The sequence below is a fragment of the Mobula hypostoma genome, chromosome 4, assembly GCF_963921235.1.
Source record: "Mobula hypostoma chromosome 4, sMobHyp1.1, whole genome shotgun sequence".
Taxonomy (NCBI): domain Eukaryota; kingdom Metazoa; phylum Chordata; class Chondrichthyes; order Myliobatiformes; family Myliobatidae; genus Mobula; species Mobula hypostoma.
The window spans coordinates 203,707,693-203,768,640 of record NC_086100.1 but is presented as its reverse complement, the minus strand read 5'-3'; the positions used below and the strand labels follow the sequence as shown (position 1 = coordinate 203,768,640).

The following is a 60,948-nucleotide window of genomic DNA, read 5'->3' as shown; positions in this document are numbered from 1 at the left end:
CATTTCCCTTTTCAGTATCAAAAAATACTGCTATTACAACATCTTTATTTAATTGTGCTTTCCTACTATCACCTTCCAAACCTAAAACTGAACCCAATGTCATTCTACCCTTCCAAAATCCACTCTAATAAAATGCTATTATCACCTCTCTTTCCAAAATATAACTCAAGCACTCGATTACCATACATTCCATCAGTTTACATAAATGAGACATTAACGATATCGGCCCATAACTAGAAGCATCAGACAGGGACCTCCCAGGTTTTAGAATAGGCATTACAGCTGCCATTTTCCACGAGGAAAGTAGACGACCTAACCTCCAAACATGATTCAAAAATTTAATATTTTCTCAAGAGAGAATTATATACATTTACAATTACATATATCATTGTTTCCTGGGGACGCCTGACCTGCATGAATAATTGACTTCTTAAATTCCTACAAAGAAACTCTACATCAGTGATATTATCATTGGTACAGCTGACTTCCAACACCTCTGGGTATTCACTTAGAGACATATTCCTACATTGTTTAACTTCTTCACTGAAATGATCCTGATTATGAATCTCAGCAAATGGCCCAGTTAATAACACAACCTTCCCTGTTTCAGTAACAATCATTTTGCCCTCATTAATCAATACTGGAATATTATGATCTCTACAAATCCCCCCATTTTCTAAATCATACCCCAAACATCTCCAAGTTTAATATCCCTTCCAATATTATCTCCATATAACCTCCAGTAAATCATGCCTTCCCCACCACGGCCTGCGCCATTTTCTTCTTAATAAGAGACTGATGCATCATCATAAAAACTTACATTTCTCCCAATTTGCTTTACCAAATACTCTACCTCCTGCAAGTGGCTTCCTGTCCCTGATAGACATCCAAACTCAAGCTCATAAAGACAAGAAGGCTGAATGACGTTCATATTAACTAATCACTGTCTGAGTTCTCATTTGACCGACAGGCACCTCAGCCAGTGACAGAAGGGGACAGTGTTGAGTCTGAGCTACGATAGGCTGGTGGAAATCTGCCCCATGTTCAGCCCCTCCTCTTCCGCTCCATTGCCATGGCGAATTTCAGCGAGTTGCTGCCGTCGGTAGTCGCCGACCTCGGTGTCCATAAGGACGGGTGTGGTTCTCCTTCGAAGCCTCGGTGAGTCGGTTCCAGCGATGTTTGTGGTAGCTGAGGAAAAATATTTTTGCAAGTAGCAAGCCACATGACTACAACTCCCAGAAGGCCCCGCTGATGACACAGAAGTCGGGGGTATTGTGGAGAGTCTGGAGAGTTGTCAGAGATTACTGCGGGAAATAGATCGGATGCAGAACTGGGAAGGGAAGTGGCAGATGGAGTTCAGCACAGATACTTGTGACGTGGTTCATTTTGGCAGGTCAAATCTGAACACAGAATGTAACATTAATGGTAAGATTCTTGGGCAGTATGGAGGGTCAGAGAGATCTTGGGGTTCCGTGTCCATTCGGCACTCAAATCTGCTGCACAGGTTGGCAGTGTTGTTAAGAAGGCATCTGTTGTGATGGTCTTCATCAACCGTGAGACTGAGCTCAAGAGCCGTGAGGCAATGTTGAAGCTATATAAGACATTAGTTAGACCCCACTTGGAGTACTGTGTTCAATTCTGGTCACATCACTACAGGAAGGATGTGGAAACCATAGAAAGCGTGCAGAGGAGATTTACAAGGATCTTTAAACGCAAACAACAGGAATTCTGCAGATGCTGGAAATTCAAGCAACATACATCAAAGTTGCTGGTGAACGCAGCAGGCCAAGCAGCATCTATAGGAAGAGGCGCAGTCGACGTTTCAGGCCGAGACCCTTCGTCAGGTGACGAAGGGTCTCGGCCTGAAACGTCGACTGCGCCTCTTCCTATAGATGCTGCTTGGCCTGCTGCGTTTACCAGCAACTTTGATGTATGTTACAAGGATCTTGCCTGGATTGGAGAGCATGTCTTATGAGAATAGGTTGAGTGAACTCGGCCTTTTCTCCTTGGAACAACGGAGGATGAGGAGTGACCTGATAGAGGTGTATGAGATGATCACAGGCTTTGACCATGTGGATAGTCAGAGGCATTTTCCCAGGATTGAAATGAACAAGAAGGGGCACAGTTTGAAGGTGCTTGGAAATAGGTATGGAAAGGGATGTCAGGGGTATGTTTTTCACACAGAGAGTGGTGGGTGCATGGAATGCACTGCTGGCGGCAGTGGTGGCGGTAGATACAATAGGATATTTTAAGAGACTCTTTGATAGGTACATGGAGCTTAGAAACATCGAGGACTATGTGCTAGGGAAATCCTAGCCAGATTCTGGGGTAGGTTACATGGTCAACACAACATTGTGGGTCGAGGGGCCTGTAATGTGCTGTAGATTTCTATGTTCGATGTCAAAGGCAGGCAGATGGATTAGTTTAAATGGACACCAGGACAGCAGGGAAATGTTGGGCCAAAGGGCCTGTGTCAGTGCTGTAAGAGAGGGGTTCTGTCCCAAACATTGACTCTATTCCTCTCAATAGATGCTGCCTTGAAAGCTTCTTGAAAAGGTTTGCTTCGTATTCTATACAAAGGATGTTTTGTGCTGGAAGATGGCAGAGGAGATTCACCATGATTGCGAGGACCACAAATCATAGGAGCAGAAGTAGGCCATTCAGCCCATTGAGTTTGCCGCCTTTCCGTTGTGGCTGATCCCGGATAGCACTCAACCCCTTATAACTGCCTTCTCACCATATCCTTCGATGCCCTGACTGATCAGGATATGATCAACTTCTGCCTTAATTATACCCACACAATTGGCCTCTACCGCAGTCTGTGGCAGAGCATTCCACAGATCTAGTACAATCTGGCTAATAATAAAAATCCACCTTACCTCTGTTTGAAAAAGTGGCCCTTCATCTTTGTGGAAGTGCCCTCTAGATTTTGATAGCCCCACCATATGAAATATCCTCTCCTCATCCACCTTATCTGGCCCTTTCAACATTCACAAGATGCTGGCGGAATGCAGCAGGCCAGGCAGCATCTATAGGAAGAAGTACAGTTGACATTTCGGGTCGAGACCCTTCGTCCGGGCGAATGGGAAAAAGAGATAGTAAGGAAAGAAACAGCAAAAATAATTTGTGTCCGGGAATTCTCAAACACAACACATCTCTGTCCGGATATTTAAGGAGTGACCAGATACTTCTATTGAAACACCGATATATCAGTTGTTGATCCTTGGAGATGAAGAAGTATTTCATCCCAGATGAAAACGTGCTTTGTGTCTGAAATTTTTTCGATGTAAATCAGTGAGATTCACTGGAGCCGGGGAGCTGAGAACACACCAGCATTTGTTCATTTGTTCTTCAACTGCATTGATTGTACCAGGAATTCATTACATCTGAAACCTGACTTGATGAGTTGACAGAAAATTGTGGGAAGTGATTCACGCACTCAGCCCAACTGCAGGCAGACCAGAGAGTTCACACTGGGGAGATTCCATTCACCTGCTCAAACTTTGGGAAGGGATTCACTCAGTCATCTGACGGAGTAGCACACCGGTTCACACTGGGGAGAGGCCGTGTGCTTTATCAGACTGTGGGAAGGGTTATACTCGGTCATCTAATCTGAAGGGACATCAGTCAGTGCGCGCTAGAGAGAGACTGTTCACTTGTTCTGTAAGTGTAAAGGGATTCACTCAATCATCTGACCTACTGGTACATCAGCGAGTTCACACGGGGGAAATATCGTTCAACTGCTCTGATTGTGGGAAGGGATTCACTGGATCATCTGACCTAGAGGCATACCAGTCAATTCAAACTGGGGAGATGCTGTTCACCTGCTCAGACTGTGGGAATGTGTTTACTCAGTCAGCTATTCTGAAGGAACACCAGCGAGTTCACACTGTGGAGAGGCCATTCATCTGCTCAGACGGTGCGAAGAAATTCACTCGGTCGTCCAACCTACAAATCCACCAGCGAGTTCACGTGGAGGAAAATAAATAAGATGCAATCTTTTCAATGATTTTAAGTTCCTCGGCACTGAGCATCTTATTTTCCCCGTGGGTGTCCAGTCCCTATACATCTCCACCTCCCCCCACAGGAAGGCCTAAAACCTCCCCGTTTCTTTCTGGACACCAGACCAATCACACTCTTGTCCACACTCAATAATTTTTCATTTGGCTCCTCCATTTCCTTCAAACAAAAGTGGTGGCCATGGGCACTCGCTGTGCTTGCCTGCTTCAGGCTGTGTTCCAATCCTGCACTGCTGTCACTCCCTCAGTTTTCCTACGCTGCATTGACGACCTACGTCAGGATGCTGTTCATCCACTATAGCTCGGCATTTCATACCATCACCCCCACAATCCTGATTGAGAAGTTGCAGAACCTGGGCCCCTGTACCTCCCTCTGCAATTAGATCCTCAACTTCCTAACCAGAAGACCACAATCTGTGTGGACCGATGATACCATTTCCTTCTCGTTGTCGATCAACACTGGCGCACCTCAGGGGTGTGTGCTTAGCCCACTGCTCTACTCTCTGTATGCACATGACTGTGTTGCTAGGCATAGCTCAAATACCACCTGTCATTTTGTTGACGATACAACCAATGTTAGTAGAATCTTGGGTGGGCGTACAGGAGGGAGATAAGCCAACCAGCAGAGTGGTGTCGCAGCAACAACCTGGCACTCAATGTCAGTAAGACGACAGAGCTAATCGTGGACTTCAGGAAGGATAAGACGAAGGAACACATACCAATCCTCATAGAAGGATCAGAAGTGGCGAGAGTGAACAGTTTCAAGTTCCTGGGTGTCAAGATCTCTGAGGATCTAACCTGGTCCCAAAGTATCGATGCAAGACAGCGGCTCTACTTCATTAGGAGTTTGAAGAGATTTGGTACATCAACAAATACACTCAAAAACTTCTGTATTTGGACTTTGGAGGGCATTCTGACAGACTGCATCACTGTCTGGTTTGGGGCCGGTGGGGGGGGGGGGTAGTGGAGGTCAATGGACAGGACCGAAAGAAGCTGCAGAAAGTTGTAATATTTTCAGCTCCATCTTGTGTACTAGCCTACAAAGTACCCAGAACATCTTCAGGGAGCGATGTCTCAGAAAGGCGGCATCCATTATTAAGGACCTCCAGCACCCAGGGTATGGCCTTTTCTCACTGTTACCATCAGGTAGGAGGTACAGAAGCCTGAAGGCACATACTCAGCGATTCAGGAACAGCTTCTTCCCCTCTGCCATCCGATTCCTAAATGGATATTGAATCTTTGGACACTACCTTACTTTTTTTAAGATACATTATTTCTGTTTTTGCACGTGTTTTTTTTTAATCAATTCAATATACGTAATTGATTTACTGTTTATTTATTATTCTTGCTATTATTATTACTCTACTAGATTCTGTATTGCATTCAACTGCTGCTGCTAACTTAACAAATTTCAATTCACATGCCAGTGATAATAAACCTGATTCTGACAGCACATGTTACCTCCTGGACCAAAGTTAAGCAAGTCGGCTTCATCAATTTTGCCTGTAAATTTCACCCTGTCCTTAAATTCATCTCGTCCATTACTCCCTTCCCCTTTTCGATCTCACTGTCTCTAGCTCTGGTGACAGTTTATCCATTGATGTCTATTACAAACCTACTGAAATGGACTCTACCTCTTTTACAAGTTGTTACTTATAAAAATGCCACCCCTTCACTGGTGGCCAGTGCTATCATGTTTGCTGTTGTGTGCTGGGGCAGCTGGCTGAGGGTAGCAGACACCAACAGAATCAACAAACTCATTCGTAAGGCCAGTGATGTTGTGGGGATGGAACTGGACTCTCTGACGGTGGTGTCTGAAAAGAGGATGCTGTCTAAGTTGCATACTATCTTGGTCAATGTCTCCCATCCACTACATAATGTACTGGGTGGGCACAGGAGTACATTCAGTCAGAGACTCATTCCACCGAGATGCAGCACAGAGCGTCATAGGAAGTCATTCCTGCCTGTGGCCATCAAACTTTACAACTCCTCCCTTGCAGGGTCAGACACCCTGTGCCGATAGGCCGGTCCTGGACTTATTTCATAATTTACTGGCATAATTTACATATTACTATTTAACTATTTATGGTTCTATTACTATTTATTATTTATGGTGCAACTGTAACGAAAACCAATTTCCCCCCGGATCAATAAAGTATGACTATGACTATGACTATGACTATTCCTCCATCTCTGCCGCAACTGCTCTCAGGACGTTGCCTGTCATTACAGAATGAAGGCGATGTCCTCATTCCTCAAAGAGAGGGGCTTCCTTTCCTCCACCAGCAATGCTGCGCTCAACCGCATCTCTCCCATTTTGCACACATCTGCCCTCACCCCATCCTCCTACTACCCCACCAGGGATACAGAGAGAGGATTCCTCTTGTCCTCACCGACCACCCCACCATCGTCTGTGTCCAGCACATAATTCTCTGTAACATTCGCCACCCCCGGCAAGATCCCAGCACCAAGCACATCTTTCCCTCCCCCTCAACACGTTTTGCTTTCCACAGAGATCACTCCCTACGTGACTCCCTTGTCCATTCTCCCTTCCCGACTGATCTTCATTCTGGCACTTATCCTTGCAAGTGGAACAAGTGCTACACCTGCCGCTTCACCTCCTCTGTCACTACCATTCAGGTCTCCAAACAGTCCTTCCAGGTGAGGCGACACTTCAGCTGTGCGTCGGTTGGGGTTTTCTATCATATCTGCTGTGACTTCCTGTATATTGGTGAGACCTGCCGTAGACTGGGACACCGCTTCGCCAAGCACCGCCGCTCCGCTCGCCAGAAAAAGCAGGATCTCCAAACGGCTACCAGTTTTAATTCAAATGTTTCAAAGGTACATTTAATGTAAGAGAAATTGTGAGGCCCCTTGATCTGCTGTGTAGGGATTTACTGTCAACAGAACGCAATGCCAGCAACAGGACGAATGTCTTAGCCATCAAAGATCACTACACCAGATATGCACAGGCTTTCCCTGCCAACGATCAGAGAGTGTCCACGGTGATCCCCAGCCCGAGATGTTTCATCGGACCGTACTAGACTTGCTCGGAAACTTGGAAATCAGTAAGAAGAGCAATTGGAGTCAACATATTGGACATTTGTTCCACTGCTACAACTCTACATGACAAGAAGCTACCTGGCACTCGCCATATTATCTCTTGTTTGGGCGCAAGGCAATGTCGCCCATCGACCTTTATTTTGGGACTGAGGAGAAAGACCGACCATCGAAGACTTATCTGAAGAATGTGTCTGATATGAGAAGGGGGTTGATAAAAGTCTTATGAACTAGCAGAATCAAGGAAATAAGAGGAGCTATGATCAAAACGTTAGGATCTCCCAACTCATGCCGGGAGACAGAGTCCTCAGAAGGGATTTGGGGCTACCTGGCTGAACGCTGAGTCGCTTCGCCCTGTGTAATGGAGAGTCAGATGCTAAACGTAGCAGTTTTTTGGGTGAAACCAGAGGATGGGAACGGGCCTGTCAAGATTCACCATCGGAACCACGTTCTGCCTCTGGGACAAGAGGAGCAGGATGACCCAGAGCTCGCCCTGGAGCCGACACCTAGTAAGAGGATTCTGTGGCGACGTGGTGCGAATGAAGGACAGATTATACCGGCCGGTCTCTGAATGAGATACTGATCCGACCAAGGCCGGGGTGATCGAAGGAGGAGCAGCGAAGGGGAAACCGTGATCTCCAACTTGTGCACAATAGACTGTTTCATTAAAATGGACCCCCCCCCTTTCTTTTGCGTTTTCTTTACTAACCCTTTAGTCAAATTTGGAATTATAAAGCTCAATCGTTCAATTGTGTTTGGTGTCCAGTCTGTTATTTCGTGGTATTGATTTGTATCAGGGAAACAAATCACGCAGCATCCACCCAAACAGGGAGTTTCGGGTGAGCTCACACGTTCGGCGGGGCCAGAGATGGTCTTCCCTGGCGTAGGTAGCCGAACGGAACCTGGGTGTTTCACCGTCATCTACCTATTGCAGCGAGCTCACTCCGACCTGAATGATGATAGTGGCCTTCTGAGAATCACATTTTTAAAAATTTCTCCAGTGCCTTCAGTTCAGTCCAGCCATGTCACCTGCGCAAGAAGCTGCAAAAGATTGGCGTAGACAAATTCACTATCTCCTGGATCACTGCCTTCCTGACTGATGGACACCAGTTTGTACCGCTGGGTGGTTCTCTGCCTGAGGTGGAGGTGGGTGACACTGGAGCCCACAAGGGACTGTCCTGTCTCCGTTTCTGTTCACACTGTACACCTCAGACTTTCAATGTGACTCTGAGTCTTGTCACTTGTAGAAGTTCTCTGATAACTCTGCGGTAGTTGGGTGCATCAGAGACGGGCGGGAGTCGGAGCACAGAGGACTGGTGGACAGGATTGTGAAATAGTGCGGGAGGAATCACCTGCTCCTGAATATGTCCAAAACCAGGGAAATGGTGATTTAGGAGGAAGAGGAGGGTAACGAGTCCTGTATACATTTTGGGAGAAGACGTTGCGGTAGTGGAGGAGTACAAATACTTAGGAGTTCACCTCAGCAATAGACATGAACTGGAAAACCAAGAGTAAGACTGTTTGCAAGAGGGATTGAGCGGACTCCATTTTCTAAGGAAGCTGAGATCCTTGAATGTGTGAGGCAGGATGTTGGAGATCTTTTACCAGTCTGTTGCAGCGAGTGCAGTCTTTGCTGCTTTATGCTGGGGAAGCAGCATCGGAGATGTGATGCAAAAAGACGAAATAAACTCATCAGAAAGGTTGGAACTGTCCTTGGCCAAAACCGGGGTCTTTCGAGTTAGTGGTGGAGAGGAGGTCACTAAACAAATGGTCATTCGTTACGGACAATAGGGCACATCCTCTCCATGACCTACCGCATAGGCAGCGGAGCACCTTTTCGAACAAAATCACTCAGCACCTCTGTCACAAGGATCGTTACAGAAGACCTTTCCTATCAAATGCAATAAACATATCCAACAGTTCATCTGCTAATCTGCCACCCACAGCCTCTTCCACCAGGAATCAGACTGCTTAACTCACGCTGATTTGAGTGTATTTCTATGTTACATTTACTGTTCTGTTTACTATAAATTATTATAAATTACTATGATTGCACATTGCACATTTAGACGGAGGCGTAACGTAAACATTTTTACTCCACATGTATGTGAAGGATGTAAGAAATAAAGTGAATTTAATACATCTTTCTGCGACATATCAGAGTTCAATAGTCTCTGCAATACTGTTTCATACATTGGTGCAGTATTATTGTGTATATTATTATCTCTATTTTTGGTAAAGTCTGCACACTGCTATGTGTGATTTTAAATATTGCTGCTGTAACGACAGAATTACCCAGTCAGGATCAATATTTATTATTATTATTATTATTATTATTCTCCAGCAACTTCACTGCTCTTGACTTTACTCCTCCCAGTCTCCCGTTTTCACCGATCACCTCATCTCCCCCCACATTCTGACTCCCTCCCTTCCTTTCCAGTCCTGAAGAAGGGTATCAGTCTGAAACGCCGCCTGTTCACTCCTCTCCATAGTTGCTGTCCGCCCCCCCGAGTTTCTCCAGCATTTTCTGCGCGTTGCTTTGGATTTCCGCATCTGCATAGTCTCCCGTTTAAACCAACGCACATGCGTAGTCCTCGCGACCAATCCCGAATAACGCGCATGCGCGGAGTAGAGGAGCGGCCGGCAACGCTTGGATGCAGGTAAGTGCGCGTTCCGGCGGGCCTCTTTAATCACCGGCGTCTGAAACGCGACCGAAGGACAATTACTGTGATTCCCAGCCACACTGGTGCTGCACCCCACGACAGTCCTGGTCTTTTCCCTCTCTCTCAGCCCCACGATCCGTACCCGGGCCCCAGGCAGCTTTCGACTCGTGGGTGGTGGCGCCGCCGCCAGTTTAGCGGCGCATGCGCATTCCTGGATCGTTCGATGCCGAGCAGGGAGGTTTCTCTTCGCGAGGGCTTCTGGGTAAAGAGGCAGCCATGGGCGTGAGTTCCGGCGTTGTCCCACACAGTCGAAGGAAGGGCGAGTGGATGTATCTCCCAAACGCTGCGAGCTCCAGCTATGTAAATCCGAGGATTATGAACTCGAAACAAAAATATAGTTCCCAGTTAATCTCGGCTGAAGAGTTTACCTTCCAGTCAGTGAGAATGTCAATTAGTGCTGTATGGAAATAAAACCTTCCGTCAGATTCAGTTCTCTCTGGGTAAATAATGATATGAAACACCTTTGCCTCGATGAGAAGTGACTTGTGGTTTTCACATCACAAAAGTGCCGCACTCCAATGAGAATAACCACTGCCCTCCACTTTATATTCATTGGTATTGCCATCGATGGGTTCATCACTGTCAGTCAGCTGGTGGGAGACGATCCAAGTAATTGGTAAATCTCCAGGATCGTACATTTAGTAACAACTGCTCTTTGTAGTGTTGTGGAACATGAGCAGAACTTGAAATAATACCAAAGGACAGAGACAAATTGAGCCAAGTCATAGGTTGGTTGAAGTCAGAAATAGCCCATTCTCATACAGACAGGAAAACATTCAGAGAATTTGATGGTCAGTCAGAATGTCTGATCCGTGCCTTGTTAGAAGGTGAGTGCATATAGAAACAGAAATCTACGACATTACAGGCCCTTCGACCCAGGTTGTGCCATCCATGTAACCTATTCTAGAAACTGCCTTGGATTTCCCAACTGCATTGCACTCTGTTTCTAAGCTGCATGTACATATCTAACAGTCTCTCAAAATCTCTATGGTATCTGCCTCTACCATCATTGCTGGCAGTGCATTCCATGCACCTACTACTCTCTGTGTGAAAAACCTACGTCTGACATCCCCTTTGACCCTACTTCCAAGCCCCTTAAAACTATGCCCCTCGTGTTTGCCAGTTCAGCCCTCGGAAAAAGCCTCTGGCTATCCACACGATCAATGCCTTTCATCATCTTATACACATCTATCAGGTCACCTCTCATCTTCCGTCACTCCAAAGTTCCCTCAACCTATTTTCGTAAGGCAGGTTCTCCAATCCATGCAACGTCCTTGTAAATCTCCTCTGCACTCTTTCTATAGTATCCACATCCTTCCTGTAATAGTCTTAAGTGGGGTATAAAGAGGGTTTTATATAGCTGTAACATTACCTTACCACTCTTGAACTCAGTTCCATGGTTGATGAAGGCTTTATTCACAACAGTGTCGATCAGCGCTGCAGCTTTGAGTGTAAAATTGACATAGACCCCAAGATCTCCCTCATCCTGCACACTGCCAAGAGTCCTAACATAATATTGCATTCTGTCTTCATATTTGATGTACCGAAATAAACCACAGCACACATCCCCATCTGCCAGTTCTGCATCCTATCGATGGCCTGCTGTAGCTTCTGAACAACTATCCAGACTATTCACAACACCCTCAATTTTTGTGTCATCTGCAAACTTACTAACCCACCCTTCTACTTCCTCATCAAGATCATTTATAAAAATCACAGAGAGAAGGAGTCTCAGAACACATCCCTGCAGAACACCAGTGGTCACTGTCCTCCAGGCAGTTTACAAACCATCTACAACCACCTTTTGGCTTCTGTGGGCAAGCCAATTCTGGATCCATAAAGCAAGGTCTACTTGGATACTTGCCTCATTACTTTCTGAATGAGCCTCACATGAGGAATCTTATCAAAAGTCTTATTGAAAGCCATGTACACTACATCCAATACTCTACCTTCATCAGTGTATTTTGTCACGTTCCCCGTGACGGGTTAAAGAACCAGCAGAAATGGAAAACACTTTGGAGTCCAGTATTGCTATTAACTAATGATATTTATTAGTAACTACGCAATACAATAATATAAATGCAGATACATCAAACAGGTTAGCAATGATTATATATAAGTAAGTGTGGAATATATATGAAAACCAAGCTTCTTCAAGTGTAGGGGTAAATAGATAGTCTTATGATGATGAGTAAAGTTCAGTTCAGTTCGTGGTATTGAGTTGAGTAGTGATGGAGAGAGAGGGAGGGAGAAATTTGCATCTTCAGGTGAGTTGACGCCATCGATCTTCCCGTTGTCCTCCAAAATCCTTTAAAAGTCACCAACTGTGACCACAGCAAAGGGGACCGTTCTTCTGTGGTGGAGCTATCAACCCAGACAAGGATTGGACACACAAATAACTCCCCACCGGTCACACCTTCTCCACACTGCGAGAGCCACTGATTGATCCGCCTGATCAATCCTCCAAAACCCACTTTTTCTGTGGCCACAACAAAGCTCATTCTGTGTCCAAAAACCATGTGTCTCCAGTCTATCATCTGACCTTCTATTTATCTCCCCATGCTGAGTACCAACTGTCTCTCAAATCAGCTCCTCCCTTCTCTCCCTGTGTAAGAATGTACAAGCAGGCCACGTCCTTGTCGAAATGTAAACGTGCTGCTGAAAAATCATAACACCTTCTCAAAGCACTTGAACCACAGGGGGACCAATGTCCTTTCAGGGAGGTTTGTTAGTGCTATTGGGGAGGCTTTAAACTAGATTTGCAGAGGGATGGGAACCAGAGTGCCAGAGCTGACAGTGTGGCTGGGGTGAAAGTAAATGATGTTAAAAATTCAAGCAAAGCGGCAAGCAAGGTTGTGAGTGGTGGTAAAAATCTTCTGAGGTGTATATATTTCAATGCTAGGAGTATTGCGGGGAAGGCAGACGAGTTGAGGGTGTGGATTGACACATGGAATTATGATGTTATAGCAATTAATGAAACTTGGCTACAGGAGGGGCAGGACTGGCAGCTTAATATTCCAGGGTTCCGATGTTTCAGATGTGATCGAGGCAGAGGAATGAAAGGTGGGGGTGTAGCATTGCTTGTCAGGGAAAATGTTACAGCTGTGCTCAGGCAGGACAGATTAGAGGGCTTGTCTACTGAGTCCTTATGGGTGGAGCTGAGAAACAGGAAAGGTATGGCTACATTAGTGGGGTTGTATTATAGACCACCCAATAGTCAGCGAGAATTGGAGGAGCAAATCTGCAGAGAGATAGCAGGCAACTGCAGGAAACATAAAGTTGTGGTGGTAGGGGATTTTAATTTCCCACATATTGATTGGGACTCCCATACTGTTAGGGGTCTAGATGGTTTAGAGTTTGTAAAATATGTTCAGGAAAATTTTCTAAATCAACATATAGAGGTACCAACTAGAGGGGACACAATATTGGATCTCCTGTTAGGAAATGAGTTAGGACAAGTGACGGAAGTGTGTGTAGGGGAGCACTTTGGTTCCAGTGATCATAACACCATTAGTTTCAACTTGATAATGGACAAGGATAGATCTGGTCCTAGGGTTGAGGTTCTGAACTGGAAGAAGGCCAAATTTGAAGAAATGAGAAAGGATCTAAAAAGCCTGGATTGGGACAGGTTGTTCTCTGGCAAGGATGTGATCGGTAAGTGGGAGGCCTTCAAAGGAGAAATTTTGAGAGTGCAGAGCTTGTACGTTCCTGTCAGGATTAAAGGCAAAGTGAATAGGAATAAGGAACCTTGGTTCTCAAGGGATATTGCAACTCTGATAAAGAAGAATAGAGAGTTGTATGACATGTATAAGAAACAGGAAGCAAATAAGGTGCTCTTGAAGATCAGAGTGGTCAGCTATGTGCGGAACCAAAAGAAATGAGGGAGATCTTAAATGGGATTTTTGCATCTGTATTTACTAGGGAAACTGGCATGAAGTCCATGGAATTAAGGGAAACAAGTAGTGAGATCATGGAAACTGTACAGATTGAAAAGGAGGAGGTCCTTGCTGCCTTGAGGAAAATTAAAGTGGATAAATCCCCAGGACCTGACAGGGTATTCCCTCGGACCTTGAAGGAGATTAGTGTTGAAATTGCAGGGGCCCTGGCAGATATATTTAAAATGTCGATGTGTACGGGTGAGGTGCTGGAGGATTGGAGAATGGCTCATGTTGTTCCGTTGTTTAAAAAAGGATCAAAAAGTAATCCGGGAAATTATAGGCCGGTAAGGTTGATGTTGCTAGTGGGTAAGTTATTGGAAGGAGTACTAAGAGACAGAATCTACAAGCATTTGGATAGACTGGGACTTATTAGGGAGAGGCAACATGGCTTTGTGCGTGGTAGGTCATGCTTGACCAATCTATTGGAGATCTTTGAGGTTACCAGGAAAGTGGATGAAGGGAAGGCAGTGGATATTGTCTACATGGACTTCAGTAAGGCCTTTGACAAGCTCCCGCATGGGAGGTTAGGAAAATTGAGTCGCTATGTATACATGGAGAGGTGGTAAATTGGATTAGACATTGGCTCAATGGAAGAAGCCAAAGAGTGGTGGTAGAGAATTGCTTCTCTGAGTGGAGGCCTGTGACTAGTGGTGTGCCACAGGGATCAGTGCTGGGTCCATTGTTATTTGTCATCTATATCAATGATCTGGATGATAATGTGGTCACAGTTTGAGGATAAAGGGGAAGCCTTTTAGGACCGAGATTAGGAAAAACTTTTTCACACAGAGAGTGGTGAATCTGTGGAATTCTCTGCCACAGGAAACAGTTGAGGCCAGTTCATTGGCTATATTTAAGAGGGAGTTAGATATGGCCCTTGTGGCTAAAGGGATCAGGGGTATGGAGGGAAAGCTGGTACAGGGTTCTGAGTTGGATGATCAGCCATGATCATACTGAATGGTGGTGCAGGCTCGAAGGGCCGAATGGCCTACTCCTGCACCTATTTTCTATGTTTCTAAATTGGATCAGCAAATTAGGTGTAGTGGACAGTGAGGAAGGTTTTCAAGCTTACAGAGGGACTTGGACCAGCTGGAAAAATGAGCTGAAAAATGGCAAATGGCGTTTAATACAGACAAGTGTGAGGTATTGCACTTTGGAAGGACAAACCAAGGTAGAAAATACAGGGTTAATGGTAAGGCATTGAGGAGTGCAGTGGAACAGAGCGATCTGGGAATACAGATACAAAATTCCCTAAAAGTGGCGTCACAGGTAGATAGGGTGGTAAAGACAGCTTTTGGTACATTGGCCTTTATTAATCGAAGTATTGAGTATAAGAGCTGGAATGTTATGATGAAGTTGTATAAGGCATTGGTGAGGCCGAATCTGGAGTATTGTGTTCAGTTTTGGTCACTAAATTACAGGAAGGATATTAATAAGGTTGAAAGAGTGCAGAGAAGGTTTACAAGGATGTTGCCGGGACTTGAGAAACTCAGTTATAGAGAAAGGTTGAATAGGTTAGGACTTTATTCCCTGGAGCGTAGAAGAATGAGGGGAGATTTGATAGAGGTATATAAAATTATGATGGGTATTCATAGAGTGAATGCAAGCAGGCTTTTTCCACTGAGGCAAGGGGAGAAAAAAACCGAGGACATGGGTTAAGGGTGAGGGGGGGAAAGTTTAAAGGGAACATTAGGGGGGGGCTTCTTCACACACAGAGTGGTGGGAGTGTGGAATGAGCTGCCAGACGAGGTGGTAAATGTGGGTTCTTTTTTAACATTTAAGAATAAATTGGACAGATACATGGATGGGAGGTATATGGAGGGATATAGTCCGTGTGCGGGTCAGTGGGACTAGGCAGAAACTGGCTTGGCACAACCAAGAAGGGCCAAAAGGCCTGTTTCTGTGCTGTAGTTTTTCTATGGTTTCTAAAGCAGTCTTCATATCTCTCTCTCTCTCTCTCTCTCTTTTTTCAAAAGCACAGTTCATAGGGGTAATTCAGGACCCCGTCACAGTTTTGTTATATCCTCAAAGAATTCAATCAGGTTCATAAGGCATGATCTGCCCTAGACAGAGTCATGCTGACTATCCCACATCAGATTATGCTTCTCCAAATGCTAATAAATACTGCATCTTAGCATCTTCTCCAACAACTTGCCCTCCACTGAAGTAAGAACCACTGGTCTGTAATTTCCTGGATTATCTCTACTCCCTTTCTTGAGAAGGGAACAATGTCTTCTAATCCTCTGGTACGTTTCCTCTCCCTGTTGATGTGCAAAGATCATCGCCAGAGGCTCAGCAAATTCCTCCCTCACTTCCCACAGTAGCCTGGGGTATATCTCAAATTGAGTACCCCCAACTTGAGATGAATTTGGTAAAATTGTGATGCCAGAGCTCATATTCAGAGATCATATAGAAATGTGTAAAATTATGAAAGGAATAGGTAAGATAGAGGCAGGAAAAGTTGTTTCCACTGGTAGGTGAGACTAGAACTAGAGGACATTGCCTCAAGGTTCGGGGGAAATTGGGATTGAGATGAATGAAGGAGTGGAGGCTACCTCAGTAAAAATATTTAAGACAAGGTTGGATAGATTTTGACATAGTAGGGGAATTAATGGTTGTGGGGAAAAGGCAGGTCGGTGGAGATGAGTCCATGGTCAGATTGGCCATGATCTTATTCAATGGTGGAGCAGGCTCGACGGGCCGGATGGCCGACTCCTGCTCCTATTTCTTATGTTCTTATGTTCTCACCACAGACTAAAATCTCTCCTGAAATATTGTCCTTCACCCATTGATGTCTTTTCCAAATATTTTTACAGGTTTGAAATGGCAGAACACTTGTGTGTGGGAATCACAACCATAACACATCGGTTTTGCTGACTCTGTCTGGATATTTAAGGAGTGACCAGATATTTTCTTTGCAACACCAAAACATCTGCTGTCGACCCTTGGAGATGAAGAAGTATCTCATCCCAGATGGTAATTTATTCTGTCTCTGAAATGAAGTTTTCTGTTTTCACTCTGTGAAACTCACTGGAACCGGGAGCTGAGAACACACCAGCATTTGTTCACTCGAGATCAGTTCTTCAACTGCATTGATTGTACAAGGAATTCAAACGTCTGACTTTCTGAATTGCCAGAGAATTGATTGTAGTGAGATATCATTCTCCTTCTATCAGTGTGGGAAGGGATTCACTCACAGGCTACCCACAGACACACCAGTGAGTTCACCGTGGGGAGAGGCCATTCACCCGCTCTGTGTGAGGGAGGGGAACCACTCAGTCATCCAGTCTGAAGATACATCAGCAAGTTCACACCATAGTGAGATGCTCCACCTGTTCTGCAAGCAGGAAGCCATTCTGTTATTGATGATAAAGGTACATCAGAAAATTCACCAGTGAGGGGACATTGACCTGCTCGGACGGTGGAAAGGTATTCACACACTCAACCATGCCACAGTGACACCAGCGAGTTCACGCAGGGAGAAGCCATTCACCTGCTCTGAATGCAGGAAAGGTTTCACTCAATCATCTGAACTGAATGAACACCAGCGAGTTCACACTGAGAAGATGCCGTTCACCTGCTCAGACTGTGGGAAAGGATTCATTCAGTCATCTGACCTACTGACACACCAGCGAGTTCACACTGGGGAGAAGCCATTCACATGCTCTGAATGTGGAAAGGGATTTGCTCAGTCGTCCACATTACATAGACACCAGCGAGTTCACACTGGGGAGAGGCCATTCACCTGCTCAGACTGTGGGAAAGGATTCATTCAGTTATCTGACCTACTGACACACCAGCGAGTTCACACTGGGGAGAAGCCATTCACTTGCTCTGAATGTGGGAAGGGATTTTCTCGGTCATCTCGACTGAAGATACATCAGCGAGTCCACACTGGGGAGAAGCCATTCACCTGCTCTGAATGTGGGAAGGGATTTTCTCGGTCATCTGAACTGAAGTTACATCAGCGAGTTCACACTGGGGAGAGGCCGTTTGCCTGCTCAGACTGTGGGAAGGGATTCACTCAATATTCCAACCTACAGAGTCACCAGCGAGTTCACACTGGGGAGAGGCCATTCACCTGCTCAGACTGTGGGAAAGGATTCATTCAGTCAAATCACCTGCTACAACATCAGTTAGTTCACACTGGGGAGAGACCATTCACCTGCTCAGACTGTGGGAAGGGATTCACTCAATCGTCCGACCTACAGAGACACCAGCGAGTTCACACTGGGGAGAGGCCATTCACCTGCTCAAGCTGTGGAAAGGGATTCACTTGCTCTTTTGACCTACAGATACATCAGCGAGTTCACACTGGGGAGAAGCCGTTCACCTGCTCTGAATGTGGGAAGTTATTTGCTCGGTCATCTGAACTGAAGTTACATCAGCGAGTTCACACTGGGGAGAAGCCGTTCACCTGCTCAGACTGTGGGAAGGGATTCACTCAATCGTCCAACCTACAGAGACACCAGCGAGTTCATACTGGGAAAGACCATTCACCTGCTCTGAATGTGGGAAAGGATTCATTTGTTCATCTCAGCTGAAAGAACATCAGATTGTTCACACTGCAGAGAGGCCATTCACCTGCTCAGACTGTGGAAAAGGATTCACTCGGCATTCTCATCTACTGACTCACCAGTTGGTTCGCACTGGTGAGAGGCCACTCATCTGCTCAGAATGTGGGAAGGGATTCACCCATTCAGCTCAACTGAAGGAACATCAGCGAGTTCACACTGGGGAGAGGCCGTTCATCTGCTCTGAATGTGGTAAGGGATTTGCTGGGTCATTTCATCTGCAGGTACATCAGCAACTTCACACTGGGGGAGGCAAGTCACATGCTCTGAATGTGGGAAGGGATTCACCCATTCAGCTTAACTAAGGGAACATCAGTGATTTCACTCTGGGGAACGGCCATTCACCTCCTCTGAATGTGGGATGGGATTCACTTGGTCATCTCGACCGAAGGTGCATCAGCGAGTTCACGCTGGGGAGAGGCCATTCACATGCTCTGAATGTGGGAGGGATTCGCTCAGTCATCCAACCTTGTCAGGCACTACCGAATCACACTAGGTAGAAACTGTTCACCTGCTCAGATTGTGGGAAGGAATTCAGTCGGTCATCTGACTTTAAAATCCATTAGCGAATTCACACTGGAGGATGCCACTCACCTGTTCTGAATGTGGGAAAGAATTCACTCAGACATCTCAATTAAGACTAAGATATAGGAGTAGGAGTAGGCCATTTGGCCTTTCAAGTCTGCTCCGCCATTCGATCATGGGCTGATCCATCCAATTCTTCCAGTCATCCCCACTCCCCTGCTTTCTCACCATATCCTTTGATATCCTGGCTAATCAAGAACCCATCTCTCTCTGTCTTAAATGCACCCAATGACCTGGCCTCCAAAGTTGCTTGTGGCAACAAATTCCATAGATTTACCACCCTCTGACTAAAGTAATTTCTCCTCATCACTGTTCTACATGGATGTCCTTCAATCCTGAAATCATGCCCTCTTATCCTAGACTCCCCTACCATGGGAAATAACTTTCCCATATCTAATCTGTTCAGAGCTTTTAAGAATGTTTCAATGAGATCACCATCTCCCCCCACCCCCCACCATTCTCCTGAAATACAGGGAATACAGCCAGACGTTTGTCGTACGGTAACCCTTTCATTCCAGGAATCATTCCGGTGAATCTTCTCTAAGCACTGTCCAATGTTAGTCCATCCTTTCTAAAATAAGGAGCCCAAAACTGCACACAATACTCCAAGTGTGGTCTCATGAGTCCCTTATAGAGCCTCAACATCACATCCCTGCTCTTATATTCTGTACCTCAAGAAGTGAATGCCAACATTGCATTCGCCTTCTTCACCACCGACTCATCCTGGAGGTTAACCTTTAGGGTATCGTGCACAAGGACTCCCAATTTCCTTCGTAGCTCTGCATTTTGAATTCTCTCCCAATTTAAATAATAGTCTGCCAGTTTATTTCTTCCACCAAAGTGCATGACCATACACTTTCCAACATTGTATTTCATTGGCTACTTCTTTGCTCATTCCCCTAAACTATCTAAGTCTCTCTGCAGGCTCTCTGTTTCCTCAGCACTACCCGCTCCTCCGCTTATCTTTGTATCATCAGCAGATTTAGCCACAAATCTGTTAATCACATAGTCGAAATCATTGATATACATCGTAAAAAGCAGCGGTCCCAACACCGACCACTGGAACTCCACTGGAAACCGGCAGCCAGACAGAATAGGATCCCTTTATTCCCACTTTCTGTTTTCTGCCAATCAGCCAATGCTCCACCCATGCTAGTAACTTCCCTGTAATTCCATGGGCTCTTAGCTTGCTAAGCAGCCTCATGTGTGGCACCTTGTCAAAGGCCTTCTGAAAATCCAAGTACACCACATCCACTGCATCTCCTTTGTCTACCCTGCTTGTAATTTCCTCAAAAATTGCAGTAGGTTTGTCAGACAGGATTTTTCTGTTTGGAAACCACGCAGGCTGTGGCCTATCTTGTCATGTGCCTCCCAGTATGCCATAATCTCATCCCTGACTATCAATTTCAACCAATTCCCAACCACTGATGTCAGGCTAACAGGTCCACAGTTTCCTTTCTTTTGTCTCCCACCCTTCTTAAATAGCGGAGTAACATTTGCAATTTTCCAGTCATCCAGTACAATGCCAGAATCTATTGATTCTTGAAGGATTGTTGTTAATGCCTCCACAGTCTCTCCAGCTATTTCCTTCAGAACCCGAGGGTGCATTCCATCAAGTCCAGGAAATTTATCTGCACTCAGACCAGTAAGCTTCCTAAGTACCTTCTGAGTCGTAATTTTCACTGCACATACTTCACTTCCCTGACACTCTTGATTGTCTGATATACTGCAGTTGTTTTCCACTGTGAAGACTGATGCAAAATACACATTCCTTTCCTCTGCCAACTCTGTCTCTTATTACACTATCTCCATGATTGATTTCTATTGATCCTATATCTACCCTCAACTCTCTTTTAACCTTTAAATACTTAAAAATACTTTTAGTATCTTCTTTGATATTAGATCTAACATATAGAGAGGCTTTGAGGAAAGAGAAGCAGAATAAACGGTGTAAAGACAGTAAGGTAGAAGGGCTGAAATGTGTGTACCTCAATGCAAGAAGCAACAGGACAAAGGTGATGAACTGAGAGCTTGGATACATACATGGAATTATGATGTAGTGGCCATTACAGAGACTTGGCTGGCACCAGGGCAGGAATGGATTCTCAATATTCCTGGATTTCAGTGCTTTAAAAGGGATAGAGAGGGGGGAAATGGGGAGGAGGGGTGGCATTACTGGTCAGGGATACTATTACAGCTACAGAAAGAGTGGGTAATGTAGCAGGATCCTCTTTTGAGTCAGTATGGGTGGAAGTCAGGAACAGGAAGGGAGCAGTTACTCTGCTGGGGGTATTCTATTAGCCCTCTGGTAGCAGCAGAGATACAGAGGAGCAGATTGGGTGGCAGATTTTGGAAAGGTGCAAAAATAACAGGGTTGTTATCATGGGTGACTTTAACTTCCCTAATATTGATTGGCACCTGATTAGTTCCAAGGGCTTAGATGGGGCAGAATTTGTTAAGTGTGTCCAGGATGGATTCCTGTCACAGTATGTGGACAGGCCGACCAGGGGGAATGCCATACTAGATCTAGTACTAGGTAGTGAACTGGGTCAGGTCACAGATCTCTCAGTGGGTGAGCATCTGGGGGACAGTGACCACTGCTCCCTGGCCTTTAGCATTATCGTGGAAACGGATAGAATCAGAGAGGACAGGAAAATTTTTAATTGGGGAAAGGCAAATTATGAGGCTATAAGGCTAGAACTTGCGGGTGTGAATTGCGATGATGTTTTTGCAGGGAAATGTACCATGGACATGTGGTCGATGTTTCGAGATCTCTTGCAGGATGTTAGGGAAAAAGTTGTCCTGGTGAGGAAGATAAAGAATGGTAGAGTGAAGGAACCATGGGTGACAATTGAGGTGGAAAATCTAGTCAGGTGGAAGAAGGCAGCATACATGAGGTTTAGGAAGCAAGGATCAGGTGGGTCTTTTGAGGAATGTAGGGAAGCAAGAAAGGAGCTTAAGAAGGGGCTGAGAAGAGCAAGAAGGGGGCATGAGAAGGCCTTGGCGAGTAGGGTAAAGGAAAACCCCAAGGCATTCTTCAATTATGTGAAGAAAAAAAGGATGACAGAAGTGAAGGGAGGACCGATTAGAGATAAAGGTGGGAAGATGTGCCTGGAGGCTGTGGAAGTGAGCGAGGTCCTCAATGAATACTTCTCTTCGGTATTCACCTATGAGGGGGAACTTGATGATGAGGACAATATGAGTGAGGTTGATGTTCTGGAGCATGTTGATATTCAGGGAGAGGAGGTGTTGGAGTTGTTAAAATACATTAGGACAGATAAGTCCCCGGGGCCTGACGGAATATTCCCCAGGCTGCTCCATGAGACGAGGGAAGAGATTGCTGAGATTTTGGCTAGGATCTTTATGTCCTCGTTGTCCACGGGAATGGTACCGGAAGATTGGAGTGAGGCGAATGTTGTCCCCTTGTTCAAAAAAGGTAGTAGGGATAGTCCGGGTAATTATAGACCAGTGAGCCTTACGTCTGTGGTGGGAAACTGTTAGAAAAGATTCTTAGAGATAGGATCCAGGGGCATTTAGAGAATCATGGTCTGATCAGGGACAGTCAGCATGACTTTGTGAAGGGCAGATCGTGTCTAACAAGCCTGATAGAGTTCTTTGAGGAGGTGACCAGGCATATAGGTGAGGATAGTGCAGTGGATGTGATCTATATAGATTTTAGTAAGGCATTTGACAAGGTTACACATGGTAGGCTTATTCAGAAAGTCAGAAAGCATGGGATCGAGGGAAGTTTGGCCAGATGGGTTCAGAATTGGCTTGCCTGCAGAAGACAGAGGGTCGTGTTGGAGGGAGTACATTCAGACTGGAGGATTGTGACTAGTGGTGTCCCACAAGGATCTGTTCGGGGACCTCTACTTTTCGTGATTTTTTATTAACGACCTGGATATCACAAAATCACAAGACAAAGGAGCAGAAGCAGGCCATTCGGCCCATCGAGTCTGCTCCGCAGCTCTCCCATGAGCTAAACTATTCACCCATCTAGTTCCAATTTCCGGCTTTTTCCCCATATCCCTTGATACCCTGACTAATTAGATACCTGTCAATCTCCTCCTTAAACACCCTCAATGATCAGGCCTCCACACCCATATGTAGCAACGAATTCCACAAATCCACGACCCTCTGACTTAAAAAATTTCTCCTCATCTCTGTTTTAACTGGGTACCCTCTAATTCTAAGACTATGGCCTCTTGTCTTGGACTCACCCACCAAGGGAAACAACCTTTCCACATCTACTCTGTCCAACCCTTTCAACATTCGAAACGTTTCTATGTGATCCCCTCTCATTCTTCTATACTCTAATGAATACAATCCAAGAGCCGACAGACGCTCCTCATATGTTAGCCCCTGCATTCCGGGAATCATCCTCGTAATATGGGGGTAGAAGGGTGGGTTGGCATGTTTGCAGACGACACAAAGGTTGGTGGTGTTGTAGATAGTGTAGAGGATTGTCAAAGATTGCAGAGAGACATTGATAGGATGCAGAAGTGGGCTGAGAAGTGGTAGATGGAGTTCAACCCGGAGAAGTGTGAGGTGGTACACTTTGGAAGGACAAACTCCAAGGCAGAGTACAAAGTAAATGGCAAGATACTTGGTAGTGCGGAGGAGCAGAGGGATCTGAGGGTACATGTCCACAGATCCCTGAAAGTTGCCTTACAGGTATATAGGGTAGTTATGAAAGCTTATGGGGTGTTAGCTTTCATAAGTTGAGGGATAGAGTTTAAGAGTCGCGATGTAATGATGCAGCTCTATAAAACTGTGGTTAGGCCACACTTGGAGTACTGTGTTCAGTTCTGGTCACCTCACTATAGGAAGGATGTGGAAGCATTGGAAAGGGTACAGAGGAGATTTACCAGGATGCTGCCTGGTTTAGAGAGTATGCATTATGATCAGAGATTAAGGGAGCTAGGGCTTTACTCTTTGGAGAGAAGGAGGATGAGAGGAGACATGATAGAGGTGTACAAGATAATAAGAGGAATAGATAGAGTGGATAGCCAGCGCCTCTTCCCCAGGGCACCACTGCTCAATACAAAGGACATGGCTTTAAGGTAAGGGGTGGGAAGTTCAAGGGGGACTTTAGAGGAAGGTTTTTTACTCAGAGAGTGGTTGGTGCGTGGAATGCACTGCCTGAGTCAGTGGTGGAGGCAGATACACTCGTGAAGTTTAAGAGACTACTAGACAGGTATATGGAGGAATCTAAGGTGGGGGTTTAAATGGGAGGCAGGGTTTGAGGGTCGGCACAACATTGTGGGCCGAAGGGCCTGTAATGTGCTGTACTATTCTACGTTTTAGGTTGTCACCAGCTTCCTTTCATAATTCATATTTATCTTCCCAATGACCTTCTTAGTTTCCTTCTGCAAGTTTTTGAAAGCTTCCCAATCCTCTATCTTCCCACAAGCTTTGGCTTCCTTGTTGCCCTCTCTTTTGCTTTTACTTTGGCTCTGACTTCACTTGTCAGCCATGGTAGTGTCCGTCTTCCATTTGAAAATACCTTCTTGTTTAGAATATATCTGTCTTGCACTTCCCACATTTTTCGCAGAAACTCCAGCCATTGCTACTCTGCTGTCCATCCTGCTAGTGTCCCTTTACAGTCAACTTTGGCCAGTTCCCCTCTCGTGCCATTGTAATTTCTTTTATTCCACTGAACTACCAACGTTGGAATTTAGTTTCTCCTTCAGAAATTTCAAAGTGAACTCAAGCATATTGTGATCACTGTTCCCCAAGGATTCCTTAACCTTAAGCTCTCTTATCACCTGCGGATCATTGCACAACACCCAATCCAGTACAGCTGATCCCCTAGTGGGCTCAACAACAAGCTGTTCTAAAAAGCCGTCCCTTAGACATTTTACAAACGCACTCTCTTGACGTCCAGTACTGACCTGGTTTTCCCAATCCACTTTCATGTTAAAATCCCCAACGATTATCATGACATTGTCCTTTCGACACTCCTCTTCTATCTCCTGCTGTGATTTGTAATCCACATCCCGGCTGCTGTTTGGAGGACTGTATACAACTGCCATTTATTACCTCCAACCATAGAGACCCTACACTTTCCGATCCTATGTCATCGTTTTCTAATGATTTCATATTATTCTTTCACACAGAAACAGACCACCCCCTCTGCCTGCCAACCTATCTTTTTGATATACCGTATATCCTTGGACATTCAGCTCCCACTGGCAGCCGTCCTGTCACCAAGTTTCAGAGATATCCAGAACGTCACACTTGCCCGTCTGTAGCTGAATTTCAAGATCATCTATTTTATTTCTTATGCTGCGTGCATTCAAATATATCACTTTCAGTCCAGTATTGAATGAACTTCAGTGAGTAAACACTGGGGAGAAACTACAACTGCTTAGACTGCGGGAAGGATTTAGATTCGATCATGAGAACACTCAGTCCTCTTTTATTGTCATTTAGAAATGCATACATGCATTAAGAAATGATACAATGTTCCTCCAGAGTGATATCACAGAAAACAGGACAAAGCAAAGACTAACACTGACAGAAACACATAATTATAAGATATAGTTACAGCAGTGCAAACAATACCATAATTTGATAAAGAACAGACCATGGGCACGGTAAAAAAAAAGTCTCAAGTCCCAATCGACTCCCGAGTCTCCGATAGCAGGCAGCAAAAGGGAGAAACTCCCTGCCATAAACCCAGGCACCGTCACCTGCCGATGCCTTGGAAGCAGCCGACACCGAGTCCGTCCATCCGAAAACTTCGAGCTTCCGACCAGCCCTCCGATACAGCCTCCCAAGCACCATCCTCTGCCGAGCGCCTTCAACCTCTCCCCGGTCGCTGAAACACGCAAAGCTGAGGATTTCGCAGCCTTCAGCTCCGGAGATTCCGGTTACCACACAGTAGCAGCGGCAGCGAAGTGGGCATTTCAGAAGTTTTCCAGATGTTCCTCCGTACTCTCAGGTCTGTCTCCATCAAATCATAATTGTGCACGGTCCCTTACTTGACAGATTACAGATATCACTCGCCGGAGAGGCCGCGCGCGCTGCGTCGCGTCGCCATCTTCTCCCCTTATTCAGTGAATTCACTCAGTCATCTCAACTGGATAAACATCACCGAGTTCACACTGAGTGGAAGCCATTCATCTGTTCCGACTGGCAATGAATTCATATATAAACATAGAGACAGAAGTCTGCAATACATTACAGGCCCTTCGGCCCACAACGTCGTGCCAACCATATAACCCACTCTAGAATCTGCTTAGAGTTTCACTACCACATAGCCCTCTGTTTTTCACAGCTCCATGTACCTATCTAACAGTGTCTGAAAAGACCCTTATTGTATCCACCCCTACCACCGTCGCTGGCAGTGCCAAGCACCTGCCACTCTCTGTGTGGAAAACCTACCTCTGATATGCCCTGTGTACCTACTTCCAAGCATCTTATAACTATGCCCCCTCAAATCAGCCAGTTCAGCCCTGGGAAAAAGCCCCTGACTAGCCACAATATCAATGCCTCTCATCATCTTATACAAGTCTCTCAGGTTGCCTCTCATCTGCCATCGCTCCAAAGTTTACTCACCTATTCTTGTACCGCATGGTCTCCAATCCAAGCAACATCCTTGTAAATCTCCTCTGCACCCTTTCTAGAGTATCCACATACTTCCTGTAGTGAGGTGATCAGAATGGAACACAGTACTAAAAGTGGGGTCTAACGAAGGCCTTATATATCTGTAACAGTACCTCATGGCTTTTGAACTCAGTCCCATGGTTGATGAAGGCCTTCTTATCAACATTGTCAACCTGCGCAGCAGCTCTGCATGTGCTATTGACACAGACCCCATGATAGTCACAGTCATAGTCATACTTTATTGATCCTGGGGGAAATTGGTTTTCGGTACGGTTGCACCATAAATAATAAATAGTAATAAAATCATAAATAGTTAAATAGTAATATGTAAATTATGCCAGGAAATAAGTCCAGGACCAGCCTATTGGCTCAGGGTGTCTGACCCTCCAAGGGAGGAGTTGTAAAGTTTGATGGCCACAGGCAGGAATGACTTCCTATAACGCTCAGTGTTGCATCTCGGTGGAATGAGTCTCTGGCTGAATGTACTCCTTATGTAGTGGATGGGAGACATTGACCAAGATGGCATGCAACTTGGACAGCATCCTCTTTTCAGACACCACCGTGAGAGAGTCCAGTTCCATCCCCACAACATCACTGGCCTTACGATTGAGTTTGTTGATTCTGTTGGTGTCTGCTACCCTCAGCCTGCTGCCCCAGCACACAACCGCAAACATCTCGCTGATTTTCCAAACGGCCAAGAGTCCAAACATTAATATTGTGTTCTGTCTCAAATTTGACCTACCGAAATGCACCACTGGGTTGAACTCCATCTGTCACCTCTCAGCCCAGTTCTGCATCCTATCGATGTCACGCTCCACTCTGACAACAATTCAGACTATCCACAACACCCCCTGCATTTGTGTCATCGACAAACTTACAAACCCACCCTGCTATTTCCTCATCAAGGTCACTTTTAAAAAAAACACGAGGAGGGCTCCCAGAACAGATTGCTGCAGAATATCCCTGGTCACCATCCTCCATGCAGAATACAAACCATCGACAACCGCCCTTTCCCTTCTGTGGGCAAGACAGTCCTGGATCCACTAAACAGGCCTCCTTGGATCCTTGCCTCATTACTTTCTCAATGAGCCTCGTATGGGGAACCTTATCAAAAGTCTGACTGAAAACCATGTACACTACATCCAATGTTCTCCCTTCATCAGTGTGTTTTGTTACATCCTCAAAGAATTCAATCAGGTTCATAAGGCATCACCTGCCCCTGACAAAGCCATGCTGACTTGCTCTAATCTGATGCTTATAAGTCCTCCCTCTTCGGATCTTCTCTAACAAATTGCCCACCACTGATGCAAGACTTACTGGTCTATAATTTCCTGGGTCGCCTCTACTCCCTTTCTTGTACAATCCCCGGGTACTTCTTCCGTCCCTATTGATGATACAAAGATCATTGCCAGATGCTCAGCAATCTCCTCCCTCGCTTCCCACAGTAGCCTGCTGTATATCTCAACTTGACTTGAACTGTATAATATTATGATGCCAGAGCTCACATTGAAAGAAGATCTTATACAAATATGGTAAAATTATGAAAGGGATAGATAAGATAGAGGCAGGAAAGTTGTTTTCACTGGTAGGTGAGACAAGAACTAGAGGACATCACCTTAAGGTTGAGGGCATTTGGGATGGAGATGAGGAGGAACTGCTTTTCCCTGAGGCTGGTGAATCTGTGGATTTCTCTGCCCAATGAAGCAGTGGAGGCTACCTCAGTGAATGTATTTGAGACAAGGTTGGGTAGATTTTTGCAAAGTAGGGAAATTAAGGGCGATGGGGAAAAGGCAGGTTGGTGGAGACGGGCCAGATGACGTTCTTGTGCTCCTATTTCTTATGTTCTCACCACAGACTAAAATCTCACCTGAAAAATTGTTCTTCACCCATTGATGTCCTTTCAAATATTTTTACAGGTTTGAAATGGCAGAACACTTGTGCATGGGAATCTCAACATGTCAGTTTCGCTGACTCTGTCTGGATATTTAAGGAGTGACCAGATATTTTCTTTGCAACACCAACACATCTGTTGTCGATCCTTGGAGATGAAGAAATATCTCATCCCAGCTGGTAAATGTATTCTGTCTCTGAAATGAAGTTTTCTGTTTTAACTCTGTGTTATCTCCTGGAACCGGGAGCTGAGAACACACCAGCGTTTGTTCGCTGGAGATCAGTTCTTCATCTGCATTGATTGTACAAGGGATTCAAACGTCTGACTTTCTGAATTGCCAGAGAATTGATCGTAGTGAGATATTCTCCTTCTCTCAGTGTGAGAAGGGATTCACTCACAGCCGACCTGCAGACACCGTGGGGAGAGGCCATTCACCCGCTCTGTGTGAGGGAGGGGAACCACTCAGTCATCCAGCCTGAAGATACATCAGCAAGTTCACACCATAGTGAGATGCTCCACCTGTTCTGACTGTGGGAAGCAATTCATTCTGTCGTCGATGCTAAAGGTATATCTGAAAATTCACCAGTGAGACGACGGTAACCTGCTGAGATGGTGGAAAGGTATTCACACACTCAACCACACCACAGTGACACCAGCGAGTTCACACCGGGGAGAAGCCATTCACCTGCTCAGACTGTGGGAAGCGATTCACTCACTCATCCACACTACTACACCAGTGAGTTCACACTGTGGAGAGGCCATTCACATGCTCTGAATGTGGGAAGGGATTCGCTGATTCATACTCCCTTGTGAATCACTGTCGAATTCACACTGGGGAGAAGCCATACACATGCTCTGCATGTGGGCAGGGATTTGCTCGGTCATCTCGACTGATTGAACATTAGTGAGTTGCGATGAACCCCGTGGACTGTCATTTTAAGAGAGAGTGCCTGAGTTTGATTGTTAGAGAGAGAGAGAGGGGCGGAACTTTTGCACTCTGCAGCTTGTTTCGATTTAAGCAAGGACACTCACTCACACACAGTCAGTCGCAGTTGGAGCCGGATAGTGGAGGGAAGCCAGTGACTAAGGGGTCACTGGTTGGAACTTTCGAGTGCCCACCAGGGTGGGTTGAGTGTCGACCCAGCACATCAATAGGTGGCTATCACATTGTGTAATTGGGGCAACCTTGTGGAATCTACCTGCGTGTTAACCCTTGCATGGGTGGTAATTTCCTTTGAAGACGGCCCCCCTGTGATAAGCTACTATTGGTGATCATTCGTAAGTGGATTTGGAACTATGACAGATAAAATCTACGGTGATGGTTATTCTGTTTTACTACGGTGGAATTTGTGGAATACGACATAAATGCCTTCTTTCAACATTCACCTTGGAGTACAAGTATCTCTCTTTCACCTCACTTAATCCATGGATGAATTGAACTTTCATACCTGACAATCTTAAGATTCTAAGCCTGGTGCTCCTCGAGCTACATAGTTTTGGAGTTATATTTACTCGTATGTATACTCATAACACTGCTAACTTTTGACTATTTTTGTTTAAGTTACTATATGAAATAGATATTAATAAAGATTTAACATCAAAACCAGACTCCAGTTGTGGTCTGTTACTGCTGGTTCATTTTAAACCGTCATGGGTACGTGACAGAGTTCACACTGGGGAGAAACCATTCAGCTACTCTGAATATGGGAAGGGTTTCACTAAGTCGTCTCAACTGAAGTTCCATCAGCAAGTTCACACTAGGGAGAAGCCATTCACCTGCTCTCAATGTGGGAAGTGGTTCACTGAGTCGTACTCCCTTGTGAGGCACTGCCAAATTCACACTGGAGAGAGGCCATTCACTTGCTCTGAATGTGAGAAGGGATTCACTCGGTCATCTCGACTGATTGAATATCAGTAAGTTCACACTGGGGAGAGACCATTCAGCTGCATTAAATGTGGGAAGGGATTCACTCAGTCATCTCATCTGAAGGTACATCAGCGAATTCACACTGGGGAGAAACTGTTCAGCTGCTCTGAATGAGGGAAGGGGTTCACTGATTCATACTCCCTTGTGAAGCATTGCTGTATTCACACTGGGGAGCAGCCTTCATGTGCTTTGAATGTGGGAATGGATTCACTGACTCATCCTACCCTGTGAGGCAGGGTAGTGGAAAGCTCCTCTTGCGGGATGTGGGCAGGCAGGGGCCCGTCCTGTGTCCCTGATAACTACACCTGTGAGAAGTGCATCCAGCTGCAGCTCCAAACGTGTGATATAGTGGTGAGATGGCGATGCGGTGGGGAGTAAGGTGAGGGTACAGGTAAGAGTAAGTGTCCAGGTAGGAGGTGGTGCTAAGCACCTTTTCACTACGTCTTATAACCAATAACAGTTAACTCAGACTGTACCAATCATAAGAGCATTTTTTTTTTAAATTGCAGCATGGGAAGACTGGCACTGAACTAAGACTGTTAATAGCTTTTATTGTCCAAAAAAACCCACAAGCCAGTACATTCACTCCTTCAGACACAGTCCAAGGACAGGGTGCATTCTGTTTGTCTGCTGAACCAGTGTATCTGGCACTCGTCCAGTAACACAGCCGCGGGTCTGCAGTCAAGTGCACAGGTAACATCAGCATCATGTTGCATGAACATTATTGGCAAAGCACTCTGATACAATACAGGTTCCAGCTTGTTGCAGACATAAACGCCATTTTATATGACAAGTGAAGTACATTTCCACAAGTGGAGAGGTATTCCTATACCCCTAGCCCTCTGTGAAGACCCATCCATCCCTTACACAACTTTGCGTTTCTGTTAACACCTCCGAGCCTTGTGGCCCTCACCATCTGTGAAAACACTTCTAACCCAACACCCTTCACCATTTTGTAAATGCGCCTGACCCCTGCACCACTCGGCATCCCTGTAAACCCTCCACCGTCACCCTGATGCTTTCAGGTGACAGCTGAACCGAGAGAGACACCAACCGTGGCATGTGGCAGGGTTCACAAATCATATTCACACCAGCTGACATTTTTTTATAGACTTGCCGATTTCCATGGTTATCTTGACTAAACCGCTTCCTACCTTCCTATCTTTACCTTCAACCCATTTCTCCCCCCCCCCCCGCCCCAACACACACAGACTAATCTCCCTCCAGGAACATATCTTTGCAAGCGAGGGCAGTTCTACATCTCCCATTTACTTCCTCCCTCAGCTCCATTCTGAATCACAAACAGCCCTTGCAGAAGAGGCAACACTTCACCAGTGACTCTGTCAGAATAGGATGATTTGGCAGATGAATATGTGAGAAGAACTGGTGCAGGGGCATTGGATCAGATTTATGAATCATTGAGATCTCTTCTGGGGAAGGAACGATCTGTACTAAAGGGACGGTTTGCACCTGAACCTGGCGGGGTCCAGTATGCTTGTGGGAAGGTTTGTTAGAGCTAATGTTTAAAAACATTTGGCAGGGGGTTGGGAACCGGCTGAGAATGAGGTAGTTGTTTGGCAAACAGAGGTAGTGTATAGTGAGAGTACCAGGAAGGAGAGGCTGATGCCAGGGCAACATTGCCGTCTACAGGATGAGTTGCAACGTTAAAGTTGGACAACATCGATAAAGGTAATGAATGCAGGACTGAAGGTGTGATATTTGAATGTGCGAAGCAGGCACAATAATAGAGGTGATCTTGTAGCACGGTGTGAATTGTGTGTGTCACTGAATCGTGGCTGCAGAGGATTATAACCGGGAGCTTAACATCCAAGGAGACACGTTGTATCAAAAGGACAGATAGGTAAGCAAAGGTGGGTGGCTCTGCTGGTAAAAATGAAATCAAATCATTGAAAAAAGAGGTGACAGAATCAGAAGTTGTAGAATCTGTGGGTAGTGCAAAGAAACTTTAAGTGTAATAAGACCTTGAGGAAGGTCATATACAGACTCACAACAGTAGTAATGATGTGGTCTACAAATTACAACGAGAGGTAGAAAATGGATGCCAAAACATGCCAGCCTTAGTTATGGGAAATAGCAATTGGGAAAATCGGATTGGTGTTGTCACCAAGAGGGGAATTTGTGGACTGCCTACGAGATGTACATTTAGAGATGCTGGTGGTTGAACCCACTTTGGATCAGCTATTCCGGATTGGGTTTTGAGCAATGAACCGGGATTGAGCCTGCTGAAATGCCAGAGCAGAGTCAATGGGCCGAATGGCCTGATTGTGCTCCTACATCTGATGGATTTCTGGTGTAACAAACCTCTGCAATGTTGAGTGACCAGGGTTCAGTCCTGGGTGTGATGAGCTGCTGCAATATCTGCAGAATCTGACGTTGACACTCCTTCATCAACTAGCAACTGGATTTAGTCACCAACATGTTTAAACATTTAACATGGAACTGACATAAATTTCCTCCCTGGTGTGAAGTTCCTGGAGTTTCAACAGGCGGGATGACTGAGTAAATCTCTGTGCTCATTCAGGACAGAAATGTGGCCTCTATTTGTTGTGAACTCGCTGGAACCTCTCAAGGCGGGTTAACTGAATGAATCTCTTCCCACGCTCCGAACAGGGGTACAGCTGCTCCCCCCCGCGTGAAATGGCTGGCCTTTCAGGAGCTTGGGTAACAGATTGAACCCTTCCCACATTTGGAACTGGTGAACGGGCTGCTTTACCACACCCGGAGCAGATGAACGGCCTCTCCCCAGTGTGAACGTCCTGGTGTATCTGCAGGCACAATGGTCTTGTGAATCCCTTCCAAAATGAGGGACCGCAAATGACATCCCGCCGCTACCAACTGACTGGCTGTTCATCAGGTCAGATCACGGACGTGTACACATATTCGTGTTCTCCTTGCCAGAACTGGTGTGCTGTCTTCTCCAGCATCTCCTCCTCCACTTTCAAGGACTGGAGGCATTCAAGCGCTGGTGAAGTGACAGACACAGCAGAACTGACATGCTGTTCTGTTTGACAGTTCCACACACAAACCCTTTGCCTTTTCCGCGCTGTGAAAATTCTGCAAAGATTTTCAATGAATAAAAGACAACTGAAATAGTTCTAGTTTTCATGGCAACCTCTGGTAGCAAAGTGTAAGAGCAAGACTCAACACTGTTCAGAGGAGGAATACCTCATCTTCTCACTGGGCACAATTCAAGCATCCAGGCACGACATCCACACACACGGTAGACTTGAAGTATTCCGTCTGGCAGTGACTGTAGGTCAGGGTAGGAGACAGCCAGAGAGACTACATCTACTGACCCAGTCTGTATCAGCCCCAGCACCGAAGGCCTGTGTGAATCTGCTCTCTGGTATTCCGCAGCACTTTTACAATCTCAGACTGAGTCAGGAATAGATACTGGTGCTGTGGTAGACTTCCTGCTTGGTTCCTTTACGCAATACGACGACTCAATCTGAACTTAGTGACGACAGACCAATTGCCCTCACATCTCATGTGATGAAAGTGATGGAGCGGCTGGTCCTGACTTACCTTGGACCCTTTACAGTGTGCCTACCAACGTCATGAGGGTGTAGATGATATCATTACCTACCTGTTGCAGCGAGCTCACTCCCACCGGGATGATACTCGTGGATTTGTGAGAAGCAGTTTTCTTTTATTTCGCTAGTGCCTTCAATAGAATCCAGCCACGTCTTCATGGGCAAGAAACTGCAAAGAATGGGCGTAGACAAATTCACTAACTTCAGGATCACTGCCTTCCTGGCAGATAGACCCCAGTTTGTACCGCTGGGTGGTTCTCTGTCTGAGGTGGAGGTGGGTGACACTGGAGCCCCACAAGGGACTGTCCTGTCTCCGTTTCTGTTCACACTGAACACCTCAGACTTTCAATGTAACTCTGAGTCTTGTCACTTGCAGAAGTTCTCTGATGACTCTGCGGTAGCTGGGTGCATCAGAGATGGGCAGGAGTCGGAGCACAGAGGACTAGTGGACAGGATTGTGAAATAGTGAGGGAGGAATCACCTGCTCCTGAATATGTACAAAACCAGGGAAAGGGTGATTGATTTTAGGAGGAAGAAGACTGTGATGAGTTCTGTATACATTCTGGGAGAAGAGGTTACTGTGGTGGAGGAGTACAAATACTTGGGGGTTTAGCTTGACAATAGACATGACTGGAAAAGCACCACCAAGGCTGTTTACAAGAAGGGGATGAGCAGACTCTATTTTCTAAGGAGGAAGGTTGGTACAGATCTTTTACCAGTCTGTTGTACCGAGTGCTGTCTTCTTTGTTGTTTTCTTTTGGGGGAGCAGCAAGACTAAATAAACTCATCAAAAAGGCTGCATCAGTCCTAACTCTTCCGAGTTAGTGGTGGAGAAGAGGTCACTAAGCAAACTATTATCGATTATGGACAATCTGTCACATCCTCTTAATGACCTACTGAATAAGCAGTAGAGCCCCCACCCCTTTCAAGCAGACTCACTCAGTTCCGCTGCCACCAGGATCATAACAACATCTTTCTTACCAAGTGCAACAGTTCATCTTTCTGTGACAGGAGAACACACATCTTAGTTCAATAGTCTCTGCATTATTGTTTCATTCATTATTATCACACACTCATACATTATTATTGTCTATTATTATTCTCTATTTTATCTTTATCGCAGTTTGCACGCTGCTAAATGTGTTTTTAGATTTTGCTGCTGAAACGAATGAATCTCCCACTCGGGATCAATAAAGTATTATTATTATTATTATTCTCCAGCCCTTTATCTCTCTCACCAGTCAACTCCCCATCTCCCGGTTTCACCTATCACCTCACCTCCCCCCATATTCTTACTCCCTCCCTTCCTTTCCAGTCCTGAAGAATCTTAAGCATGCCTGGGCATGCTTAGTCAGGTTAGATGCTGGCAGACAGGCTGTAGAGCTGCTCACGTTTACAGATGCTGTTTGGACGCATGTTTATGCACATGTGGTTCAGGCAATAGTGAGTATACTTAACAATAGGATTTATTGTCTTCAGGAATATTTAATACAGCAGAGATGTCTCGTCAATGTCGCAACAGCTGTGTTACATCTGTGGTGAGTATATGCTTAGGGCTCACAGCCGCACCATGACTGCACTTATTAAGAAAGCCTATCAGCTCTACTTCGGATGTAACGTTGGTGACCAAGACAAGCACTGGGCTCCTCACATTTGTGCAGTCAACCCGACAGCTTGGTAATGTGGAGAAGCAGAGGGATCTGGGGGTACATGTCCACAGATCCCTGAAAGTTGCCTCACAGGTGGATAGGGTAGCTATAGAAACATAGAAACATAGAAAATAGGTGCAGGAGTAGGCCATTCGGCCCTTCGAGCCTGCACCGCCATTCAGTATGATCATGGCTGCAGAACCCTGCACCAGCCTTCCCTCCATACCCCCCTGATCCCTTTAGCCACAAGGGCCATATCTAACTCCCTCTTAAATATAGCCAATGAACTGGCCTCAACTGTTTCCTGTGGCAGAGAATTCCACAGATTCACCACTCTCTGTGTGAAGAAGTTTTTCCTAATCTCGGTCCTAAAAGGCTTCCCCTTTATCCTCAAACTGTGACCCCTCATTCTGGACTTCCCCAACATGGGGAACAATCTTCCTACATCTAGCCTGTCCAATCCCTTTAGGATTTTATACGTTTCAATCAGATCCCCCCTCAATCTTCTAAATTCCAACGAGTACAAGCCCAGTTCATCCAGTCTTTCTTCATATGAAAGTCCTGCCATCCCAGGAATCAATCTGGTGAACCTTCTTTGTACTCCCTCTATGGCAAGGATGTCTTTCCTCAGATTAGGGGACCAAAACTGCACACAATACTCCAGGTGTGGTCTCACCAAGGCCTTGTACAACTGCAGTAGTACCTCCCTGCTCCTGTACTCAAATCTTCTTGCTATAAATGCCAGCATACCAGTCGCCTTTTTCACCGCCTGCTGTACCTGCATGCCCACTTTCAATGACTGGTGTATAATGACACCCAGGTATCGTTGCACCTCCCCTTTTCCTAATCGGCCACCATTCAGATAATAATCTGTTTTCCTATTTTTGCCACCAAAGTGGATAACTTCACATTTATCCACATTAAATTGCATCTGCCATGAATTTGCCCACTCACCCAACCTATCCAAGTCATCCTGCATCCTCTTAGCATCCTCCTCACAGCTAACACTGCCGCCCAGCTTCGTGTCATCCGCAAACCTGGAGATGCTGCATTTAATTCCCTCATCCAAGTCATTAATATATATTGTAAACAACTGGGGTCCCAGCACTGAGCCTTGCGGTACCCCACTAGTCACTGCCTGCCATTCTGAAAAGGTCCCGTTTATTCCCACTCTTTGCTTCCTGTCTGCTAACCAATTCTCCACCCACACCAATACCTTACCCCCAATACCGTGTGCTTTAAGTTTGCACACTAATCTCCTGTGGGGGACCTTGTCGAAAGCCTTTTGAAAATCCAAATATACCACATCCACTGGTTCTCCCCTACCCACTCTATTAGTTACATCCTCAAAAAATTCTATGAGATTCGTCAGACATGATTTTCCTTTCACAAATCCATGCTGACTTTGTCCGATGCTTTCACCGCTTTCCAAATGTGCTGTTATCACATCTTTGATAACTGACTCCAGCAGTTTCCCCACCACCAAACGTCAGGCTAACCGGTCTATAATTCCCCGGTTTCTCTCTCCCTCCTTTTTTAAAAAAGGTTAGCCTTTTGAAAGCTTTTGAAAGCTTTATGAAGTCTTATGGGGTGTTAGCTTTCATAAGTTGAGGGATAGAGTTTAAGAGTCGTGATGTGATGATGCAGCTCAATAAAACTCTGGTTAGGCCACACTTGGAGTACTGTGTCCAGTTCTGGTCACCTTACTATAGGAAGGATGTGGAAGCATTGGAAAGGGTACAGAGGAGATTTACCAGGATGCTGCCTGGTTTAGAGAGTATGCATTATGATCAGAGATTAAGGGAGCTCGGGCTTTACTCTTTGAAGAGAAGGAGGATGAGAGGAGACATGATACAGGTGTACAAGATATTAAGAGGAATAGATAGAGTGGATAGCCAGTGCCTCTTCCCCAGGGCACCACTGCTCAATACAAGAGGCCATGGCTTTAAGGTAAGGGGTGGGAAGTTCAAGGGGGATATTAGAGGAAGGTTTTTTACTCAGAGAGTGGTTGGTGCATGGAATGCACTGCCTGAGTCAGTGGTGGAGGCAGATACACTAGTGAAGTTTAAGAGACTGCTAGACAGGTATACAGAGGAATTTAAGGTGGGGGGTTATATGGGAGGCAGGGTTTGAGGGTCTTCACAACATTGTGGGCCAAAGGACCTGTACCGTGCTGTACTATTCTATGTTCTATGTCTATGCTGGGGTCAAAGCAACACGCACAACATGCTGGAGGAACTCAGCGGGTCGGACAGCATCCGTGGAAACGAACAGTCAACGTTTCGGGCCGGAACCCTTCGTCAGCTCTGTAGGGGAAGGGGCAGGAGCCCTATAAAGAAGGTGGGGGGAGGGTGTGAAGGAGAAGGCTGGTAGGTGCCAGGTGAAAAACCATTAGGGGGAAAGATCAAGGGGTGGCGGAGGGGAAGCAGGGAGGTGATAGGCAGGAAAGGTGAAGGAGTAATAGGGGGAAGCACAATGAGCAGTAGAAAGAGGTGGAACCATGATGGATGCCAGAGAGAGGGAGAGGGATGAAGCAAAGATCAAGGAAGTTGATTGGTGAAAGAAACAGAAGATCATGGAAGAAAGAAGAGTGGGGAGGAGAACCTGAAGGAGGCCGTGAGCGGGCAAGAAGTTAACATGAGAAGTGGAAAAGGGATAGGAAATGCTGAAGTGGGTGGGTGGGGGGGGGGAAGGAGTTGGAGGCAGGTGTTGTTCCTCCAATCTAACTGTGGCTTCATAACGACAGTGGACATATCGGAACAGGAATGGGAAGTGGAATTAACTTGCGTGGTCACTGGGAGGTCCCGCTTGCTCTGGCGGACGGAGCGCTGATGCTCGGCGATGGCCTCCCAATCTACACCGGATCCAACTGATATACGGGAGACACACCGGGAGCACCGAACACAGTATATGACCCCAACTGGAAGTGTCACCTCACCTGGAAGTACAGTTTGGGGACCTGAATGGTAGTGAGGGAGGAGGTGTAGGGATAGGTGTAGCACTTGTTTCGCTTGCAAGGATAAGTGCCAGGAGGGAGATCAGTGGCGTTGCGACGAATGGACAAGGGAGTGGCGTAGGGATGGATCGCTGTGGAAAGTAGGATGTGGGTGGGAGGGAAAGATGTCTTTGGTGGTGGGATCGAAATGGAGTTGGCAGAAGTTTCGGTGAATTATGTGCTGGGGCGGAGGCTGGTGGGGTGGTAGGTGCGGACGAGGAACACTTGGGTAGGGTGGCAGGAGGGTGCGGTAAGAGCAGACATGCGTGAAATAGAAGGGATGCGGTTGCGGACAGCGTTGATGGTGGATGAAGGGTAGCCCCTTGCTTTGAAAAAAGAGGACATTTCCTTCGTGACTGCAGACTTTCTATTGTTTGCGACAGTCACTATCCATTCTCATTCTGACTCGTTTCCTTTTGTTAGAGAACTGGGAGACCCAGACGAGGTGCATCCGGCTGTAGCTCCTTGAAGACCGTGTTAGGCAGGGATCCCCAACCTTTTTTGCACTGCGGACCGGTTTAATATTGACAATATTCTTGCGGACGGGCCGACCGGGTGGAGGGGCCGGGGGTGGTCTAGGGTTGCCAATGGACAAGAGTAGCAGTCAAATATGTTGGGTTTATCCCAGAAAGACTACAATGACCATGAAGCCTTGCGCGGGCACCAGTGCGCATGAGTGATTTGCACATGCGTGAAAGTGCCGATTTTTTTTCTACAAATCGTTTTTGACGATTGTGTACCGGGGGGGGCGGTTTAATCACAACCGGAATATAGGTAATAAGTGGTTAATACACTCAATTTCGTTTCTAAAAGGGTTTATCTAACGAATTTAATATTAAACACACAGCGCATATTTTCTCGCTTGAATATAGTGATAATTCAATTATCAGGGGAGGACAGGGGAGCTTGAAGTAAGTGTTGAACGAACTTCCAGTAGAAGTGGTTGAGACAGGTTCGATATTATCATTTAACGAAAAATTGGATAGGTATATGGACAGGAAAGGAATGGAGGGTTATGGGCTGAGTGCAGGTCGGTGGGACTAGGTGAGAGTAGCGTTCGGCACGGACTGGAAGGGCTGACATAGCCTGTTTCCGTGCTGTAATTGTTATATGGTTATATAAGTCACTTATAAGTCAATAGCATCATAACGTTTTAAGTAACGTTTGGATATTAAACACACAGCACATATTTTCCCCGTATGAACATACAAAATCATTGCAACACACCAATATCGCTGAATCAGTGGGAGCCCTGGGCTTGTTTCCCTGCAACAAGACGGTCCTATCGAGGGGTGATGGGAGACAGCGATACTCGAAGGGGGTTCCTTATGTCCAGTCTATTCCGCAATTTGGTTTTCGTTGCATTCATTTCATTGCAGAGATATGCTGGAAATGGAAGCAATGTTTTCAGTGCTTTCGTGACTATCTCAGAATATTTAGCCTTGACTTTGACCCGGAATGCCGGCAGAGATGTTATGTCAAACATACTTTTCAGCCCACCGTCATTTGCAAGTCGAGGAGTTGATCTTCTTCCCGCGCTGACATGGATGACGCGCGCGTAATGATCTCGCGTGCGTTCAAGCTCAACAGTGCGTGACCGGGAATGAGGAAAGGTGCAGCTGACTCATATCGTTTCCTCGCGGCCCGGTTGCACATGTTTTGCGGCCCGGCACCTTTCCGCGGCCCGGTGGCTGGGGGCCGCTGAAGTATAAGGATTCTGTTATGCCTAAGATTCTGTTGATTCATCAGTATATTATTAAAATCATTATGATCTGTTAACCATTTCTACAGATGGATCAAATGATAATTTAACTAAGAAATTGTGCTGATGACACCAAGGTTGGAGGTGTTGTGGATAGTGTGGAGGGCTGTCAGAGGTTACAACGGGACATTGATAGGATGCAAAACTGTACTGAGAAGTGGCAGATGGAGTTCAACCCAAATAAGTATGAGGTGGTTCATTTTGGCAGGTTCAATATGATGGCATGTTTTAAGTAACATTTGGATATTAAACACACAGCACATCTCATGCCCTGAAACTCCTGCACTGAAACACATGCCCTGAAACTCATGCCCTGAATCTCCTGCCCTGAATCTCCTGCCCTGAAACTCATGCCCTGAATCTCCTGCCCTTAAACTCCTCCCCCCCCAACACACACACACACACACACACACACTCACACACACACGCAGTTGCCGGTCGATGGGACAATCCGCCCGGGTATAACACCTCGGAGATCAGGCGGTGAATGTGAGGAACCGGAGTGCGGACTGGAAATACTGCAGCTGACACTGGCTTGTGCTGGGGACGCGGCTTTACGAATGAACTGAAACACCGAGGTGAATGGATATTTCACCGCACTGATAACCTGAGAAATGTGTTCGTGCAGCATCTGAAGTTCCTCAGCAAAAAACCCGATGCAGGTAAAGATCCACTCAGAATCATTGAGATTGTATCCTTTTCCTGAGAACTGATTACAAATGAACGTCACAACGTTTGTCACCCACAGGAGGATGAAGCTGCCGGAGAGAGTGAAGAGTAAAAGCACAGACCTCCTCCTGCTCTCCATCTCCGGGTCACTGCGGTTCTCCCCTTTGCTCTGACCCTTCAGCCCCTTACGGACCCGACTGGACACTAAAATGTGTCCGACTGTCAGAGCGTTGAGCAGCAGGATCACAGCGAAAGCGATTAATGGAGTTAAAACCGTATCCTGCCAATCATACCCTACCCACCACGGGTCAGTGAAGACATTCTCCCTGAGATCACATTGCCGATTATCATCCTGGGTTCCCATGTGAAGCAGCCAGTTTTTCCGCTGCAATATTTTGTTTTCAGCTTCGGGCAGCGAATGGCGACAAACCGGTCAAAGGTGAAAGTGACGGTGAACCAGACAGAACAGTCTGAGGCTGTGAACCTCAGTACACCGATAACACTCTGCACAGGGGTGATAATCAAAAAACTCCACCTAAAGTAATAGAATCTGATTTGATATAAAATGCCCTCGGTGACAATGGCCAGAAGATTGGCCGCTGCCATCGCCAACAGAGTGGTGCAGGTAGGGAAGCCGCAGCTTCCCCGGGACCGCATCATAATCGACACTAAATTCACCGGGGGGAGTGAGAGAGACGCGGGGCATTACTGAGCACATTCTCCGGAAATTAACAGGGGAGCGGGTTTCAGCTAAAGATCAGCACTGAGAGTTTGTGTGAACGGCTATGGATCTAACATCAGACCCGGGTCCCACTGCCTCTGCCCTGCCTCTTTCAGAGTGGAGATAAGACGATGTGTGGGCAAAAATTTGCGATAAAAACGAGCTACCTGAACAACAATGATCGGTGCTGATCCCGATTCCAGTCGCTGATGGGGCCGGTTTCACTGATGTAACTGTGACTGACCAGGCCTCTAGAAACTCAGCATCTGTGGAGTCCGAGAAGGGATACAGAGGGGAGCAACACACACAAAATACTGGAGGAACTGAACAGGTCAGGCTGCATACGTGTAGATCAACAAACTCTCGTTTCAGCTGAGACCCTTCTTCGGGACGAAATGACGCCTCAATTTATGACGGATCTCAGGGGAAAAGCAGGAACAACTTGGTGACCTGAGACTGAGTGGCTCCGTTAATGGATTAATTCTACAGCACAGTTCTGTTCAATTCCTCTCGTCAGCAAATCCATGGACACTTGTTCAGGTGATCAGACCCAATTATTGACCAGCAAGCAGTAGAGTGCGACTGTGACTGAGTCCACAGGGAGACGTGAAACACAGGACCAAGGGTTTATTCTGATCAATAAATCAGAAACGAACTTTACAATGTAAATCACTCCCAGTCTCACCTTCCGGGAGAACTGCCTGTCCCCAACACTGGGACAAATCTGAACAAAGTCCCAGTAAAACCCTACCGGCCTCACTTCCTGGAGAGCTGCCTGTCCCAAGCAGTGGGACAACTCTGGACAAGATCCCATTAAAAACCTCCCACTCACCCTTTCCTGGAGAGCTTCCTGTTCCTAGCACTGGGATAACTCTCGACAAAGTCTCATGACTGTGTCTCCATCCGCCTCTCTAATCTGCTAATTAAATTTGCCGACAACACTACATTGATTGGCCTAATCTCAATCAATAACAAGGTGGCCTGCAGGAAAGAAGTCCTCTCTCTGACACAGTGGTGTCAAGAAAAGAGTATCTCCCTCAACGTCGGAAAGACAATGGAGCAGGTTGTGGATAACAGGAGGAATAGAGACGGGATAACCCCTATTAACATCAAAGGATCTGGGGTTGAGAGGGTAAACAACTTTAAGTTCCTGTGCATCCACATTACCGAGAAAGTCATGTGACCTGTACACCAGCTGTGTTGTGAAAATGGCACAACAACACCTCTTTCATCGCAGATGGTTGAGGAAGTTTTGTAAGTGGACCCAAGTCCTAGGAACTTTCTACAGGGGCAAAATTGAGAGCATCCTGACTGGCTGCATCACTGCCTGGTATGGGAACTGTACTTCCCTCAATCGCAGGATTCTGGAGAGGGTGGTGCGGACAGCCCAGCGCATCTGTAGTTGTGAACTTCCCATGATTCAGGGCATTTACAAAGACGGGCCGAAGGATCATTGGGGACCTGAGTCACCCAACCACAATCTCTTTCAGCTGCTACCATCCAGAAAACTGTGCCGCTGCATCAAACACAGGACCAGCAGGTTCCGTGACAGCTTCTTCCAACAGGACATATGACTGATTAATTCACGCTGAGTTGAGTGTATTTCTATGTTACATTGTTTGTTCTATTCATTATAAATTAGTGTAAATTACTAACCCTAACCTTCATGTATGTGAAGGATGTAAGAAATAAAGTCAATTCAATTCAATTCAAACCCTCTCAGTCTCAACTTCCCGGAGAGCTATCTGTACAAGCACTGGTAGAAGTCTGGACAAGGCGTCATTAAAGGCAAGAACAACGTTCGAGTCAATCCCAAGAGTTACAGGGGAGACTGAGGTTAAGTTCCGCTTGTCACTAAATATGAAAAATTACAATATTGTGTCACGTACCCCGTGACGGGAATAAAGAACCAGCAGAGATGGGAAAACACCTTGGAGTCCAGTATTGCTATTAACCAATAATATTAATTAGTAACTACGCAATACGATGATATAAATGTAGATAAATCAAACAGGTTAGCAATGATTATATCTATAAGTAAGTAAATCAGTAGGTGTGGAAATATATGAAAAATCAAGCTTCCTTAAGTCTAGGTGTAAAAAAGATACAGTCTTACGATGATGAGTAAAGTTCAGTTCAATTCAGTTCGTGGTGTTGAGTTGAGTAGTGATGGAGAGAAGAGAGAGAGATTTGAGTCTTCAGGTGAGCTGACCCCGTCGATCTTCTTGTTGTCCTCCAAAATCCTGAGGAGGTCCTGAAAGGAGAATATAGGGAGCTAGGAAGGGAGTTGAGAAAAAGGACTGCAAAGGTAGTAATCTCGGGATTACTGCCTGTGCCACGCGACAGTGAGAGTAGGAATGCGATGAGGTGGAGGATAAATGCGTGGCTGAGGGATTGGAGCAGGGGGCAGGGATTCAAGTTTTTGGATCATTGGGACCTTTTTTGGCGCAGGCGTGACCTGTACAAAAAGGACGGGTTACACTTGAATCCGAGGGGGACCAATATCCCGGCAGGGAGATTAGCGAGGGTTACTGAGGTGACTTTAAACTAGAATGGTTGGGGGGTGGGAATCAAATTAAAGAGGCTAGGCGTGAGGAGGTTAGTTCACAACACGGGGATGGGAACCAGTGCAGAGAGACAGAGGGGTGTAACGTGAGGGTAGAAGCAAAAGGTACTAAGGAGAAGGATAAAAGTGGCAGGCCGACAAATCCAGGGCAAGCATTAAAAAGGGCCACTTTTCAACATAATTGTATAAGGGCAAAGAGAGTTGTAAAAGAGCGCCTAAAGGCTTTGTGTGTCAATGCAAGGAGCATTCGTAATAAGGTGGATGAATTGAAAGTGCAGATTGTTATTAATGATTATGATATAGTTGGGATCGCAGAGACATGGCTCCAGGGTGACCAAGGATGGGAGCTCAACGTTCAGGGATATTCAATATTCAGGAGGGATAGACATGAAGGAAGGGGAGATGGGGTGGCGTTGCTGGTTAAAGAAGAGATTAACGCAATAGAAAGGAAGGACATAAGCCAGGAAGATGTGGAATCGATATGGGTAGAGCTGCATAACACTAAGGGGCAGAAGACGCTGGTGGGAGTTGTGTACAGGCCACCTAACAGTAGTAGTGAGGTTGGAGATGGTATTAAACAGGAAATTAGAAATGTGTGCAATAAAGGAACAGCAGTTATAATGGGTGACTTCAATCTACATGTAGATTGGGTGAACCAAATTGGTAAAGGAAGAGGATTTCTTGGAATGTATGCAGGATGGATTTTTGAACCAACATGTCCAGGAACCAACTAGAGAGCAGGCTATTCTGGACTGGGTTTTGAGCAATGAGGAAGGGTTAATTAGCAATCTTGTCGTGAGAGGCCCCTTGGGTAAGAGTGACCATAATATGGTGGAATTCTTCATTAAGATGGAGAGTGACATAGTTAATTCAGAAACAAAGGTTCTGAACTTAAAGAGGGGTAACTTTGAAGGTATGAGACGTGTATTAGCTAAGATAGACTGGCAAATGACACTTTAAGGATTGACGGTGGATATGCAATGGCAAGCATTTAAAGGTTGCATGAATGAACTACAATAATTGTTCATCCCAGTTTGGCAAAAGAATAAGTCAAGGAAGGTAGTGCACCCGTGGCTGACAAGAGAAATTAGGGATAGTATCAATTCCAAAGAAGAAGCATACAAATTAGCCAGAGAAAGTGGCTCACCTGAGGACTGGGAGAAATTCAGAGTTCAGCAGAGGAGGACAAAGGGCTTAATTAGGAAGGGGAAAAAAGATTATGAGAGAAAACTGGCAGGGAACATAAAAACGGACTGTAAAAGCTTTTATAGATATGTAAAACGGAAAAGACTGGTAAAGACAAATGTAGGTCCCCTACAGACAGAAACAGGTGAATTGATTATGGGGAGCAAGGACATGGCAGACCAATTGAATAATTACTTTGGTTCTGTCTTCACTAAGGAGGACATAAATAATCTTCCAGAAATAGTAGGGGACAGAGGGTCCAGTGAGATGGAGGAACTGAGGGAAATACCTGTTAGTAGGGAAGTGGTGTTAGGTAAATTGAAGGGATTGAAGGCAGATAAATCCCCAGGGCCAGATGGTCTGCATCCTAGAGTGCTTAAGGAAGTAGCCCAAGAAATAGTGAATGCATTGGTGATAATTTTTCAGAACTCGTTAGATTCTGGACTAGTTCCTGAGGATTGGAGGGTGGCTAATGTAACCCCACTTTTTAAAAAAGAAGGGAGAGAGAAACCGGGGAATTATAGACCGGTTAGCCTAACGTCGGTGGTGGGGAAACTGCTGGAGTCAGTTATCAAAGATGTGATAACAGCACATTTGGAAAGCGGTGAAATGATCGGACAAAGTCAGCATGGATTTGTGAAAGGAAAATCATGTCTGACGAATCTCATAGAATTTTTTGAGGATGTAACTAGTAGAGTGGATAGGGGAGAACCAGTGGATGTGGTATATTTGGATTTTCAAAAGGCTTTTGACAAGGTCCCACACAGGAGATTAGTGTGCAAACTTAAAGCACACTGTATTGGGGGTAAGGTATTGATGTGGATGGAGAATTGGTTAGCAGACAGGAAGCAAAGAGTGGGAATAAACGGGACCTTTTCAGAATGGCAGGCAGTGACTAGTGGGGTACCGCAAGGCTCAGTGTTGGGACCCCAGTTGTTTACAATATATATTAATGACTTGGATGAGGGAATTAAATGCAGCATCTCCAAGTTTGCGGATGACACGAAGCTGGGTGGCAGTGTTAGCTGTGAGGAGGATGCTAAGAGGATGCAGAGTGACTTGGATAGGTTGGGTGAGTGGGAACTTGATGGCAGATGCAATTTAATGTGGATAAATGTGAAGTTATCCACTTTGGTGGCAGAAATAGGAAAACAGATTATTATCTAAATGGTGGCCGATTAGGAAAAGGGGAGGTGCAACGAGACCTGGGTGTCATTATACACCAGTCATTGAAAGTGGGCATGCAGGTACAGCAGGCAGTGAAAAAGGCGAATGGTATGCTGGCATTCATAGCAAAAGGATTCGAGTACAGGAGCAGGGAGGTACTACTGCAGTTGTACAAGACCTTGGTGAGACCACACCTGGAGAATTGTGTGCAGTTTTGGTCCCCTAATTTGAGGAAAGACATCCTTGCCATAGAGGGAGTACAAAGAAGGTTCACCAGATTGATTCCTGGGATGGCAGGACTTTCATATGAAGAAAGACTGGATGAACTGGGCTTGTACTCGTTGGAATTTAGAAGATTGAGGGGGGATCTGATTGAAACATATAAAATCCTAAAGGGATTGGACAGGCTAGATGCAGGAAGATTGTTCCCCATGTTGGGGAAGTCCAGAACGAGGTGTCACAGTTCGAGGATAAAGGGGAAGCCTTTTAGGACTGAGATTAGGAAAAACTTTTTCACACAGAGAGTGGTGAATCTGTGGGATTCTCTGCCACAGGAAACAGTTGAGGCCAGTTCATTGGCTATATTTAAGAGGGAGTTAGATATGGCCCTTGTGGCTACGGGGATCAGAGGGTATGGAGGGAAGGCTGGGGCGGGGTTCTGAGTTGGATGATCAGCCATGATCATAATAAATGGCGGTGCAGGCTCGAAGGGCCGAATAGCCTACTCCTGCACCTATTTTCTATGTTTCTATGTTTCTAAAAGTCACCGACTGTGACCACAACAAAGGGGACTGGTTTTCTGTGGTGGAGCTATCAACTCAAGCAAGGGTTAGACACATGGACAACTCCCGACCAGTCACGGCCTTTTCACACTGCAAGACCGACTGATCGATCTGCCTGATTGATTCTCCAAAAACCCACTTCTCATGCGGGCACAACAAAGCTCATTCAGTGTACAGAACATGTGTCCGAGGTCTATATCATCTAACCCCCTATTTATCTCACCGTACTGAGTACGAACCATCATTCAAATAACTGCTCCTTCCTTTGACTGTGTAAGAAATGTACAGGCAGGCAAGTGTCCTTGAGAAGTATAAACGCGCTGCCGAAAAATCATAACTTCGATCGTCCATCAAATAATGCTGCCCTCGGTCACCATAGTGACTTACAAGCTCTGAGCTCAGCAGAAACCCAAAAGTTAGTCAGTTCTTCGTCTCTCTCTCTCTTTTCAAAAGCACAGTTCATAGGAGTAATCGAGCACAGTTTATAGTGGTAATTCAGGACCCTGTCACAATTGAAAACTCAGGATCCATATGTCTGAAAGATATTTGTACAATTATCATCTTTGAAAGCTTGATAAATGATCATAAACAGGTTCACACTGGTTAGCTCACATAACTACCAAACATGAATTGCTCTGCTCACTCACCAGGAACGCCAATGAAGGCAATAAACAACATTCTCTCCACGCTCAGATACCCATCCAACATTGCAGACATTTTCTCTGTCCAGCTTTATGTCCCCCTGTGCTACAGACGATCTCTCGGAATGAAACATCAGGCAGCACAGGCCATGGGTTATTAATACATGGGATAGCATGGGATCCAGGGACGTTTGGCCAGGTGGATTCAGAATTGGCTTGCCTGCAGAAGGCAGAGGGTCATGGTGGAGGGAGTACATTCAGATTGGAGGGTTATGACTACTGATGTCCGACAAGGATCTGTTCTGGGTCCTCTACTTTTCGTGATTTTTATTAACGACCTGGATGTGGGGCTGGAAGGGTGGGTGGGCAAGTGTGCAGACGACACAAAGTTTGGTGATGTTGTAGATAGTGTAAGGAATTGTCAATGATTGCAGAGAGACATTGATAGGATGCAGAACCGTATAACCATATAACAATTTTAGCACGGAAGCAGGCATTCTCGGCCCTTCTAGTCTGTGCTGAACTCTTACCCTATCCTATTCCCAACGACCTGCACTCAGCCCATAAGCTTCCATTCCTTTTCTGTCCATATATCTGTCCAATTTAACTTTAAACAACAACATAGAACCTGCCTCAACCACTTCTGCTGGAAGCTCGTTCCACACAGCTACCACTCTCTGAGTAAAGAAGTTCCCCCTCATGTTACCCCTAAACTTTTGTCCTCTAATTCTCAACCCATGCCCTCTTGTTTGAATCTTCCCCACTCTCAATGGAAAAAGTCTAACCACGTCAACTCTATCAATCCCCCTCATAATTTTAAGCACCTCTATCAAGTCTCCCCTCAACCTTCTACGCTCCAAAGAATAAAGACCTAACTTGTTCAACCTTTCTCTGTAACTTAGGAGGTGAAACCCAGGCAACATTTTAGTAAACCTCCTCTGTACTCTCTCAATTTTATTCACATCCTTCCTATAATTCGGTGACCAGAACTGTACACAATACTCCAAATCTGGCCTTATACAAATTCAACATTGCATCCCAACTCCTATACTCAATGCTCTGATTAATAAAAAAACTCAGAAGTGGGCTGAGAAGTGGGAGATGGAGTTCAACCCGGAGAAGTGTGAGGTGGTACACTTTGGAAGGGCAAACTCCAAGGCAGAGTACAAAGTAAATGACAGGATACTTGGTAGTGTGGAGGAGCAGGGGGATCTGTGGGTACATGTCCACAGATCTCTGAAAGTTGCCTCACAGGTAATAGGGTAGTTAAGAAAGCTTATGGGGTGTTCACTTTCATAAGTCGAGGGATAGGGTTTAAGAGTCGCGATGTAATGATGCAGACATGATAGAGTTGTACAAGATATTAAGAGGAATAGATAGAGTGGATAGCCAGCGCCTCTTCCCCAGGGCACCACTGCTCAATACAAGAGGACATGGCTTTAAGGTAAGGGGTGGGAAGTTCAAGGGGGATATTAGAAGAAGATTTTTTACTGAGAGAGTGGTTGGTGCGTGGAATGCACTGCCTGAGTCAGTGGTGGAGGCAGATACACTAGTGAAGCTTAAGAGACTACTGGACAGGTATATGGAGGAATTTAAGGTGGGAGGTTATATGGGAGGCAGGGTTTGAGTGTCGGCACAACATTGTGGGCCGAAGGGCCTGTAGTGTGCTGTTCTATTCTATGTTCTATGTTCTATACCATTTACCGAATCCACAGGGCAAGATTTCAACAGATTTAAAAATAAAATTTTAAATGCTAGCAAGGTTTAGGAGGGTTTAAATAAATTTGCGAGGGGAATGGGACCCGGAGCGATGGGGCAGTGAAAGAAGTTCATGGACTAAAGCCAGATCTAACATACAGAGAGGCTTTGAGGAAAGAGAAACAGAATAAAGGGTGTAAAGACAGTAAGGTAGAAGGGCTGAAGTGTGTGTACTTGAATGCAAGAAGCATCAGGAACAAAGGTGATGAACTGAGAGCTTGGATACATACATGGAATTATGATGTAGTGGCCATTACAGAAACTTGGCTGGCACCAGTGCAGGAATGGATTCTCAATATTCCTGGATTTCAGTGCTTTAAAAGGGCTGGGCGGGGGGCATAGGGGAGGAGGGGTGGCATTACTGGTCAGGGATACTATTACAGCTACAGAAACGATTGGTAATGTAGCTGGATCCTTTTTGAGTCAGTATGGCTGGAAGTCAGGAATAGGAAGGGAGCAGTTACTCTATGGGAGTATTCTATAGGCCCCCTGGTAGCAGCAGAGATACCGAGGAGCAGATTGGGAGGCAGATTTTGGAAAGGTGCAACAATAACAGGGTTGTTATCATGTGTGACTTTAACTTCCCTAATATTGATTGGCACCTGATTAGTTCCAAGGGTTTAGATGGGGCAGAGTTTGTTCAGTGTGTCCAGGAGGGATTCCTGTCACAGTATGTGGACAGGCCAACCAGGGGCAATGCCATACTAGATCTAGTACTAGGTAATGAACTGGGTCAGGTCACAGATCTCTCAGTGGGTGAGCATCTGGGGGACAGTGACCACCGCTCCCTGGCCTTTAGCATTATCATGGAGAAAGATAGAATCAGAGAGGACAGGAAAATTTTTAGTTGGGGAAGGGCAAATTTTGAGGCTATAAGGCTGGAACTTGCGGGTGTGATTTGGGATGATGTTTTTGCAGGGGAATGTACTATGGACATGTGGTTGATGTTTAGAGATCTCTTGCGGGATGTAAGGGATAAATTTGTCCCGGTGAGGAAGATAAAGAATGGTAGGGTGAAGGAACCATGGGTGACAAGTGAGGTGGAAAATCTAGTCAGGTGGAAGAAGGCAGCATACATGAGGTTTAGGAAGCAAGGATCAGATGGGTCTATTAAGGAATATAGGGAAGCAAGATAGGAGCTTAAGAAGAGGCTGAGAAGTGCAAGAAGGGGGCATGAGAAGGCCTTGGCTAGTAGGATAAAGGAAAACCCCAAGGCATTCTTCAATTATGTGAAGAACAAAAGGATGACAGGAGTGAAGACAGGTGGACCGATTGGAAATAAAGGTGGGAAGATGTGCCTAGAAGCTGTGGAAGTGAATGAGGTCCTCAATGAATACTTCTCTTCGGTATTCACCAATGAGAGGGAACTTGATTACGATTTTACATTATGAGAACACTCAGTCCTCTTTAATTGTCATTTAGAAATGCATACATGCATTAAGAAATGATACAATGTTTCTCCGGAGTAATAATACAGAAAACAGGACAGACCAAAGACTAACACTGACAGAACCACATAATTATAACGTATATTTACAGCAGTGCAAATCAATACCATAATTTGATGAAGAACAGACCATGGGCACAGTGAAAAAAGTCTCAAAGTCCCCGAGTCCCCGATAGCAGGCGGCAAAAGGGAGAAACTCCCTGCCATAAACCTCCAAGCACTGTCAACTTGCCGATACCTTGGAAGCAGCTGATCACAGCCGACCCTGTCCATCCATCCGAAAACTTGGAGCTTCTGACCAGTCTCTTCGATACAGCCTCCTGAGTGCCATCCTCTGCCGAGCGCCTTTGACCTTGCCCCGGCCGCTGAAACACGCAAAACCGAGGATTTCGGGCCTTCAGCACCGGAGATTCCGGTTACCACACAGTAGCAGCGGCTGCGAAGTGGGCATTTCAGAAATTTTCCAGATGTTCCTCCGTGCTCTCACGTCTTTCTCCATCAAATCAGAATTGTGCACAGTCCTCTACCTGACAGATAACAGATATCATCACCAACGTGGCCGCACGCACTGCCGTGACGCCGCCATCTTCTCCCCGCTCCCGGGAGAATTAGGACTATATGAGTGAGGTTGATGTTCAGGAGCATGTTGATATTAAGGGAGAGGAGGTGTTGGAGTTGTTAAAATACATTAGGACAGATAAGTCCCCGGGGCCTGACGGAATATTCCCCAGGCTGCTCCATGAGGCGAGAGAAGAGATTGCTGAGCCTCAGGCTAGGATCTTTATGTCCGCGTTGTCCACTGGAATGGTACCGGAGTGTTGGAGGGAGGCGAATGTTGTCCCCTTGTTCAAAAAAGGTAGTAGGGATAGTCCGGGTAATTATAGACCAGTGAGCCTTACGTCTGTGGTGGGAAAGCTGTTGGAAAAGATTCTTCGAGTTAGGATCTATGGGCATTCGGATTGGAGGGTTGTGACTAGTGGTGTCCCACAAGGATCGGTTCTGGACCTCTAATTTTCACGATTTTTATTAACGACCTGGATGTGGGGGTGGAAGGGTGGGTTGGCAAGTTTGCAGACGACACAAATGTTGGCGATGTTGTAGCTAGTGTAGAGGATTGTCGAAGATTGTAGAGAGACAATGATAGGATGCAGAAGTGGGCTGAGAAGTGGCAGATGGAGTTCAACCCCAAGAAGTATGAGCTGTTACACTTTGGAAGGACAAACTCCAAGACAGAGTACAAAGTAAATGGCAGGATACTTGGTAGTGTGGAGGAACAGAAGGATCTGGGGGTACATGTCCACAGATCTCTAAAAGTTCCTTCACCAGTAGAAAGAGTAGTTAAGAAACCTCATGGCGTGTTAACCTTCATAAGTCGAGGGATAGAGATTAAGAGTTAAAACTCCAGTTAGACCACACTTGGAGTACTGTGCCCAGTTCTGGTCGCCTCACTATAGGAAGGATGTGGAAGCAATGGAAAGAGTACAGAGGAGATTTACCAGGATGATGCCTGGTTTAGAGTGTATGGATTATGATCAGAGATTAAAGGAGCTAGGGCTATACTCTTTGTAGAGAAGGAGGATAAGAAGAGACATGATAGAGGTGTACATAATAGAGAGGACACTTGTGTGTCCATCAGACACTACAGCTCGTGATGAAGGTGACACATCTGAACATGAGCCCGTGATGACACAGGATGCTGAGAAATTTATTGTTGGATTACAATATTATTTCATGCAGGAAGGCAATGAAGGCAGTCCATTATCTGCACTTGGTGTCCGCGGTGATTTTGTTAATTTACAGTCAATCAAAAGAACACAGCAGCGTTCTCTATGTGAATTCCTCTGTCAGTAACGATCAGGGAATGAAAGACAGTTTTATAGTACTGGAGTCGTAGTGGTCGTGTTCTAATTCGTTCTGTACTTCAGTTTGTTACTCGGGTAAACGGGAGTTGGTCTTTTTTAAACTATTTCCATGAAAATTTGTTTAATTAGGCAACCTCTTAATTGGACCAATGTGTAATGGTTCCAATGTGCCTAAATAAACCAGAATCTGCTGTATTTGGATAGACAGGGCTTATTTACGGAAAATCAAAGTGGCTTCATGCATGGTAGGTCATGTCTAACCAATCTTAAAGCTTTTTGAAGATTAAACAAGAAATTTGTGTCTAAATGCCTGTGACTGGTGCCACAGGTATCAGTGCTGTGTCTGTTGTTGTTTGACATCTATACCAATAATCTAGGTGATAATTGATCAGCAAATTTGTGGATGACACCAAGATTGGGGACAGAGTGGACAGCGAGGAAGGATATCAAAGGTTGCATCACAGGAACTGGGATGTTGGTGAGGCTGAACCTGGAGTAATGTGAGTAGTTCTGCTCATCTACCTACGGGAAAGAAAATTGACATGGATGTTGCCAGGACTTGAGTACCTGAGTTATAGGGGAAGGTTGAAAAGAGTCACAGAGCAATCCAGCATGGAAACAGACTCTTTAGACCAACTCGTCCATGTGGACCACAGTATTGTCTCTGCTAGTCCCAGTTACTCATGTTGAACAATAGCCCACCAAGACCCTCCCTTCCTGTATCTATCCAAATGCTTCTTAAATATTGCAATTGTACCGTCTCAACAACATTCCCTCACAGCTCATTCCAAGTACTCAGTATCCTCTGTGTAAGAAATTACCATGCAGCTCTCTTTTAAACTCTGCCCTCTTACCTTGTATCTGTGCCATCTAGCTGTGGACTCCCCAGCCTGGGAAAAAGAATTTAAGTTCAAGCTTAGCTTAATTACTGTCAAATGAAACATTGTCTGGGGCGAAATTACAAAACATACCACCTCACTCAGGACTGCAAACAAACAGACAGCTACGCAAAATAAAATGATATGCTTAGGCCAATCCCCTCGGTGACAAGCTATGTAAATTGTCCGTGCTGTTCCTGTCAGTGCGTAGATGAACACACAGACAAGACTATCACTGACCACCTTATCCATATTGCTCCTGATTTTATAAGCTTCTGTCAAGTCCCCTCACAATATTAAGTCCCCTAATAATGCAGAAGAAGCTTTTTCCTCTCAGGTTGTGTGAGAATAGAACAAGAGGTGATCGATTTAAGGCAAAACATGAAATATTTTGGGAGAATCTGAGAGCATGGCCTGGATGGTGGGGGTCCTTGATGATGGATGCTTATTTCTTACAACAGTACTCCATGTAGATGTGCTCAGTGTTGGGGAGGGCTTTAACTATGATGGACTGGGCTGTACCCATTGATTTTGTTGGCGTTTCTTTTCATTGTGCTTCCATACCAGGCTGTGCTGCAGCCAGTCAATATACTCTGTATCACATATCAATAAGCCTGTCAAAGTTTCAGATGACATGCCAAATCTTAGCAATCGTTGAGAAAGTGGATGTATTGCCATGCTTTTTTTTGTAATGGTACTTAATTGTGAGACCCAGGACAGATCGTCTGAAATGTCCAGGAATTGAAATTTTCTGACCCTCTCCAACTCTGATCACCGATGAGTACTGGCTCATAGCTTCCCCCACTTGTAGTCAATAATTCATTCTAGGAGACTTAATGGGCTGATTGGTCTGATTCTGCTCCTGTGTCCCATGGTGTTCTGGTCTCAGTCCATGCAGGCTCTGAGGTAATCACATTCCCACACCTATTTCCCTCCAAACTATTCCTGTTCACATTCTCTTTCACTTATTCCCCTGACAACCTGCTGTCAGGGAAGCTCTTCACATTAGCAGTGGGGTCAAGAACAGGAGACTGTAGAATGAAGGGTCTCGGCATGAAACATCAACAGTTTATTCCTCTCCACAGATACTGCCTGACCTGCTGAATGCCTCCAGCATTTTGTCTGTGTTCTTGTAGAATGAAGATGTTTTGTAAATAAACTAGGAGTGATGGAAGGTAATATATTTTTACACTTCAAATATTTAAGATCTGGAGGCAAATGTCTCTTAATAGTGGATGCAGATTGATATCTCATTTTCACCCATGACTGACAGCATTGCCCAGAGTCCCCAGGAGTGTGACACTCACAAATGCTACACTATTTACAATCTGTGCCACTGAATGGACAAGGTTGGCGAATGTCTCAAACCTTCCAAACACAATTTTAGCACTGAATCTCCCTTAACCAGGACAAGGGGCAGGGACAGTGACATTGTCACATCAGCAGACACATCATAATGAGATGCATCATCACCATAGGATTTAAATTCTGCTCAGCTGGAGACTCGAGACAAATGTAGACTGGCCGATACCATGGATTCTCCCATATCTACACAGATGGTTCAAATATCCAGCAAAAGGTCATTCAGGTATTTCTCTTTATGTTCATTAATTTCATGTCAGACAATGAGTGAGGTTGTGGATGACACCAAAATGAGTGTGTGGTGAACGTGAGGATTGTCTGAGTTTGCAATGGGATGGAGACCATCTGGCAAAGTGGGACAAGAAAGGGCAGGTTGCACGTAACTGGACAAGTGTGATTTTCGGAAGTTAAACCAGAGTAGAACATAGAGAGTAAATGACAGGGCCCAAAGGGGTTTGTAGAACAGACACACCGAGGGGTAGAAGTACACTGTCCTCTAAAAATGGTGACTCATTTGGACAGGATGGTGAAAAATGTGTGGATGAGTTGTCATGCTGTGTAAATTAGACTTTTGTTATTTAACTTGTCCTGAGAACCCCTTTCTATTGCTCTTAGAGATTCTAATACTGTTCAGGGTACAGTATTAAGAGAGGGGACAAACTACACAAGGTTTTGTTATATGCGGATAACCTGTTAGTTTATAGTTCAGATCCAAGGAAATATATTCCTTCTATGTTATCAATATTTTCTGAAATCAGTAGTTTTTCTGGTTATATTACCGTTTCTGCTCAAAGTGTGATTGCCTTTTCGACTTCATTGGCTTGGAGAGCCATTTTACTGAAATGGAAGGATTCTAATCCACCTGCTGTCTTTTTTTGGCTTTCCTCCATTATGTCCTGTTTAAGCTTAGAGAAAATAAGCAGTCAGACATTTGATACAACTTTTAAATTTGAGCAAATATAGCGACCTTTTATTCTATATTTTCATTTGATTTGATTTATTGCTGTTCCAATTATTTTTTTTTCGAAGTTATAGATTTGATCACAAATTCTTTCCTTTTTATTTGGTTGTAACCTCCAAATGGACTGGGCAGTGGGTTTTTTTCCCTTCATTTTAAATTTAAAGCTTTTTTTCCTCTCTTTATGAATTGATAAGAGGACAATTCCTTGTCCGTTTTTATTATATATTGCATATTTGCTTATTACTATGTATGATTATGATCATATCTATTTCATCTTTTGTTTATATTGTTGCTGATATACATATTTGAGATAATTCTCCCCTTGTCTGCATATATGTTTCCTCTAAATCAATAAAAAGATTAATAAAGAAAAGATTTCTCATGCTGTGACTCAAAATATAAATGTTCCTGTCGTTGTCTAGTTGTAAGCCAGTGAATATTTTTCCTCTCTTTTGTTTCCTTTCATGATGAAGGGTCTCAGCCTGAAACGTCGGCTCTGCTCTTTGTCTTAGATGCCGCCTGACCTGCTGAGTTTCTCCAGCGTTTTCTGTGTGTTGCTTGAATTTACTTTTTCTTTCTTCTCCTTGAGGGGCAAGAGTGCCAGAAACCATGAAACATGATTGTGCACAAGACAACACAGATTTGAACCGTATGAACCAGAGATGAAGCTGAGAGTGACCACTACACAATTCAAGCCCAAGACAGCAAGTCCCGACTGCATTCAGTACTCCTCAGGTTAGTACCTCTGCAACCCTTCCACCTCACTGTCTTCACTCAATTACCACTCCCATTCCACCCACAAACTGACAGAGTCATGGAGACTGTGTGAAACCACCTCTCTTATCACAGGACCATTTCTATCTCGTGGCATCCTGGGGTCAGAGGGTTCACTCATCCAGTGCTAAATTTGTTTTAACATTGATTTATTTCTCATTTTAAAAGTTTGCCATTTCTGTGTGCTGATGGGTGTTTGTCATCCCGACCAGTTCTGCCTGAAATTCTTTGGTCTGATTGTTTCTTGGTGAAATTTGACAATGGGTTCCCCGGTTGGACCTTCACGCCCAGTCATCATGACCCTGTGTCGGTAACAGGAACCGACCCTGCTCCAGCTCCAGGCTCAGGTCAGCATTGCTCGGGTTACTGTACTGGCACTGGAGAGGGCCCAGTCCATGTGGTCAATTCTGGCCAAAGGCAGCTGGGGCTCCACCCTGACACTGAGTCATTTTATGTGATTAGCAAAAGCTGCAGCCCTTTACGTCCACCCTGCCCCTGATGCATGGGGAATAAATATACCAGTAGCGTTGTTTACAAAAGACTCGTTTGGTGTCGGCAAATGCTCTGGTCACGTCTGCTGACCATTCAGACATGTGATTATGGGCATTAAATTAAGGGAGCAAGCATAAGTTCAACAGATCTTGGAATGAAAAGGTGATAGAAATTCACCAAAACAAAAAACACTTGCAGTATTTTTTGGGGAGTGGGGGTGCAGTGGAAAGTCCATCATAACAGCGAACATTGATGGTGGGGTGGCAGACCATCTACACAGATACAGTGGCTGAGAAAGTCAAGGACAGACAACCTGAACTGGTATTTAATGGGGTTAATAATCAGCCCACGATGGCTGAAGCAATAGAAAAGTATGTGGAGATGTGATAAGTGTTCGGTTTTGGATGCGCTGGTGACAGCTACAGTACTGTGTAAAAGTCTTAGACACATGTATCTGTAGCAATGGTGCTCAGACTCTTGCTCAGTACTGTATATTATGTCTTTCCAGTCACAACTTAATACCACTTCATACACCTGAGCTGGTACAAAGCTAAGCACTCTTATTTCTGTTTCCCAACCACCTCCTATTTTAATGAATTTACAGAATTGTGCAGAAGTTCCAGGCACCCTTGTTACATATATGTGCGTTTTGCACAGTGCTGTGTGTTGTCCAGGAAAACAAAAAGAAAATCTGTCAGTGTCTTATCTCACAGTCCATGAGTTGCTGGGAAGTCTATGCTGCATTTTTCAGCCCATGGGCATGCACAGAAACTCAAACAGCCCAAATGGGGTGATAACAGCAACTTTGGGAATATGGTGAGAGCACCCAGGTAGCTGATGATAAACCCTGACCGAATACACTTTACAAATAATGATCTTTCTGACTAAATTTACTGAAAAGTCTTGAATATGTGGGACTGGGTAATGGCCTATTTAGAGTCGGCAGGGATGACATTATCGGCTTCACTGAGTTCGTTGCTTAAAGATCATCGTTGGGTGCTTCACATCCAAGGATACAGATTGTGTTGAAAGGACAGGCAGAGGGAGTGGGGAGGCATTGTTGTTAAAAATCAAATCAAATCCTTATAGAGAGATGACATAGGAATAGAAGTTGCAGAAACTTTGGGGTGGGGCGCGGTTGTAGAACTAAGAAACTGCCAGGTCTCTGATGGGAGTTTATACAGGCTCCCAAACAGTAGCCAGAACGTGGGATATAAATTGCAATGGGAGATAGAAAAGGAAAGTCTATGATGTAGCGAGCTGGTGTTCAGTGAATGGGAGGGTAATGAGGATTGTGGCAGAACAAAGGAATCTGGCTTTGCAGATAATACAAAGGTAGATGGAAGGGCAAGTATTTGACAGCAAGCAGGGTGCCTGCAGAAGTACTTGGACAGATTGAGAGAAAAGGCAAAGAAGTAGTAGATGGAATATACTGTAGGGAAGTGTATGGTCATGCACTTCAGTAGAAGGAATTAAGGTGTCGTCTATTTTAAAATTTTAAAAATTAGAAGGGTAAAGGTCCTTGGAAGCACTTCTGCAGGATTCCGTAAAGGTTAACTTGAAGTTTGAGTCGATTGTTACGAAGGCAACTGCAATGTTGGCATTCATTTCAAATGGACTGGAATATAAAAGGAAAGATGTATACTGAGGCTTTATATGGCATTGGTCAGACCAAATTTGGAGTATTGTGTGCGGATTTGGGCCGCTTATCTGAGAAATGATGTGCTGGCATTAGAGAGTTTCTAGAGAAGGTTGACGAGATTGATCCAGCAGTGAAAGGGTTAACATATGAGGAGCGTTTCATGGCTCTGGACTCGTACTCGCCAGATGATGCTGCATCTCATAGAAACCTATTGAATATCCAAAGGTCTAGATAGAATGGAGGTGAAAAGGATATCTTGTATACCTTCTGATCTAGGGCCAGAGGGCATCCATTTAGACTGGAGATAAGGAGGAATTTCTTTAGTAACAGGATGATGAATCTGTGGAATCCATTGCCACGGATGGCTGTGGACACCAAGTAATTGAGGATATTTAAAATGGAAGTTGATTGGTTCTTGCTTAGTCATGGCATGAAAGGTTCCAGGGAGACGAGAGTACAGTCTGGTTGCCAGGGATACTCAATCAGCCATGATGGAATGACAGAACAGACTCAAGGTGCTGACTTGCCTAATTCTGTTCCTGTCTTTTGGTCTTATGGTCTAATTGATGAAGACATTAGTGAGGCCTCAAACCAGCTGACGCAATTTGCTCAAATACTGTGTTGTCATCAACATGTCCATCCAGATTAAGTCCCGTGATTGGCCTGGGGAGACTCAGATCATCAACTGACCCTTCCAGACTGGTCTCCTGATCGGCTCCAGGACAATGAAAACACTGACGACCGCGCCCTTGGCTGTGATGGGTTCCACCAATGTCCATACTGTCTCCTGGCCTTTCTCCGTGGTGATCGACTCCTCTTCTGCTCTCACCTATCGGTGTTTCTCCAGCAAGAGCATCGTCTACTGGCTGCAGTGGACTGCCATCGTCCATTGGCTCACCTCCACATCATCAGCCAGTATCTTCACTGACTGGTCCACATGAGGAACTCCAGTGGGTGACTTCACTGGGCACATCATTGAACTACAGCACAACAACTTCATTATATGGCATCAAGTTTGGGATCTTCACAGATCCAGTGGTCATTGATAGACAACAGAACGTCAAGTCTGATTGGCTTGATGACTAATTTCAGCTCTGTCTCAACCAATCAGCTGAAGAACAGCTCAGGTCTACCCGAGCTGATTTTTTTGTTGTACGATGAGTGGCTGATCAATCCCAGAGCACCTCTCAGGAGCTCCACCAGTGACACCATATTTTTGGCCCCCAGCCTCACCCTACCCTTCCTCCTCACCCCTCCATTCCCTCCCTCAGGTTCATCCTGCCCCATGTCCTGGCTGTCCTCACTGCGACTGCCTGGTTCCTCCAGTGAGGGAGCACCTCCCTCCTCCTCCCCGACCCAATCCCCACCCTCCCTTCCATCCCTCCGCCACACGTCTCCCCTCCCTCTCTCCCTCAACTTTTCCTTCCAGCTCCATGCCCCACCTCTTCTCTTCCCTCTCCTATACACATACCCCTCCCTCCCATTTCCTCCCTCCCCCTCCCACACACTTCCCCATCTACCTCCCCACCTTCCCCCCCTAGGACCTTGTCAGGGAGCCCTCCCTTCATCCTCCTCCTGCCCATTCCTCCCCACTCCCCTTCCCTCTCCCCTCCCCGAACCTCTTCCCCTCCCTCCCCATCTCCTCTAACCCTTTCCTCCCTCCTCCTCCCCTTCCCCTCCACTCCACCACTCCCTCCCTATTCCTCCCCCTCCCCATCTCCCACCCCTTCCCCTCCCCTCCCTCTCTCTCTCCCCT

General features: G+C 45.5%; 1 pseudogene; it reads left to right on the top strand.

The window, feature by feature from the left end:
- The first annotated feature begins 9,493 nt into the window (after positions 1-9,493).
- LOC134345908 (zinc finger protein 229-like) lies at positions 9,494-29,988 on the top strand (annotated as a pseudogene).
- Positions 29,989-60,948: the final 30,960 nt, after the last annotated feature.